General features: G+C 55.1%; 4 protein-coding genes across 11 annotated transcripts in view; all 4 read left to right on the top strand.

The window, feature by feature from the left end:
• MMP25 (matrix metallopeptidase 25) overlaps positions 1-278 on the top strand; it is a 12,190-nt gene extending 11,912 nt beyond the window's left edge. For all 3 annotated transcript variants that reach the window (XM_043914100.1, XM_043914101.1, XM_043914099.1), the window contains exon 11: positions 1-278. This exon is cut by the window's left edge and continues 1,850 nt beyond it. The gene's annotated coding sequence lies outside the window, so the exon portion shown is untranslated.
• An 8,943-nt stretch (positions 279-9,221) lies between these two features.
• On the top strand, positions 9,222-13,679 carry LOC122701305. Its single transcript, XM_043914111.1, has 7 exons — positions 9,222-9,335; positions 9,455-9,496; positions 11,081-11,119; positions 11,262-11,318; positions 11,674-11,700; positions 11,876-11,935; positions 12,415-13,679. The coding sequence occupies exons 2-7, from the start codon at positions 9,482-9,484 to the stop codon at positions 12,568-12,570; spliced, it is 354 nt and encodes a 117-aa protein (XP_043770046.1). The 5' UTR covers positions 9,222-9,335; positions 9,455-9,481; the 3' UTR covers positions 12,571-13,679.
• An 8,069-nt stretch (positions 13,680-21,748) lies between these two features.
• On the top strand, positions 21,749-25,938 carry LOC122701301. Of its 2 annotated transcripts, XM_043914102.1 has the most exons (8): positions 21,776-21,836; positions 21,967-22,001; positions 22,560-22,727; positions 23,346-23,384; positions 23,527-23,583; positions 23,939-23,965; positions 24,141-24,200; positions 24,680-25,938. In XM_043914102.1, exons 3-8 carry the CDS (start codon positions 22,686-22,688, stop codon positions 24,992-24,994), a joined length of 540 nt encoding a protein of 179 aa, XP_043770037.1. In that variant the 5' UTR covers positions 21,776-21,836; positions 21,967-22,001; positions 22,560-22,685; the 3' UTR covers positions 24,995-25,938. The 2 variants fall into 2 exon arrangements, with proteins under 2 accessions (XP_043770038.1, XP_043770037.1); XM_043914103.1 differs by lacking the exon at positions 22,560-22,727 and having other exon boundaries at positions 21,749-21,836.
• A 12,185-nt stretch (positions 25,939-38,123) lies between these two features.
• LOC122701302 lies at positions 38,124-54,143 on the top strand. 5 transcript variants are annotated; one of them, XM_043914108.1, is made up of 7 exons: positions 38,124-38,256; positions 38,376-38,417; positions 40,002-40,040; positions 40,183-40,239; positions 40,595-40,621; positions 40,797-40,856; positions 41,336-42,484. In XM_043914108.1, the coding sequence occupies exons 2-7, from the start codon at positions 38,403-38,405 to the stop codon at positions 41,504-41,506; spliced, it is 369 nt and encodes a 122-aa protein (XP_043770043.1). In that variant the 5' UTR covers positions 38,124-38,256; positions 38,376-38,402; the 3' UTR covers positions 41,507-42,484. The 5 variants fall into 5 exon arrangements, with proteins under 5 accessions (XP_043770043.1, XP_043770042.1, XP_043770040.1 ...); XM_043914107.1 differs by lacking the exon at positions 41,336-42,484 and adding an exon at positions 53,583-54,143 and having other exon boundaries at positions 38,125-38,256; XM_043914105.1 differs by lacking the exons at positions 40,183-40,239; positions 40,595-40,621; positions 40,797-40,856; positions 41,336-42,484 and adding exons at positions 52,430-52,486; positions 52,842-52,868; positions 53,044-53,103; positions 53,583-54,143 and having other exon boundaries at positions 38,131-38,256.
• Positions 54,144-58,753: the final 4,610 nt, after the last annotated feature.

Here is a 58,753-nt window from a genome sequence, read left to right on the forward strand (position 1 = left end):
GAATGTGACAGACCCGGATCACTGTTTTACAGAAGAGGCTGGAATCCAGCATTGATGGGGGACAGAGTGGTTGAGAATGAATTGGAGGAGCAACCAAAAGTTGGTTGGAGGGGCCCAGAGAGGGTTGTCCCATGTGACATTTCAGGTTCCTTTCACTGCAACAATGGACACTTCTCCAGCCTCTCAGACTTCATGAAGCCTGCTTCATAAAAATGTCACATTGCATTGAATTGTGTTATTTAAAGAATGGAAAATAAATGATACAAATTATTAAAATATAGAGACTTAAAACTTCTGTATTTCAAAGGGCAGCACCAGAAAAGTAAAAAGACAACCCACAGAGTGGGGACAAAAAATTGCAAATGTTACATGTGGTAAGGGCATGGAGCCAGAAAACATTTACTACCCTTGTGTGTGTGCGTGCACGCTCAATGCTGTCTCCGTGGCCCCATAGACTAGAGCCCTCCAGGCTCCCCTGTCCATGGGGTTTCCCAGGCAAGAATATTGGAGTGGGTTGCCATGTCCTCCTCCCGGGGATCTTCCCTGACTCATGGATTGAACCTGGATCTCTGCATTGCAGGCGGACTCTACCACTCAGCTACCAGGAAAGCCTCGGGAAATCGTCTAGTGGTAGCTCAGAAAGTTAAAAACAGACTTAGGGATTGCCTGGTGGTGGGCCCTGGAGGATGCTGGCTTAGGGGTGCAGGATGGTTTCTTGAGATGATAAAAGTGTTCTGAAATTTTCGGTGGTGATGGTTGAGTAGTACTGTGCATTGAATTAGGCACTTTCCTGAGTGAATTGTATGATATGTGAATTATATCTCACCAAAACTCTATAAAGAAAATGATTCAGCCCATAGTGAGACACAAAAGGCCTTTCAGGAGGTGGCCTTCCTGAGACAGATGTGGAGGTGCCCGGTGTCACCTCTCAGGGAGCCAGATCACCGGAGGTAAGACCTGGAAATGAGGTGCGCAGCTGAAGCAAGTGAAAACCGCTCCGCCGTGTCTGACTCTGTGACCCTCTCCATGGACGATGCAGTCCGTGGGATTCTCCGGGCCAAGATCCTGGAGTGGGTTTCTTTCTCCAGGGGGATGTTCCCGACCCAGGGATCGAACGCAGGTCTCCCTCATTGCAGGTGGAATCTCTACCCTCTGAGCCACCAGGGAAGCCTGCAGCTGAAGCAAGAACGGCTCTGTTGTCTCCCTTCCGCCCTGGAGTTCTGAGCTGGCTCAGGGAAGGATCTGGACCTCCTGGGTGTGGGAAGGGAGGTTCAGACAACTGAACGGGCTCCTAAGGGGCAGGGGATGCCGGCTGGGGTCTGGTGGACCCAAGAGAGACTTTCCCTGAGAGGTGGGATTCGTAGGTTTGTCCCCATGGGGTGCACACAGGTGGCCCATCAGGAGGCCGGTTCCTCTTCAAGAATATGAGACACTGAATCGTGTTGTCCTAAATTCACACAGTGAATCCTAACCACCAGCATCTGGAGGTGGGTCTTTACAGGGAATCAAGTTAGCATGAGGTGGTTAGGGTGGGCCCTAATCCATTATGACTGGTGACCTGATGAAAATGAGGAATTAGGAGACAGATACTTGTCTAGGGAGGGTGCCATGTAGACCTGGAGACAGCCATCTACATGCCTAGGAGTGAAGCCTGGAGCACATGCTTCCCTCAGGGCTCTCAGAGCAACCACTACCTGCTGACGCCTTGATTTCAATTTCTAGGCTCCACTGTGAGAATAAACGTGTGTGGCTGAGACCCGGGTCTGTGGCTCCTTGTTGCTGCGGCCCTGGGTCTCTAAGACAGAGGCAAGGCCATGGCTGTGTTGGGCTGTGAGGGGCTGTGGTCTCAGGGGAGGTGGGCCAGGCTGTGAGAGTCAGGCCCTGTGGGGATGGCCAGGGCCAGGGAGACCCCTGCCATGGTGCCTGAGGACTGGGGGCCCGAGCAGGGCTCAGGAGACCCTGGTGAGCGGGGCCCAGATGGTCAGCAAGGCTCGCTTCAGCCCCTTCAGAGGGGACACATCCTGTGTGTCAGGCACACAGGCCCGGCCCCTGTCCTCGTTGCCGGGGCCCCGCGGAGAGTCTCCAGCTCAGGCTCCCTGCAGGTCCTGTGACTTCCTGAGGGCAGGGCGGCTACAGAAGCTTCTCTGGATGTGGAGTGGGGTGCAGTCTGATCCAGGGCTCTGCTAGGCTCCCCCCGAAGCTTCCTCTAACTATGGTCCCAAGTCTGGACTTTCCCCCATCCCTCCCTGCGCTCGAGCTGATGGTGGGGGACGCGGCCCAGACTGGGCTCAGGGATCCAGCTTAGGGAGGAGGGCCCTGACCCGGGACCAGAGTGTAAGGGACACGCCCTCCCTGCCGGGGCCCCTCAGACCTCTGGCTCCATGTCTTCCCCTCCTTCTGTCTCCCCCGCCCCCGTATCTGCTTCTATTTCTGTCTCAGTTTCTGTTTCAAACACACACAACCTGTTTCCCAGCAGGGATTCACCCTCTCCGCCCCTCCCTGGCCAGTTCTTAAATTGCTGGTCTCAGGGGCAGCCGGGCAGTGCTCAGCCAGAGCTCTGGGTGCAGGATCTCAGGTGAGGGGCTCTGGGGAGTGGGGCGTGGGGGTGCTGGAGACCTGCAGGCGGAGGACCGTCCAGGGTGGTGGGCGAGCCTGCTTCTCTGAAGCACTGTTCCTCCCACTCTTCCTCCACCAGGTCCCAGAGGGAGGACCCTAAGCCACCATGTGCTTCGCTAAGGTGAGTGACTACGAGGGATGAGGGGAGAGTGGGCCTGGGGTCTCTTTTGCAGTCTGTCCCTGTTCCCAGCAGCTCAGCCCCAGCCCTGCTGACTGCTCTGCGAACAGCAGATGTGTCCTAGGCTCCCTGGGTGCTGGGGTGGTCCCTGGGGAAAGTGAAAGTGTGAGTCACTCAGACTCTTTGCGAACCCGGGGACTATAGCCCACAGGCTCCCCTGTCCATGGGACTCTTCAGGCAGAGATGCTGGAGCGGGTTGCCACTTCCTTCCCACTGGGGAAGAAGAGGGTCAGAACATGCGACCTGTGCCAGCAAAGCACCCAGTCTCACAATGTCCCTGGTCGAACGCTCTGCTGTCACCATCCTGAATATCTGGATAATTGGTGGCAAACACGCTAGTTTCCTGTTGTTCTGAGCCACTTCCTTCTGTAGCCCGTCCTGGCTGTGGGGCTGGGGCTCCTGCTGGGAGGTCGGTTTGGGGGGCAGCTCAGTGTGGGGGCCTCTGTTGGGACCGAGGAAGGAGCAATGGACCAGGGTGAGTGTAGGAATTAGAGTCGTCATGCCCATGGGGCAGTTAGACATGGAGCGTATGCGGTGTCAGAGTTTTCAGCCATCCTCAGCCTCTTTCTAATGCTTATTCGTATTTATTGAATTTCTTTTGTCTCAGGGATCTTAGTTGCAGGGTGTGGGGTCTAGTTCCCTGGCCAGGGTTGGAACGAACCCCCCTACACTGAGTGCTGGGAGCCTTGGCCACTGGACCACAAGGGAAAACACCCCAACCCCACCCCGATCCTTAGGATAGCCTGGAAACCCCCGTGTGGCGGGGCCTGACCACGTGTTCCTGGACACTGAAAGCATTTCTCTCAGGGCCCGGATCAGCAGCTGAAGCCATGCTGAGCTCAGAGTCTATTCGTTCCCTTTGGGGTGCCCTCCGCCCTCTGTACCAATCCCCCGTCTCAATTCTGAGGGTGACCAGATGCTCAGGGGCTCTGGGCCATGGAACACCGGGATCTGGGATTGGTCATCAGGGGTGACCCAGGCCGAGTGCTCAGGCGCAGTGAGAGGACGATGCTGGCAGCTGAGTGTCCCCCGGACCCGCGAGGTGTTTCCCTGCCCAGTCACATGTGATGCGGGGCTGACAGGTTGGGCCCCTGGACACAGGGTGTGCAGATGGGAGCCCTGCACGCACTGTGAGCTGGACTGACCCCCAAGGTCCAAGTGGGCAGCGGGGACATGCCAGATTCCCGCCGTTATGTGGAGTCTCCCGAGGGGTCAGTGGGGCATCTCCATGATTCATCAAGTGTTTGGAGGGGAAGGGGCTGGGGCCGGGGGTCTGCAGGCTCAGAGGTCGGGAAGACTGGCCGCTGTCACCGTTAGCGGCTCAGACAGGACAGGACAGTGCCAGTTCCTCCCTGGTCAGGTCTCAGCGGGGCCACGGAGGGCTGGGCATCTGGGCACCATGCTGACCTGCCTACTCCAGGGCAAGGGGCATCCTTGGGTGAGTGTGTGTGCGTGTAAAACAGGTCTCAGTGGTTACAAGGTCAGAAGCCTGAGTTTCACTGTTTCCTCCACAGGGAGTCCCAAATGACGTGGCTTCTCTCAGGAACCAAATGGTAAGAAGCTCATCTCCACATATAGCTGGGGGCTCGGGAGGCCTGGGTTCTTCTGGGCGAAGCCGAGAACGTTCTTGCCCACTTGGGATCCAGCAGGGAGAAGAATCGAGCTTCTTTTACTCAAATCCCTCTGTGTTCACAGCACACCAGTTTGGATCAGTTCTGTGATTTGCTGGAAAATCAACCAGAAGAAGCACAGGTGGGTCAGTGTGGCCCACCCCCGAACCCTCCCCAGGTTGAGGGAGGTGGGGTGGGGTCACAGTCACGGTGATGATGAGGGTCACAGCTCAGCACCCAGTCCTTTCACTGGACAAACACACACCTGTGTGGCAGGTGAGTGCACAGGGAGTGGATACGGAGGCCCAGGGATGCTGAGGGAGGTGTCCGGACCACAGGGCAATGAGGGCAGGGCAGGCATGCCAGACGCATGGTCCCCGGGTTGAGGGTTAGGTATTGGGGTGACTGGGCAGAGATGAAAACCAGCTGGGGCTTGGGGATCAGGTGAAAGTGAGAGAGGGTGGGGGTGTTTTAAACAGAGTGCTTTTATCTCAACAGGTGGAGGCAGCCCAAGGAGAGATGGAGGTGAGTTTGGCCCTTGCCCCCTGCTAAGGGTAGTCCTCAGAGCTGGATCAGCCAGGGTATGGGGTCTGGGGCCCTGGCTCCCTTCAGACTCACCTGGATGCACGGGGGGCGGCAGTGGGGACCCCTGACCTCAGCAGCGGGGCGGGAGTACAGACTGCACACCTCCTCTCCCCAGGAGGCACTCATCAAGGACGTCGATGAGTATGTGGAAGATCACATTCAAGAGAACCTTCCAGTGAGTTGGAGCCACTGTCTCAGCGCCTTCCTTCCCGTCCCCTCTGGCCTCTCTTGTCCTTGGTGCTGGCATGTGTGCACAGAGCTCCCTGGAGTGGGGGGTGAAGGGGGTCCCTGAAATCTCAGGTGGTGCAGCCTTGCTGGCATTGGCCTCCCCACTCAGCGCACGGAGGCCAGAGCCCTGGACTCAGCTTCCTGCCTGATGAGCCCTGTGGGCCTGGTGCTGGGTTCAGAGGCCAACCACCTACAGGCAGGTACAACCAAGCATCAGGGTTTGTTCTTCGAATAGAACCGAGGGGCCAGGCCCAGTCTCTGGGAGGAGTCCTTGTATCTGCGGAGCTGTTGGCTGGAAATCAGGCAGTTTCCTTTCGTGGGTTTCTGAATCCCAGTGTCTCCCAAGGACTGGGAGGCCTCAGTCAGGGCAGGATCAGAGTCTGCCTTGCCCGAGGTGGGTTCCTGAACAGCCCCCCCATCCCTGCAGGAATCCCAGCAGGAGTCCAGTCCCTTGCATCTCGAAGTACGGCAAGAAGTACGCCGCAGATTCCAGAGACCCTCGGTCTCTGCCTCCCTGGAGGTCCAGAATCCGGAAGAGAGCATCTGGGCCAGAGCCTGGCGGCGGTTCCTGGGCTTTCTGCAGAGTCTGCGGCAATGGTGTTGGGATGTGCTGACCTGGCTGCGGGAGACAGCGGCGGCCATCCTAGAGGCCATCTGCTGTGCGGTGGAGGCCGTCTGGGGATTGCTGAGTGGTTTCAGCTCCTCTGTGGGGCAGCTCTTCGGAAACCTCATCCAGGTCTAGGAGCCCCAGGTCGTTCTGGAGGAGCCCCACCTCATCCAGAAGGCCTTGCTCGTTCCCCTTCCTGCAAACCATCTTCTGAAGAGACCTTTACCCTCCTGGTCACCCTTGACCCTGACCCGTCCTTTAACTGCCCTCATTGCCTGTCCTGCAGGGAGGACACCACAGCATCAGGCCAGGTTTTCCTTCTCCAGGGCTGACCTGCTGTCAGGGAGGCGGTTGCTCTGCTGACCCGGGGCTGTGGGAGAGGCTTGGAAGCCAGGAGGCCCCAAGGACCACGGTGGCTTCCGTGGGTCAGCCTCCCTCAGTGTCTCTGCCTGTCGCTCCAGACCTGTCAGGTGGGGCGGTGAGCTGATTCTCGGTGAGGGGGACCTCTGAGGGCTGGCTATGGGTCCAGCAGGAGGAGGCATGGTGGACCCTGACCCTGATGTTAGTATCTTGGTGCCCTCAGCATCCTAAGGGACCCAGCTTGCTGTCAGCTCAGGCCCCAGCAGGCAGGAGACCAGGAGGAAGGCTGTCCCTGTCTCCTGGGCCTGCCCCTTCCTGTCTGAGGAGGACAGCAGCCTGTCTGGCCTTCCTTGTGGCAGAGCCCCATTCCGGCCACACCCTTTCCCCTTCACATCCAGGGGGTCCCTCTGACAGGCCTGAGGCTGGATCGCCTCCCTCTGGCCTGAGATCCCCACTGCAAGGAGCCGCCCCCTGCCAGGCCCTGAGCAGCCTTGACTTCCTGGCCCTATCCTTGCCTCACCTCCCCATCAGTATGCGAGTCTCTCAGACTTTCCCCTGCGTCCTCCAGTGAGCCTGTGCTCAACCTCCACTTGCCTATTTTCATGTTTTCTTTTCCATAATGACCTTACATCTGATATACTACTTCTCACGATGGAGATGTTGCTCCATGTAATAAGGTTTTTTTGGTTTGACATTAAATTTATTCCCCATTTAATGTCCATATGAGCTTGTTTGTTGTAGTTTTTTTCACCTTAAATCTTTTCTCCATTTCAATGCAAGTTACATGAAATACATTTTCTAAACATATCCCCTCCCAAAGAAATGTTTCAGTTTTAGACCGATGATACTGGATATGTGCATGTACAATATAAACTCGGGAGATAACAGAACAAAATCCAATAATAATATGGAGGAAACAGTCCTCCACGGTATAGGAGGGAGTGATTTTAATGCAATGGGTTTAATTTCCCAGGATTCTGGGCACAAGTTTCTTTCTTCCTATGGAAAATTCTGAAACAATGAAATATTACTTATATAAATGTCAGTCATCTCACTTCTTTGACCTTTTAACTAGCACATGCAAATTAGAGACAGCAGTTTTCAGTGGTTATTTGCTGTAAAGAAGAGGTTTTGTACTCCATTTAGCATAGGATATCCATTTGAAAGCGCTAGGTGGTGTTTCATGGGACCCGAGGAACTCTGGTCCTTTATGTCTCAGCTCAGAAAGAATTCAGGGAGAGGCAAAAGGAGGCTGGCAGGCTACAGTCCATGGGGTGGCCCAGAGTCGGACACAGCTGAGTAACTGACACTCACTGACCTGTGAGACCCCATCTAATCAGCAGGACGCTGCTCTGCATCACCACGCCTGCACAATAGTCCTTGGCTGCCGGCCAAGCTCCTCTCCCCCTAGGGTCTCTGCACAGGCTGCTCCTATTGCCTGGGATGCCGTTGTTTTTCTTCCAGGGCAGCCCTGCCCCTCTATTTCAAGCCAGGCCCCCTCAATGCCCCACCACACTGCCTGGCACATGGATAGGGCTCAGGAAGCGATAACACCTTGATATGCTGTGTGCTGTGGCTCAATCGTGTTCCCCTCTGCAGCCCCGTGGACTGTGGCCCACCAGGTCCCTCTGTCCCAGGGATTTCCCAGGCAAGGATACTGGAGTGGCGTGTCATTTCCTTCTCCAAGGGATCTTCCGAGCCCAGGGATTGAACCCAGGACTCTTGCATCTCCTTCATTAGCAGTCTGACCCTTGACCACCTGTGCCACCCATGCTGGGGTTTCTCCCAGTTCCTCAGGCTCATAGCTGACCTATCCTTTCTCCCGGAAACGTTCTTCCTAGGAGTCTTGCAGGAGTCCTAAACCCAAACCTGTGACATGTGGTGACTCCTGTAGCCCTGTCTTCCTCCCAACACCTAAACGACTGAACCTCCCAGCCGCAGGCTGAGAGCTTTCCCTGCCAGATGTGCCCTAGAAACACCTCTATTTTCCAAATCCAGTTGCCCCCCAAATTCCTATGCTGAGGTCCTCTGAATGCCACGTCATCTGGAGGTGGTCTTTACAAGGAATCAAGGTAAATGAGGTCCTTAGGGTGGGCCCTAATCTATTATGACTGGTGACCAAATAAAAATGGGGAATTAGGAGACAGATACTTGTCTAGGGAGGGTGCCATGTAGACCTGGAGACAGCCATCTACATGCCTAGGAGTGAAGCCTGGAGCACATGCTTCCCTCAGGGCTCTCAGAGCAACCACTACCTGCTGATGCCTTGATTTCAATTTCTAGGCTCCACTGTGAGAATAAACGTGTGTGGCTGAGACCGGGTCTGTGGCTCTTTGTTGCTGCGGCCCTGGGTCTCTAAGACGGAGGCAAGGCCATGGCTGTGTTGGGCTGTGAGGGGCTGTGGTCTCAGGGGAGGTGGGCCAGGCTGTGAGAGTCAGGCCCTGTGGGGATGGCCAGGGCCAGGGAGACCCCTGCCATGGTGCCTGAGGACTGGGGGCCCGAGCAGGGCTCAGGAGACCCTGGTGAGCGGGGCCCAGACGGTCAGCAAGGCTCGCTTCAGCCCCTTCAGAGGGGACACATCCTGTGTGTCAGGCACACAGGCCCGGCCCCTGCCCTGGGTGCCGGGGCCCCGCGGAGAGTCTCCAGCTCAGGCTCCCTGCAGGTCCTGTGACTTCCTGAGGGCAGGGCGGCTACAGAAGCTTCTCTGGATGTGGAGTGGGGTGCAGTCTGATCCAGGGCCCTGATCGGCTCCCCCTGAAGCTTCCTCAAACTATGGTCCCAAGTCTGGACTTTCCCCCATCCCTCCCTTCGCTCGAGCTGATGGTGGGGGACGCGGCCCAAACTGGGCTCAGGGATCCTGATCCAGCTCAGGGAGGGGGGCCCTGACCCCGGACCCCGAGCGTAAGGGACGCGCCCTCCCCGCCCCGACCCCTCAGACCACTGCCTCCATGTCTTCCCCTCTTTCTGTCTCCCCCACCCCCGTTTCTGCTTCAGTTTCTGTCTCAGTTTCTGTTTCAAACACACACAACCTCTTTCCCAGCAGGGCTGGATGTGCTGGGAGGGGCTCCGCCCCTCCCTGGCCGCTCTTAAGTTGCTGGCTCTCAGGGCAGCGGTGCAGTGCTCAGCCAGAGCTCTGGGTGCAGGATCTCAGGTGAGGGGCTCTGGGGAGCCCGGCGTGGGGGTGGGGGAGACCTGCAGGTGGAGAACCGTCCAAGGGGTGGGCGAGCCTGCTTCTCTGAAGCACTCTTCCTCCCACTCTTCCTCCACCAGGTCCCAGAGGGAGGACCCTAAGCCACCATGCGCTACACTAGGGTGAGTGACTATGAGGGATGAGGGGAGAGTGGGCCTGGGGTCTCTTTTGCAGTCTATCCCTGCTCCCAGCCGCTCAGCCCCAGCCCTGCTGACTGCTCCGCGCACAGCAGATCTGTACCACCCTCCCTGGGTCCTAGGGTGGCTGCTGGGGTGGCCGCTGGGGAAAGTGAAAGTGTGAGTCACTCAGTGGTGTCCAACTCTTTGTGAACCCGGGGACTGTAGCCCCTGTCCATGGGACTCTCCAGGCAGAGATGCTGGAGCGGGTTGCCATTTCCTTCCCACTGGGGAAGCACAGGGTCCACACATGGGACCTGTGCCATCAAAGCGCCCAGTCTCACAATGACCCTGGTCGAACACTCTGCTGTCACCATCCTGAAATTCTGGATAATCGTTGGCAAACATGCTTTGGTTTCCTGTTGCTCTGAGCCCTTTCCTTCTGAAGCAGGTCCTGGCTGTGGGGCTGGGGCTCCTGCTGGGAGGTCGGTTTGGGGGGCAGCTCAGTGTGGGGGCCTCTGTTGGGACCGAGGAAGGAACGATGGACCAGGTTGCATGTAGGAATTAGAGTCGTCATGCTCCTGGGGGAGTCAGACATGGAGCATCTGCGGTGTCAGAGGAATGAGCCATCCTTGGGGCTCCTTCTAAAGCGTGTTCATGTTTATTGAATTTCTTTTGTCTCAGGGATCTTAGTTGTAACATGTGGGGTCTAGTTCCCTGGCCAGGGTTCCAACCGAACCCCCTATACAGAGTCCTGAGAGCCTTGGCCCCTGGACCACAAGGGAAGATACCCCACCCCGATCCTTTCCACATCCTGGAAACCCCTGAGTGGCGGGGCCTGACCACATGTTCCTGGAAACTGAAAGCATTTCTCTCAGGGCCCAGATCAGCAGCTGAAGCCACACTGAGCTCAGAGTCTATTTGTTCCCTTTGGGGTGCCCTCTGCCCTCTGTACCAATCCCTCATCTCAATTCTGAAGGTGACCAGATGCTCAGGGGCTCTGGGCCATGGAACCCCAGGATCTGGGAGTGGTCCTCAGGGGTGACCCAGGCTGAGTGCTCAGGCCCAGTGAGAGGACGATGCGAGCAGCTGCGTGTCCCCAGGACCCGCGAGGTGTTTCCCTGCCCAGTCACGTGTGATGCGGGGCTGACAGGATGGGCCCCCGGACACAGGGTGTGCAGACGGGAGCCCTGCACGTGCTCTGAGCCGCACTGACCCCCAGGTCCAAGTGGGCAGCGGGGACACGCCAGATTCCCGCCGTTATGTGGAGTCTCCTGAGGGGTCAGTGGGGCACCTCCATGACGCATCAAGTGTCTGGAGTCTGGAGGGGAAGGGGCTGGGGCCGGGGGTCTGCAGGCTCAGAGGTCGGGAAGACTGGCCGCTGTCACCGTCAGCGGCTCAGACAGGACAGGACAGCGCCAGTTCCTCCCTGGTCAGCTCTCAGCGGGGCCACGGAGGGCTGGGCATCTGGGCACCATGCTGACCCGCCTACTCCAGGGCAAGGGGCATCCTTGGGTGAGTGTGTGTGCGTGTGAAACAGGTTCGGTGGTTACAAGGGCAGAAGCCTGAGTTTCACTGTTTTCTCCACAGGGAGTCCCACGTAACCTGGCTTCTCTCAGGGTCCGAATGGTAAGAAGCTCATCTCCACGTATATCTGTGGGCTCGGGAGGCCTGGGTTCTGCTGGATGAATCCGAGAGCGTTCTGGCCCACTTGGGACCCAGCAGGGAGAAGAACTGAACTTCTTTTACTCAAATCCCTCTCTGTTCACAGCACAGCCGTGTGGATTATTTCTGTCTTGAGATGAGAAATCAACCAGAAGAAGCACAGGTGGGTCAGTGTGGCCTACCCCCGAACCCTCCCCAGGTTGAGGGAGGTGGGGTGGGGTCACAGTCACGGTGATGATGAGGGTCACAGCTCAGTGCCCAGTCCTTTCACTGGACAAACGCACACCTGTGTGGCAGGTGAGTGCACAGGAAGGGATACGGAGGCCCAGGGATGCTGAGGGAGGTGTCCGGACCACAGGGCAACGAGGGCAGGGCAGGCATGCCAGACGCATGGTCCCCAGGTTGAGGGTTAGTTATTGGGGTGACTGGGCAGAGATGAGAACTAGCTGGGGCTTGGGGTTCAGGTAAAAGTGAGAGAGGGTGGGGGTGTTTTAAACAGAGTGCTTTTTTCTCAACAGATGGAGGCAGCCCTATTCGAGATGGAGGTAAGTTTGGACCTTGTCCCCTGCTAAGGGGTGTCCTCAGAGCTGGATCAGCCAGGGTATGGGGTCTGGGGCCCTGGCCCCCTTCAGACTCACCTGGATGCAAGGGGGGCGGCAGTGGGGACCCCTGACCTCAGCAGCGGGGCGGGAGTGCAGACGGCACACTTCCTCTCCCCAGGAGGCACTCAGCGAGGACATCGTGGAATACCTGGAAGATCACATTCAAGAGAACCTTCCAGTGAGTTGGAGCCACTGTCTCAGCGCCTTCCTTCCCGTCCCCTCTGGCCTCTCTTGTCCTTGGTGCTGGCATGTGTGCACAGAGCTCCCTGGAGTGGGGGGTGAAGGGGGTCCCTGAAATCTCAGGTGGTGCAGCCTTGCTGGTATCAGCCTCCCCACTCAGCGCACGGGGGCCAGAGCCCTGGACTCAGCTTCCTGCCTGATGAGCCCTGTGGGCATGGTGCTGGGTTCAGAGGCCAACCACCTACAGGCAGGTACAACCAAGCATCAGGGTTTGTTCTTCGAAGGGAACCGAGGGGCCAGGCCCAGTCTCTGGGAGAAGTCCTTGTGTCTGTGGAGCTGTTGGCAGGAAGGCACGCAGTTTCCTTTCGTGGGTTTCTGAATCCCAGTGTCTCCCAAGGACTGGGAGGCCTCAGTCAGGGCAGGATCAGAGTCTGCCTTGCCAGGGGCGGGTTCCTGAACAGCCCCCCATCCCTGCAGGAATCCCAGCAGGAGTCCAGTGCCTTGCTTCTGGAAGTACGGCAAGAAGTACGCCGCAGAATCCAGAGACGCACGGTCTCTGCCTCCCTGGAGGTCCAGAATCCGGAAGAGAGCATCTGGGCCAGAGCCTGGCGGCGGTTCCTGGGCTTTCTGTAGAGTCTGCGGCAATGGTGTTGGGATGTGCTGACCTGGCTGTGGGAGAAGGCGGCGGCCATCCTAGAGGCCATCTGCTGTGCGGTGGAGGCCGTCTGGGGATTGCTGAGTGGTTTCAGCTTCTCTGCAGGGCAACTCTTCGGAAACCTCATCCAGGTCTAGGAGCCCCAGGTCGTTCTGGAGGAGCCCCACCTCATCCAGAAGGCCTTGCATGTTCCCCTTCCTGGAAACCATCTTCTCAAGCGGCCTTTACCCTCCTGCTCACCCTTGACCCTGACCCGTCCTTTAACTGCCCTCACCGCCTGTCCTGCAGGGAGGACACCACAGCATCAGGCCAGGTTTTCCTTCTCCAGGGCTGACCTGCTGTCAGGGAGGGGGTTGCTCTGCTGACCCGGGGCTGTGGGAGAGGCTTGGAAGCCAGGAGGCCCCAAGGACCACGGTGGCTTCCGTGGGTCAGCCTCCCTCAGTGTCTCTGCCTGTCGCTCCAGACCTGTCAGGTGGGGCGTTGAGCTGATTCTCGGTGAGGGGGACCTCTGAGGGCTGGCTATGGGTCCAGCAGGAGGAGGCATGGTGGACCCTGACCCTGATGTTAGTATCTTGGTGCCCTCAGCATCCTAAGGGACCCAGCTTGCTGTCAGCTCAGGCCCCAGCAGGCAAGAGACCAGGAGGAAGGCTGTCCCTGTCTCCTGGGCCTGCCCCTTCCTGTCTGAGGAGGACAGCAGCCTGTCTGGCCTTCCTTGTGGCAGAGCCCCATTCCGGCCACACCCTTCCCCCTTCACATCCAGGGGGTCCCTCTGACAGGCCTGAGGCTGGACGGCCTCCCTCTGGCCTGAGTTCCCCGCTGCAAGGAGCCACCCCTGCCAGGCCCTGAGCAGCCTTGACTTCCTGGCCCTGTCCTTGCCTCACCTCCCCATCAGTATGCAAGTCTCTGACTTTCCCCTGCGTCCTCCAGTGAGCCTGTGCTCAACCTCCACTTGCCTATTTCCATGTTTTCTTTTCCATAATGACCTTACATCTGATATACTACTTCTCACGCTGGAGATGTTACTCAGTTGATATAAGTAGTAAGGTTTTTTGGTTTGGCATTAAATTTATTCCCCGTTTCAACATCACTATGAGTTTGTTTTTTGTTGTTGTTTTTAGATTAAATCAGTTCTCATTTCAATGCAAGTTACATGAAATACACTTTCTAAACATTTCCCCTCTCAAAGAAATGTTTCAGTTTTTGACCAATGATATTTGATATGTGCATGTACAATATAAACTGGGGAGGTAACAGAACAAAATCCAAGAAAAATATGGAGGAAACAGTCCTCCATGGTGCAGGAGGGAGTGATTTTGATGCAATGGGTTTAATTTCCCAGGATTCTGGGCACAAGTTTCTTTCTTCCTATGGAAAATTCTGAAACAAAGAAATATTACTTATGTAAATGTCAGTCATCTCACTTCTTTGACCTTTTAACTAGCACATGCAAATTAGAGACAGCAGTTTTCAGTGGTTATTTGCTGTAAAGAAGAGGTTTTGTACTCCATTTAGCATAGGATATCCATTTGAAAGCGCTAGGTGGTGTTTCATGGGACCCGAGGAACTCTGGTCCTTTATGTCTCAGCTCAGAAAGAATTCAGGGAGAGGCAAAAGGAGGCTGGCAGGCTACAGTCCTTGGGGTGGCCCAGAGTCGGACACAGCTGAGTAACTGACACTCACTGACCTGTGAGACCCCGTCTAATCAGCAGGACACTGCTCTGCATCACCACGCCTGCACAATAGTCCTTGGCTGCCGGCCAAGCTCCTCCCCCCTCCCCCCCTACCCTAGGGTCTCTGCACAGGCTGCTCCTATTGCCTGGGATGCCCTTGTTTTTCTTCCAGGGCAGCCCTGCCCCTCTATTTCAAGCCAGGCCCCCTCAATGCCCCACCACACTGCCTGGCACATAGGTGGGGCTCAGGAAGCGATAACGCCTTGATATGCTGTGTGCTGTGGCTCAATTGTGTTCGCCCCTGCAGCCCCATGTGGCCCACCAGGTCCCTCTGTCCCTGGGATTTCCCAGGCAAGGATACTGGAGTGGCGTGTCATTTCCTTCTCCAAGGGATCTTCCGAGCCCAGGGATTGAACCCAGGTCTCCTGCATCTCCTTCTTTAGCAGTCAGACCCTTGACCACCAGTGACATCCATGCTGGGGGTTCTCCCAGTTCCGCAGTCTCGTAGCTGACCTATCCTTTCTCCCAGAAACGTTCTTCCCAGGAGTTTTGCAGGAGTCGTAAACCTAAACCTGTGACATGTGGCGACTCCCGTAGCCCTGTGTTCCAACACGTAAACGACTAAAGCTCCCAGCCCCAGGCTCAGAGCTTTCCCTTCCAGCTGTGCCCGAGAAACACCTCTACTTTCCAAATCCAGCTGCCCCCCAAATTCCTATCCTGAAGTCCTCTGAATGGAGGATGTCATCTAGAGGTGGTCTTTACAAGGAATCAAGGTAAACGAGGTCCTCAGGGTGGGCCCTAATCCATTGTGACTGCTGACCTTATGAAAATGGGGGATTAGGAGACACATGTCTGGAGAGGACGCTGTGTCGACGTGGAGATGCCTATCTACCAGCCTAGGAGAGGCCTGGAAGACAGCCTTCCCTCAGGGCTCTCAGGGGAACCATACCTGCTGACACCTTGACTTCCACTTCTAGGCTGCACTGTGAGAGAAGAAATGTCTGTTGTTGATACACGGGTCTGGGGTTCTTTGTTATGGTGGCCCTGGGCCTGGAAGACATACGAGAAGGCCATGGAGGTGCTGGGCTGTGCGAGGCTGTTGCCCCAGCAAGGAGGCTGGCCAGGCTGTGAGCGACAAGCCCTGTGGGGCCGGCCAGGGCAGGAGACACCAGCCAGTTCGCTTAGGATCGAGGGGCCAGAGGGCTCAGCGCCCAGACGGCCTTCATTCCCTCCTGAAGGCCCCGGCTGTGCGCCAGGCAGCCCAGGCCCCTCCTGTCAACAGCCGTGCCAAGCTGTTTGGGTCTTTAGGGACGGGCCCCACCGCCCACCCCGGGATGCTGAACCCCAGCCTGACTCTCCAGGCCCTCTGTGATGTTTGTCTCCCTGTTCTGCGTCTGTGAAATCCCAAGCACCCCACATTGCTGGGGACCCCACATCAGCCCTGAGACCACCCCTGGTCGCCCGGCCCCACGTCCTGGGCGGCATCACTGGTCACACGTAGATGATGCTCCACAGTCGGCCTCGTGCACCTTCTCTCCGGTCAGCACACTGGATCCAGAACCGCCCAGTCTCAGGGGGACGCCCTCCTGCACCTGAAACACCTTTCCCCCCTCCACACCTGAGCCCCTGCCGCCCTCTTGGGAACTGCTTGGCTCCCATCAGCTCATGCTGGTGGGATGACAGTGGACTGGTCTCCTCTCTGTCTGGGGTCACTGCTTCCTCAATGTTCCTGGGTGATGAGTGCGTGGAGCCACCTCATTGACCATCCCCCACCCCAGACTCATCACAGAATTCAGGATCTAAAAATCAGTGCCTCTGCAAATCTGCTTCTGGAACATCCACACAGGATGACCCATGAAGGGCGTTGTCTGGTGGTCCACTGGTTAGAATCAGGCACTTTCACTGTCATGGCCTGAGTGAAATTTCTAGTCCCAGAACTAAGATCCCTCAAGTTGCTTGATGTTGCCAAAAAGAGAGAGCGAAAAACCTGGGGAATTTAAAAATGCAGATTTCATGTCCTCACTCTGAATCTACATACAGTGGGGGTTGGGGACAGAAATCTGCATTTGAAGAAGCTGGAGTGGTGGGGGAGGGGAGTGGTCCTCCTGTGCAAGGGAGCTGGGCCAGCAGTTGCATTTCTTTGTCTTGTGGCTTTTCTGTGTCTCTGCCAAGTTCTCCACCCAGGGGCCCACCTTTTCCTGTTTTCTACAGAGCACAGCTCATGGCCTGGGTGAGAGAGTTTCACCCCGCATGGGTGGAGTCATACTCTCCATTTCTGAATCTGTCACACAGCCTCAGCAGGCCCACAAGTGCTACACAGAGGTGACCCAGGGGGCTTGGAACCCAGCGTGGTCACGACCAGACCAGAAAGAGGATGACACCCAAGTGTCTTCAACCAGCCATGGACCTGGGAATTCAAAGGCCCCAGAAGCCATGTGGGCCTCTGTCAGGACCCTTTCTAAGTAAGAGGAGGAGGAAACTTGTATTCGCAAAGCTTGTCAGCTCTGAAACAGGACAATAAAAATAACAGGAGAGAAAAGCCTTCATTTCCTCGGAGCAGTGATGGAGCCAGGCTGAAGTTTGGTGGCAGGAACATGACAGACGCGGATCACTGTTTTACAGAAGAGGCTGGAATCCAGTATTGATGGTGGACAGGGTGGCTGAGAATGAATTGGGAGAGCAACCAAAGTTGGTTGGAGGGGCCCAGAGAGGGATGTCCCATGTGACATCTGAGGCTCCTTTCACTGCAACAGTGGACACTTCTCCAGCCTCTCAGAGTTCATGAAGCCTGCTTCACAAAAATGCCACATCGCAAAAAAAAAAAAAAATGCCACATCGCATTGAATTATGTTACTTAAAGAATAGTACAGCTCTAGGAGTTGGTGATGGACAGGGAAGCCTGGCATGCTGCAGTCCATGGGGCTGCAAATAATCAGACATGACTGAGCGACTGAACTGAATCAAACAGTAATGTTTGATTAAAAATGTAAAAGCTTTTGTGTTTCAAAAGACACCATCAGAAAAATGAAAAGACAACCCACCAAACGGGGACAAAAATTTTGCAAATGGTATATACTGTCGGGAGCCGCCAGGACATGCCCAGGCCATGACAAGGTCACGAGAAGAGAAAGGAACCTGCAAGGCAGCTCTTCCCCTCGAGGTTGTCCTGGGGGCCCGGTATGTCCCTTTGCTCCTTCTGTCTCACTGTTGTTGGGCTTTATATTAATTTTTGGAAATATAATATATAGTAATAGGCCTCCCTGGAAAAGTCCAAGCCTTTTTGGAAATGCTCATGATTGCTCTGGCTCAGGACACGACCATAAACATCAAGTTAAAGAAGAAAAGGCCACAGGCATAGTTTGGCTGCTTGCTTAAAAGATTATAATGTTCTAGAATAGAAAAGAGTAGAGGCATTTAGATTGAGAAGTAGATATACTGCTTCAGTTTACTTGCTCGTTGGTTGAGAGGGTTTTCGTTATTGCTATTTCCTTGCTGCTATTTGTCCATTGTTTCCCTTTCTTTAAACAACATGGAAGATCATGGGTATTTTTGTAGAGTTAGGAAAGGGGGTACATAGGATTTCAATAGAAGATTTATATTTACCAGCTTCACTGCCATTATCTCACTATTAATAGAGGTGTTCTGCTGTTTTAGAGGTGTTTTTGCTGTTTAATAGTTAATCATTGTAAATTGAGATTTTGTGGTTTCAGGTAAAGAAAAATATCAGGTTTTTCTCATGGTACTATTCTCAGAAATGTCAAACATGTTACTGTGACCCTTCCCATGTATTGTTTTATTGTCCAAAGAATTTACACTATACCTGAGATTTGTAGGACATTGTTTTTGTTAGAGTGAAAATGTTAGGCCATTGAGGCAAGAAGACTATGTCCGAGACATTTAAGAATAAACCCTGTAATCGGAAACGTTCTAGATGAATGTATAGGGGAAAAACATGGGAAGGAAAAATATTGACAGGAGCACGAAACAATATCTGATGTAATATGTGGTGACTTAAGGGGGAGGTAATGTTCATTGTATAAAAACTGAGCTGTCCTAAAAATAAACAAAAAGTTACCTCTTGTACACAACCGTCTGTGTGTGTGTGTCTGTCTTCTTCCTTGCCGACGCCACTCATCCCTTGGGTATTCCTGGTCCTGCCGGGGCTGGACCTCGGCAATATTTGATAAGGGATTGGTATCCAGAACATAAAACTCTCCTGACAACTTATAATAAAAAGACAAATAACCCAGTTTAAAAACGTGCTAAGGATCAAAGTATACATTTCTCCAAGAAATACATGAAGGGATGCTCAACATCATTCGTCTCTGGGGAATTGCAAATAAAAATCAGAGTGAGATACCACTTCATGCCCACTAGGATGCCCAGAATTAAAAAGTTGTGATAGTAAATGTTGATGAGGATGTAAAGAAATTAGAACTTTGATATACTGTTGCTGGCAATGTGAAGTGGTTTTATGACCTTGGGCAATAGTCCAGTGGTACCTCAAAAAGTTCAAAGCAGACTTAGGGGTTGCCTGGTAGTGGGCCCTGAAGGATGATGGCTTAGGGGTGCAGAATGGCTGCTTGAGGTTGTTAGGTAGTTAGAATAGGAAACAGGAGTCCAGAATGGTGGTAGCTAAAAGACAAGGAAGGGAAAAGCCCGCAAAAATGGTCCGAGGACTGGAGTGAGGACCTCAGGTAGAACAAACAGCACTCCTGGCTAGCTCAATTTACATAGGGCAGGCCTGGGGGGAGGACAACACATATAAAAGAGGACAAGACGTAAAAAAAAAGAAGACATATAAAAGACATATAAAAAAGGTCTCTCTCTCTCTCTCCCGCGCGCTGGTGCGCTGCTCCATTCTCTTCTCTTCACTTCTTCGTGTCGGCATGCTACCACGCCTCGGGGATGGATTTTCCTGCTATTTTCTAAATAAAATAGAGCTGTAACACTGATCTAAGACTATAACACGGTCTGTCCAAGACCCAAGAGCTGTGCCGCACCGAGGGCTTTAATGTCCGTCACTCCAAATCTTTGTTGTGATGAGACAGAACCGAGAAACACACGCTCGCCTGACAAGGTGATGAAAAGTGTTCTGAGATTGATTGTGGTGATGGCTGAATAGGTTTCTGCATTGAACTGGGCACCTTGCTGGGTGAATTGTATGGTATGTGAATTATATGTCAACTAAAACTCTGAAGAAAACGGCTCAGTCTGCAATGAATGCCTTCAGATGATTGTACTCTGGAGAAAGGCATGGAGAGGCTGAGCACCCCATCTTAGGGGCCAGGTGTCTGGAAATGAGACCTGGAAATGTGACTTGCAGCTGAAACAGGATCAGCTCCCTGTCTGCCTCCTGCCCTGGAATTCATAGGAGGCTCAGGGAAGGGTCTGGTCTTCCTGGGTGTGGAAAGGGGGTCTCAGACAATTGAATGGGCTCCAAAGGGGCAGAGGATGCTGGGTGGGGTCTGGTGAACCCAAGAGAGACTTTCCCTGAGGAGTGGGTTTTGTAGGTCTGTCCCTCTGGGGCCCACCCTGAGAGCCCCTTACAGAGCCTGGTTCCTCTGCAAGGATATTAGAGGTTGACTTGTCTTCCCCCAAATTCCTATGCTGAAGTCCAAACCACCAGTACCTTGGAATGTCACCTTTCCTGGAGGTGGGTCTTTTCGGGGAATCAAGTTAAAATGAGGTCTTCAGGGTGGGCCCTAATCCATTATGACTGGTGACCTTATGAACATGGGGAATTAGATACTTGTCTAGGGTTGGCACCAGGTGGACATGGAGACAGCTATCTACACGCCTAGGAGAGAAGCCTGGAACACATGCTTCCCTCAGGGCTCTTGGAGGAACCAAAAGTTTAGTTGCTAAAAGTTTAGCAAGTGCTGACACCTTGATTTCACTTCTAGGCTCCACTGCGCTGTGCGTACTTAGTCGCTCAGTCATGTCTGACTCTTGGCAACCCCATGATTGTAGCCCACCAGGCTCCTCTATTCATGGGGATTCTCCAGGCAAGAATACTGGAGTGGGTTGCCATTCCCTTCTCCAGAGGATCTGCCCAACCCAGGAACTGAATCCAAGTCTCCTGTATAGGCGGGAGCCACCGACTGCACCACCAGGGAAGCCCAAGAATACTGGAGCGGGTAGCCTATCCCTTCTCCAGGGGGTCTTCACAACCAAGGAATCCAAGCCGGGTCTCATGCATTGCAGGCAGATTCTTTACCAACTGAGCTACCAGGGAAGCTCCTATGGGTGGTTAGGGGTCCTCAACGGTCAACCCAACTTACCTGTAGGCAGGTTTAGTTTTTCAGTTTCAATTATCAGCTGCTAGCATTTTCAGGGTGAATTAGTTACCAACATTCCACAGGAACAGCTTTCCTGTATTAATCTAACATCTGGGATTTTAAGTTTTATTCAATTTTAATTAAACAGGCGAATACACTGGAGGATATTGTACTGAACACGCGGGTAGACTCGAGAGGAGAAATCACTCCAGGGTGAGACTCGTTGACCTTGCCCACAGTTGGCTCTAATAGCTGCCTTTCCCCCACAACATACACACACACACCCCCCGACAGACAGACAGACAGACACACACAGACACACACACCCTGACAGACACACACACCCTGACACACAGTGAGCCTTGGATCCGCCGGGAGAGAACAAACGTGTGTTGCTGAGACCCGGGTCTTGGCTCTTTGTTATGGAGGCCCTGGGATCTCTAAGACAGATGCAAGGCCATGGCTGTGTTGGGCTGTGAGGGGCTGTAGTCTCAGAGGGAGGTGGGCCAGGCTGTGAGAGTCAGGCCCTTTGGGGATGGCCAGGGCCAGAGAGACCCCACAACTGGAGCTTGGGATTGAAGGGCCCCCCATGGGGCTCAGGAGACCCTGGTCATTGGGGTCAGTTGGTCCGTAAGGCTCCCTTCAGACCCTCCTGGGCTCCATCCTGCGTGTCAGGCCCACAGGCCCGGCCCCTGCCCTGGGTGCCGGGGCCCCAGGGAGAGTCTCCACCTCAGGGCCCTTGCAGGTCCTGTGACTTCCTGAGGGCAGGGCGGCTACAGAAGCTTCTCTGGATGTGGAGTGGGGTGCAGACTGTTCGAGAGCCCTGGTCGCCTTCCCCTTTATCTTAACTCCCAGCTGGTTGACATCCTTTTCTGGAGCTCCGCAACCTTCCTCAACGTGCTGTCCCAAGTCTGGACTTTCCCCGGCCCTCCCTGCCCTCAGGTTGACGGGTGGGGCTGAGGCCCTAGCTGGGCTCAGAGATCCCGTCCCAGCTCAGGGAGGAGGGGCCTGACCAGGGATCCTGAGTGTAAGGGACACACCCTCCCCACCCTGGCCCCTCAGAACTCTCGTCACCCCATCTTGCCTTCCTTCTGTCTTGGCCCTGCTCTAGTTCTATTTCTGTCAAACACACACAAACACAAACCCCCGCCCAGCCCGCTTTCTCTGCTCTGCGATGGTTCCACCCTCCCCACCCCTCCCTCCTCTGCCCTGAAGTCTCTGACTCTCGGGGGACACTGAGTCCGGGCGGCTCAGCAGTGGACTGCTAGCTGGGGCTCTGCCGCAGGGTCTCAGGTGAGGGGCTGCGGGGCGCCTGGGCTGAGGGAAGAGGGGAGACCTGCAGGCAGAACATGCTCCAGGGTGGTGGGCGACCCTGCTTCTCCAGAACACTTTTCCTCACACCCTTCCTCCCACTGCGTTACAGTAGCCGAACCCTGGAGCAGCATGGCTAACGCCAGGGTGAGTGAGGGCAGGAGACGGGGGAAGGTTGGGCCCTGGCGTCTCCTATTTCCCCTGTCCCCTCTTCCATCAGGCCATCCTCCACCCCTGCTGACTGGGCCACTTGCACTTCCCTCTGTCCCACCCTCCCTGGGCTGAAGTGAGGGACCTTCCCGGGAGACTTGGGCTTGAAGGCCTGTGACCCATGCAGCCGACAGGGTCCTCTCTCACAGCGATCCGGGGCGGAGGGGTGTGCTCTGCTGTCTCTAACCCGACATTCCAAACAGTTACTGACACAGACCATATAGACGCCTGTTGCTCTGAGCCCTCTCCTTTATTTCTTTTGGAAAGTTCTCAGCTGGACTTCAACTATTTATTGTCTCTCCATTTCTAAAAGGGTTTGTGCACAAAGATTTCTCTCTCTCTGTCTCGTTCTCTCTCGCTCTCTCTATTTTAACTTTTAATTTTGTGTGGGAATAGAGATGATTAACACAGCTGTGATAGTCTCAGGTGGTCAGCGAAGGGACTCAGCCATACATACACATGTACCCATTCTCCCCCACACTCCCCCCGTCCTAGATCCCGTTCCTCACGCAGCGGGTCCTGGCTCTGGGGCGGCGTTCCTGCTAGAGGACAGGTATGGCAGCAGCTCTGTGGAGGTCCTAGTGGGCCATTCTGGGCTGAGAGGACTGAGGAACCAGAGTCATGGACAGAGGAGTCACTTTAGGAATTAGAGTCGACATTCTGGTGAGGGAGCTGCACATGGAGGGTGTCCGGGTCAGAGGAATCAGTCGTCCCTGGGGACCCTTTCTACAGCCTGGAAACCCGGGGGTAGAGGCGTGTGGTGTTTTTCTGGAAACTGAAGGCATTGCTCTCAGGGCCTGGATCAGGAGCTGAAGCCACGCTGAGCTGAGTCTATTCTTTCCCTTTGGGGAGCCCTCCGCCCTCTGCCCCACTCCCCCACCTGAGTTCTGAGGGTGACCAGATGCTCAGGGGCTCTGGGCCATGGAACACCGGGATCCAAGAGTGGTCATCAGGGGTGACCCAGGCTGAGTGCTCAGGCGCAGTGAGAGGACGATGCGGGCAGCTGAGTGTCCCCCAGACCCGCAAGGTGTTTCCCTGCCCAGTCGTGTGTGATGCGGGGATGACAGGATGGGCCCCCGGACACAGGGTGTGCAGATGGGAGCCCTGCATGCACTGTGAGCCGCACTGACCCCCCAGGGCCACGGAGGGCTGGGCATCTGGGCACCATGCTGACCCGCCTACTCCAGGGCAAGGGGCATCCTTGGGTGAGTGTGTGTGCGTGTAAAACAGGTCTCGGTGGTTACAAGGTCCGAAGCCTGAGATTCATGGTTTCCTCCACAGGGAGTCCCAAATGACGTGGCTTCTCTCAGGGCCCAAATGGTAAGAAGCTCATCTCCACGTATATCTGTGGGCTCGGGAGGCCTGGGTTCTGCTGGGTGAAGAAGAGAACATTCTGGCCAACTTGGGACCCAGCAGGGAGAAGAACCGAGCTTCTTTTACTCAAATCCCTCTCTGTTCACAGCACAGCCATGTGGATTATTTCTGTCCTGAGATGAGAAATCAACCAGAAGAAGCACAGGTAGGTCAGTGTGGCCCACCCCCGAACCCTCCCCAGGTTGAGGGAGGTGGGGTGGGGTCACAGTCACGGTGATGATGAGGGTCACAGCTCAGCGCCCAGTCCTTTCACTGGACAAACGCACACCTGTGTGGCAGGTGAGTGCACAGGAAGGGATACGGAGGCCCAGGGATGCTGAGGGAGGTGTCCGGACCCCAGGGCAACGAGGGCAGGGCAGGCATGCCAGACGCATGGTCCCCGGGTTGAGGGTTAGTTATTGGGGTGACTGGGCAGAGATGAGAACTAGCTGGGGCTTGGGGTTCAGGTGAAAGTGAGACAGGGTGGGGGTGTTTTAAACAGAGTGCTTTTTTCTCAACAGGTGGAGGCAGCCCAAGGAGAGATGGAGGTGAGTTTGGACCTTGCCCCCTGCTAAGAGTACTCCTCAGAGTTTGATCAGCCAGGGTATGGGGTCTGGGGCCCTGGCTCCCTTCAGACTCACCTGGATGCACGGGGGGCGGCAGTGGGGACCCCTGACCTCAGCAGCGAGGCGGGAGTACAGACTGCACACCTCCTCTCCCCAGGAGGCACTCAGCGAGGACATCGTGGAATACCTGGGAGATCACATTCAAGAGAACCTTCCAGTGAGTTGGAGCCACTGTCTCAGCGCCTTCCTTCCCCTCCCCTCTGGCCTCTCTTGTCCTTGGTGCTGGCACGTGTGCACAGAGCTCCCTGGAGTTGGGGGTGAAGGGGGTCCCTGAAATCTCAGGTGGTGCAGCCTTGCTGGTATCAGCCTCCCCACTCAGCGCACGGGGGCCAGAGCCCTGGACTCAGCTTCCTGCCTGATGAGCCCTGTGGGCATGGTGCTGGGTTCAGAGGCCAACCACCTACAGGCAGGTACAACCAAGCATCAGGGTTTGTTCTTCGAAGGGAACCGAGGGGCCAGGCCCAGTCTCTGGGAGAAGTCCTTGTGTCTGTGGAGCTGTTGGCAGGAAGGCACGCAGTTTCCTTTCGAGGGTTTCTGAATCCCAGCGTCTCCCAAGGACTGGGAGGCCTCAGTCAGGGCAGGATCAGAGTCTGCCTTGCCAGGGGCGGGTTCCTGAACAGCCCCCCATCCCTGCAGGAATCCCAGCAGGAGTCCAGTGCCTTGCTTCTGGAAGCAAGGCAAGAAGTACGCCGCAGAATCCAGAGACGCTCGGTCTCTGCCTCCCTGGAGGTCCAGAATCCGGAAGAGAGCATCTGGGCCAGAGCCCTGCGGCGGTTCCTGGGCTTTCTGCAGAGTCTGAAGCAGCGGTGTTGGGATGTGCTGACCTGGCTGCGGGAGACGGCAGCGGCCATCCTAGAGGCCATCTGCAGTGCGGTGGAGGCCGTCTGGGGATTGCTGAGTGGTTTCAGCTTCTCTGTGGGGCAGCTCTTCGGAAACCTCATCCAGGTCTAGGAGCCCCAGGTCGTTCTGGAGGAGCCCCACCTCATCCAGAAGGCCTTGCACGTTCCCCTTCCTGGAAAACATCTTCTCAAGCGACCTTTACCCTCCTGCTCACCCTTGACCCTGACCCGTCCTTTAACTGCCCTCACCGCCTGTCCTGCAGGGAGGACACCACAGCATCAGGCCAGGTTTTCCTTCTCCAGGGCTGACCTGCTGTCAGGGAAGGGGTTGCTCTGCTGACCCGGGGCTGTGGGAGAGGCTTGGAAGCCAGGAGGCCCCAAGGACCACGTGGTCAGCCCCGCTCAGTGTCTCTGCCTGTCGCTCCAGACCTGTCAGATGGGGCGGTGAGCTGATTCTCGGTGAGGGGGACCCCTGAGGGCCGGCTGTGGGTCCAGCAGGAGGAGGCAGTGGTGGACCTTGACCCTGACGTTAGTATTTTGGTGCCCTCAGCATTTTAAGGGACGCAGCTTGCTGTCAGCTCCCGCCCCAGCAGGCAGGAGACCAGGAGGAAGGCTGTCCCTGTCTCCTGGGCCTGCCCCTTCCTGTCTGAGGAGGACAGCAGCCTGTCTGGGTGTTCCTTGTGACAGAGCCCCATTCCGGCCACACCCTTCCCCCTTCACATCCAGGGGGTCCCTCTGACAGGCCTGAGGCTGGACCGCCTCCCTCTGGCCTGAGATCCCCACTGCAAGGAGCCGCCCCTGCCAGGCCCTGAGCAGCCTTGACTTCCTGGCCCTGTCCTTGCCTCACCTCCCCATCAGTATGCGAGTCTCTCAGACTTTCCCCTGCATCCTCCAGTGAGCCTGTGCTCAACCTCCACTTGCCTATTTCCATGTTTTCTTTTCCATAATGACCTTACATCTGATATACTACTTCTCTCGCTGGAGATGTTACTCAGTTGATATAAGTAGTAAGGTTTTTTGGTTTGACATTAAATTTCTTCCCCATTTCAACATCAACATGAGTTTGTTTTTGTTGTTGTTTTTAGATTAAATCATTTCTCATTTCAATGCAAGTTACATGAAATACACTTTCTAAACATTTCCCCTCTCAAAGAAATGTTTCAGGGTTTGACCAATGATATTTGATATGTGCATGTACAATATAAACTCGGGAGATAACAGAACATAATCCAAGAAAAATATGGAGGAAACAGTCCTCCATGGTGCAGGAGGAAGTGATTTTAATTCAATGGGTGTAATTTCCCAAGATTCTGGGCACAAGTTTCTTTCTTCCTATGGAAAATTCTGAAACAAAGAAATATTACTTATGTAAATGTCAGTCATCTCACTTCTTTGACCTTTTAACTAGCACATGCAAATTAGAGACAGCAGTTTTCAGTGGTTATTTGCTGTAAAGAAGAGGTTTTGTACTCCATTTAGCATAGGATATCCATTTGAAACTGCTAGGTGGTGTTTCATGGGACCCGAGGAACTCTGGTCCTTTATGTCTCAGCTCAGAAAGAATTCACGGAGAGGCAAAAGGAGGCTGGCAGGCTACAGTCCAGGGCAGCCCTGCCCCTCTATTTCAAGCCAGGGCCCCTCAATGCCCCACCACACTGCCTGGCACATGGGTGGGGCTCAGGAAGCGATAACGCCTTGATATGCTGTGTGCTGTGGCTCAAATGTGTTCGCCCCTGCAGCCCCATGGACTGTGCCCACCAGGTCCCTCTGTCCCTGGGATTTCCTAGGCAAGGATACTGGAGTGGCGTGTCATTTCCTTCTCCAAGGGATCTTCCGAGCCCAGGGATTGAACCCAGGTCTCCTGCATCTCCTTCATTAGCAGTCAGACCCTTGGCCACCAGTGCCATCCATGCTGGGGATTCTCCCAGTTACGCAGTCTTGTAACTGACCTATCCTTTCTCCCAGAAACGCTCTTCCCAGGAGTTTTGCAGGAGTCGTAAACTTAAACCTGTGACATGTGGGGACTCCCGTAGCTCTGTGTTCCAACACGTAGATGACTAAAGCTCCCAGCCCCAGGCTCAGAGCTTTCCCTTCCAGCTGTGCCCGAGAAACACCTCTACTTTCCAAATCCAGCTGCCCCCCAAATTCCTATCCTGAAGTCCTCTGAATGGAGGATGTCATCTAGAGGTGGTCTTTACAAGGAATCAAGGTAAACGAGGTCCTCAGGGTGGGCCCTAATCCATTGTGACTGCTGACCTTATGAAAATGGGGGATTAGGAGACACATACATGTCTGGAGAGGATGCCGTGTTGACGTGGAGATGGCGATCTACCAGCCTAGCAGAGACCTGGAAGACAGGCTTCCCTCAGGGCTCTCAGGGGAACCATACCTGCTGACACCTTGACTTCCACTTCTAGGCTGCACTGTGAGAGAAGAAATGTCTGTTGTTGATACACGGGTCTGGGGTTCTTTGTTATGGTGGCCCTGGGCCTGGAAGACGTACGAGAAGGCCATGGAGGTGCTGGGCTGTGCGAGGCTGTTGCCTCAGCAAGGAGGCTGGCCAGGCTGTGAGCGACAAGCCCTGTGGGGCCGGCCAGGGCAGGAGACACCAGCCAGTTCGCTTAGGATCGAGGGGCCAGAGGGCTCAGCGCCCAGACGGCCTTCATTCCCTCCTGAAGGCCCCGGCTGTGCGCCAGGCAGCCCAGGCCCCTCCTGTCAACAGCCGTGCCAAGCTGTTTGGGTCTTTAGAGACGGGCCCCACTGCCCATGCCGGGACGCTGAACCCCAGCCTGACTCTCCAGGCCCTCTGTGATGTTTGTCTCCCTGTTCTGCGTCTGTGAAATCCCAAGCACCCCACCTTGCTGGGGACCCCACATCAGCCCTGAGACCACCCCTGATCGCCCGGCCCCACGTCCTGGGTGGTATCACTGGTCACACGTAGATGATGCTCCACAGTCGGCCTCGTGCACCTTCTCTCCGTTCAGCACACTGGAACCAGAACTGCCCAGTCTCAGGGGGACGCCCTCCTGCACCTGAAACACCTCTCCCCCCCATCCACACCTGAGCCCCTGCCGCCCACTCGGGAACTGCTTGGCTCCCATCAGCTCATGCGGGTGGGACGACAGGGGACTGGTCCCTTCTCTGTCCGGGGTCACTGCTTCCTCAATGTTCCTGGGTGATGTGTGCGTGGAACGTGAGCCACCTCATTGACCATTCCCGACCCCAGGCTCATCACAGAATTCAGCATCTAAAAACCAGTGCCTCTGCAAATCTGCTAATGGAATACCCACATAGGATGACCCATGAAGGGTGTTGCCTGGTGGTCCACTAGTTAGAATCAGGTGCTTTCACTTTCATGGCCTGAGTGAAATTTCTAGTCTCAGAGATAAGATCCCTCAAGTCGCCTGATCTTGCCAAAAAAAAGCAAAAAGAGAGAGAGAGAATGACCGTGGAAACTTTAAAGTGCAGATTCCATGTCCTCACTCTGAATCTACACTAGGGTCTGGGGACAGGAATCTGCATTTGAACAACCTGGGGTGGTGGGAGTGGGGAGTGGTCCTCCTGTGCAAGGGAGCCGGGCCAGCAGATGCATCTGTCTTGTGGCTTTTCTGTGTCTCTGCCAAGTTCTGTAACCTCTTCCTGTGTTTACAGAGCCCAGCTCATGGCCTGGGTGAGAGAGGTTCAACCCCCATGGGTGGAGTCACATACCCACCATTTCTTAATGTGTCACCCAGGCTCAGCGGGCCCACAGTGCTGCCCAGAGCTGACCCAGGGGGCATGGAGCCCAGCGTGGTCACAACCAGTCCAGAAGGAGGATGACAGCCAGGTGTCTTCAACCAGCCAGGGACCTGGGAATTCAAAGGCACCAGAAGCCCTCTGGGCCTCTGTCAGGACCCTTTCTAAGTATGAGGAGGAGGAAACCTGTATTCACAAAGCTTGTCAGCCCTGAAGCAGGACAATAAAAATAACAGGAGAGAAAAGCCTTTCTTGGAGCAGTGATGGAGCCAGAGACTGAAGTTTGGTGGCAGGAATGGGACAGACCCGAATCACTACTTTACAGAAGAGGCTGGAATCCATCATTGATGGGGGACAGGGTGGTTGAGAATGAGCTGGGGGAGCAACCAAAAGTTGGTTGGAGGGGCCCAGAGAGGGATGTCCCATGTGACATTTGAGGTTCCTCTCACTGCAACAGTGGACACTTCTCCAGCCTCTCAGACTTCATGAAGCCTGCTTCACAAAAATGCCACATCGCATTGATATGTTATTAAAAGAATCGGAAATAAATGATACAAATTATTAAAATATATAGACATAAAACTTTGTATTTCAAAGGGCAGCACCAGAAAAAAAAAGACAACCCACAGAATGGGGGCAAAAAAATTGCAAATGATTCATGTGGTAAGGGCATGGAGCCAGAAAACATTTACTACCCTTGTGTGTGTGCGTGCACGCTCAATGCTGTCTCCATGGCCCCATAGACTAGAGCCCTCCAGGCTCCCCTGTCCATGGGGTTTTCCAGGCAAGAATATTGGAGTGGGTTGCCATGTCCTCCTCCCGGGGATCTTTCCTGACTCATGGATTGAACCTGGATCTCTCGCATTGCAGGCGGACTCTACCACTCAGCTACCAGGAAAGCCTCGGGAAATCGTCTAGTGGTAGCTCAGAAAGTTAAAAACAGACTTAGGGATTGCCTGGTGGTGGGCCCTGGAGGATGCTGGCTTAGGGGTGCAGGATGGTTTCTTGAGATGATAAAAGTGTTCTGAAATTTTCGGTGGTGATGGTTGAGTAGTACTGTGCATTGAATTAGGCACTTTCCTGGGTGAATTGTATGACATGTGAATTATATCTCACCAAAACTCCATAAAGAAAAGGGTTCAGCCCACAGTGAGACACGAAAGGCCTTTCAGGAGGTGGCCTTCCTGAGACAGATGTGGAGGTGCCCGGTGTCACCTCTCAGGGAGCCGGATCACCGGAGGTAAGACCTGGAAATGAGGTGTGCAGCTGAAGCAAGTGAAAACCACTCCGCCGTGTCTGACTCTGTGACCCCATCCATGGACGATGCAGTCCGTGGGATTCTCCGGGCCAAGATCCTGGAGTGGGTTTCTTTCTCCAGGGGGATATTCCCGACCCAGGGATCGAACCCAGATCTCCCTCATTGTAGGTGGATCCTCTACCCTCTGAGCCACCAGGGAAGCCTGCAGCTGAAGCAAGAGCGGCTCTGTGGTCTCCCTCCTACCCTGGAGTTCTGAGCTGGCTCAGGGAAGGATCTGGACCTCCTGGGTGTGGGAAGGGAGGTTCAGACAACTGAACGGGCTCCTAAGGGGCAGGGGATGCCGGCTGGGGTCTGGTGGACCCAAGAGAGACTTTCCCTGAGGAGTGGGATTCGTAGGTTTGTCCCCATGGGGTGCACACAGGTGGCCCATCAGGAGGGCGGTTCCTCTTCAAGAATATGAGACACTGAATCGTGTTGTCCTAAATTCACACAATGAAGTCCTAACCACCAGCATCTGGAGGTGGTCTTTACAGGGAATCAGGTTAGCATGAGGTGGTTAGGGTGGGCCCTAATCCATTATGACTGGTGACCTGATGAAAATGGGGAATTAGGAGACAGATACTTGTCTAGGGAGGGTGCCATGTAGACCTGGAGACAGCCGTCTGCACGCCTAGGAGAGAAGCCTGGGACACATGCTTCCCTCAGGGCTCTCAGAGCAACCACTAGTTGCTGACGCCTTGATTTCAATTTCTAGGCTCCACTGTGAGAATAAATGTGTGTGGCTGAGACCGGGTCTGTGGCTCTTTGTTATGGCGGCCCTGGGTCTCTAAGACAGAGGCAAGGCCATGGCTGTGTTGGGCTGTGAGGGGCTGTGGTCTCAGGGGAGGTGGGCCAGGCTGTGAGAGTCAGGCCCTGTGGGGATGGCCAGGGCCAGGGAGACCCCTGCCATGGTGCCTGAGGACTGGGGGCCCGAGCAGGGCTCAGGAGACCCTGGTGAGCGGGGCCCAGACGGTCAGCAAGGCTCGCTTCAGCGCCTTCAGAGGGGACACATCCTGTGTGTCAGGCACACAGGCCCGGCCCCTGCCCTGGGTGCCGGGGCCCCGCGGAGAGTCTCCAGCTCAGGCTCCCTGCAGGTCCTGTGACTTCCTGAGGGCAGGGCGGCTACAGAAGCTTCTCTGGATGTGGAGTGGGGTGCAGTCTGATCCAGGGCCCTGGTCGGCTCCCCCTGAAGCTTCCTCAAACTATGGTCCCAATTCTGGACACTGCCCCGTCCCTCCCTGCACTCAAGCTGATGGTGGGGGGATGCAGCCCAAATTGGGCTCAGGGCTCCCAAAACAGCTCAGGGAGGAGGGCCCTGACCTGGGACTCCGAGTGTAAGGGACACGCCCTCCCCGCCGTGGCCCCTCAGACCTCTGGCTCCATGTCTTCCCCTCCTTCTGTCTCCCCCGCCCCCGTTTCTGCTTCAGTTTCTGTCTCACTTTCTGTCTCAAACAGACACAGCTGACCCTGGCTCCTCCCTAGCAGGGATTCACCCTCTCCGCCCCTCCCTGGCCAGTTTTTAAGTCGCTGGCTCTCAGGAACAGCGGGCAGTGCTCAGCCAGAGCTCTGGGTGCAGGATCTCAGGTGAGGGGCTCTGGGGAGTGGGGCGTGGGGGTGCGGGAGACCTGCAGGTGGAGGACAGTCCAGGGCGGTGGGCGAGCCTGCTTCTCTGAAGCACTGTTCCTCCCACTCTTCCTCCACCAGGTCCCAGAGGGAGGACCCTAAGCCACCATGTGCTTCGCTAAGGTGAGTGACTACGAGGGATGAGGGGAGAGTGGGCCTGGGGTCTCATTTGCAGTCTGTCCCTGCTCCCAGCAGCTCAGCCCCAGCCCTGCTGACTGCTCTGCGAACAGCAGATGTGTCCTAGGCTCCCTGGGTGCTGGGGTGGTCCCTGGGGAAAGTGAAAGTGTGAGTCACTCAGACTCTTTGCGAACCCGGGGACTATAGCCCACCAGGCTCCCCGGTCCGTGGGATTCAGGCAGAGATGCTGGAGCGGGTTGCCACTTCCTTCCCACTGGGGAAGAAGAGGGTCAGAACATGCGACCTGTGCCAGCAAAGCACCCAGTCTCACAATGTTCCTGGTCGAACGCTCTGCTGTCACCATCCTGAATATCTGGATAATTGGTGGCAAACACGCTAGTTTCCTGTTGTTCTGAGCCACTTCCTTCTGTAGCCCGTCCTGGCTGTGGGGCTGGGGCTCCTGCTGGGAGGTCGGTTTTGGGGGCAGCTCAGTGTGGGGGCCTCTGTTGGGACCGAGGAAGGAGCAATGGACCAGGGTGAGTGTAGGAATTAGAGTCGTCATGCCCATGGGGCAGTTAGACATGGAGCGTATGCGGTGTCAGAGTTTTCAGCCATCCTCAGCCTCTTTCTAATGCTTATTCGTATTTATTGAATTTCTTTTGTCTCAGGGATCTTAGTTGCAGGGTGTGGGGTCTAGTTCCCTGGCCAGGGTTGGAACGAACCCCCCTACACTGAGTGCTGGGAGCCTTGGCCACTGGACCACAAGGGAAAACACCCCAACCCCACCCCGATCCTTAGGATAGCCTGGAAACCCCCGTGTGGCGGGGCCTGACCACATGTTCCTGGACACTGAAAGCATTTCTCTCAGGGCCCGGATCAGCAGCTGAAGCCATGCTGAGCTCAGAGTCTATTCGTTCCCTTTGGGGTGCCCTCCGCCCTCTGTACCAATCCCCCGTCTCAATTCTGAGGGTGACCAGATGCTCAGGGGCTCTGGGCCATGGAACACCGGGATCTGGGATTGGTCATCACGGGTGACCCAGGCCGAGTGCTCGGGCGCAGTGAGAGGACGATGCTGGCAGCTGAGTGTCCCCCGGACCCGCGAGGTGTTTCCCTGCCCAGTCACATGTGATGCGGGGCTGACAGGTTGGGCCCCCGGACACAGGGTGTGCAGATGGGAGCCCTGCACGCACTGTGAGCCGGACTGACCCCCAAGGTCCAAGTGGGCAGCGGGGACATGCCAGATTCCCGCCGTTATGTGGAGTCTCCCGAGGGGTCAGTGGGGCATCTCCATGATTCATCAAGTGTATGGAGGGGAAGGGGCTGGGGCCGGGGGTCTGCAGGGTCAGAGGTCGGGAAGACTGGCCGCTGTCACCGTCAGCGGCTCAGACAGGACAGGACAGTGCCAGCTCCTCCCTGGTGAGGTCTCAGCGGGGCCACGGAGGGCTGGGCATCTGGGCACCATGTTGACCCGCCTACTCCAGGGCAAGGGGCATCCTTGGGTGAGTGTGTGTGCGTGTAAAACAGGTCTCAGTGGTTACAAGGTCAGAAGCCTGAGTTTCACTGTTTCCTCCACAGGGAGTCCCAAATGACGTGGCTTCTCTCAGGAAACAAATGGTAAGAAGCTCATCTCCACATATAGCTGGGGGCTCGGGAGGCCTGGGTTCTTCTGGGCGAAGCCGAGAACGTCCTTGCCCACTTGGGATCCAGCAGGGAGAAGAATCGAGCTTCTTTTACTCAAATCCCTCTGTGTTCACAGCACACCAATTTGGATCAGTTCTGTGATTTGCTGGAAAATCAACCAGAAGAAGCACAGGTGGGTCAGTGTGGCCCACCCCCGAACCCTCCCCAGGTTGAGGGAGGTGGGGTGGGGTCACAGTCACGGTGATGATGAGGGTCACAGCTCAGCACCCAGTCCTTTCACTGGACAAACGCACACCTGTGTGGCAGGTGAGTGCACAGGGAGTGGATACGGAGGCCCAGGGATGCTGAGGGAGGTGTCCGGACCACAGGGCAACGAGGGCAGGGCAGGAATGCCAGACGCATGGTCCCCGGGTTGAGGGTTAGGTATTGGGGTGACTGGGCAGAGATGAGAACCAGCTGGGGCTTGGGGTTCAGGTGAAAGTGAGACAGGGTGGGGGTGTTTTAAACAGAGTGCTTTTATCTCAACAGGTGGAGGCAGCCCAAGGAGAGATGGAGGTGAGTTTGGCCCTTGCCCCCTGCTAAGGGTAGTCCTCAGAGTTGGATCAGCCAGGGTATGGGGTCTGGGGCCCTGGCCCCCTTCAGACTCACCCGGATGCACAGGGGTCGGCAGTGGGGACCCCTGACCTCAGCAGCGGGGCGGGAGTACAGACTGCATACCTCCTCTCCCCAGGAGGCACTCATCAAGGACATCGTGGAATACCTGGAAGGTCACATTCAAGAGAACCTTCCAGTGAGTTGGAGCCACTGTCTCAGCGCCTTCCTTCCCGTCCCCTCTGGCTTCTCTTGTCCTTGGTGCTGGCACGTGTGCACAGAGCTCCCTGGAGTGGGGGGTGAAGGGGGTCCCTGAAATCTCAGGTGGTGCAGCCTTGCTGGCATTGGCCTCCCCACTCAGCGCACGGGGGCCAGAGCCCTGGACTCAGCTTCCTGCCTGATGAGCCCCGTGGGCCTGGTGCTGGGTTCAGAGGCCAACCACCTACAGGCAGGTACAACCAAGCATCAGGGTTTGTTCTTCGAAGGGAACCGAGGGGCCAGGCCCAGTCTCTGGGAGGAGTCCTTGTATCTGCGGAGCTGTTGGCTGGAAATCAGGCAGTTTCCTTTCCTGGGTTTCTGAATCTCTGTGTCTCCCAAGGACTGGGAGGCCTCGGTCAGGGCAGGATCAGAGTCTGCCTTGCCCGAGGTGGGTTCCTGAACAGCCCCCCATCCCTGCAGGAATCCCAGCAGGAGTCCAGTGCCTTGCTTCTGGAAGTACGGCAAGAAGTACGCCACAGAATCCAGAGACCCTCGGTCTCTGCCTCCCTGGAGGTCCAGAATCCGGAAGAGAGCATCTGGGCCAGAGCCTGGCGGCGGTTCCTGGGCTTTCTGCAGAGTCTGCGGCAATGGTGTTGGGATGTGCTGACCTGGCTGTGGGAGAAGGCGGCGGCCATCCTAGAGGCCATCTGCTGTGCGGTGGAGGCCGTCTGGGGATTGCTGAGTGGTTTCAGCTCCTCTGTGGGGCAGCTCTTCGGAAACCTCATCCAGGTCTAGGAGCCCCAGGTCGTTCTGGAGGAGCCCCACCTCATCCAGAAGGCCTTGCTCGTTCCCCTTCCTGCAAACCATCTTCTGAAGAGACCTTTACCCTCCTGCTCACCCTTGACCCTGACCCGTCCTTTAACTGCCCTCATTGCCTGTCCTGCAGGGAGGACACCACAGCATCAGGCCAGGTTTTCCTTCTCCAGGGCTGACCTGCTGTCAGGGAGGCGGTTGCTCTGCTGACCCGGGGCTGTGGGAGAGGCTTGGAAGCCAGGAGGCCCCAAGGACCACGGTGGCTTCCGTGGGTCAGCCTCCCTCAGTGTCTCTGCCTGTCGCTCCAGACCTGTCAGGTGGGGCGGTGAGCTGATTCTCGGTGAGGGGGACCTCTGAGGGCTGGCTATGGGTCCAGCAGGAGGAGGCATGGTGGACCCTGACCCTGATGTTAGTATCTTGGTGCCCTCAGCATCCTAAGGGACCCAGCTTGCTGTCAGCTCAGGCCCCAGCAGGCAGGAGACCAGGAGGAAGGCTGTCCCTGTCTCCTGGGCCTGCCCCTTCCTGTCTGAGGAGGACAGCAGCCTGTCTGGCCTTCCTTGTGGCAGAGCCCCATTCCGGCCACACCCTTTCCCCTTCACATCCAGGGGGTCCCTCTGACAGGCCTGAGGCTGGATCGCCTCCCTCTGGCCTGAGATCCCCACTGCAAGGAGCCGCCCCCTGCCAGGCCCTGAGCAGCCTTGACTTCCTGGCCCTATCCTTGCCTCACCTCCCCATCAGTATGCGAGTCTCTCAGACTTTCCCCTGCGTCCTCCAGTGAGCCTGTGCTCAACCTCCACTTGCCTATTTTCATGTTTTCTTTTCCATAATGACCTTACATCTGATATACTACTTCTCACGATGGAGATGTTGCTCCATGTAATAAGGTTTTTTTGGTTTGACATTAAATTTATTCCCCATTTAATGTCCATATGAGCTTGTTTGTTGTAGTTTTTTTCACCTTAAATCTTTTCTCCATTTCAATGCAAGTTACATGAAATACATTTTCTAAACATATCCCCTCCCAAAGAAATGTTTCAGTTTTAGACCGATGATACTGGATATGTGCATGTACAATATAAACTCGGGAGATAACAGAACAAAATCCAATAATAATATGGAGGAAACAGTCCTCCACGGTATAGGAGGGAGTGATTTTAATGCAATGGGTTTAATTTCCCAGGATTCTGGGCACAAGTTTCTTTCTTCCTATGGAAAATTCTGAAACAATGAAATATTACTTATATAAATGTCAGTCATCTCACTTCTTTGACCTTTTAACTAGCACATGCAAATTAGAGACAGCAGTTTTCAGTGGTTATTTGCTGTAAAGAAGAGGTTTTGTACTCCATTTAGCATAGGATATCCATTTGAAAGCGCTAGGTGGTGTTTCATGGGACCCGAGGAACTCTGGTCCTTTATGTCTCAGCTCAGAAAGAATTCAGGGAGAGGCAAAAGGAGGCTGGCAGGCTACAGTCCATGGGGTGGCCCAGAGTCGGACACAGCTGAGTAACTGACACTCACTGACCTGTGAGACCCCATCTAATCAGCAGGACGCTGCTCTGCATCACCACGCCTGCACAATAGTCCTTGGCTGCTGGCCAAGCTCCTCTCCCCCTAGGGTCTCTGCACAGGCTGCTCCTATTGCCTGGGATGCCGTTGTTTTTCTTCCAGGGCAGCCCTGCCCCTCTATTTCAAGCCAGGCCCCCTCAATGCCCCACCACACTGCCTGGCACATGGATAGGGCTCAGGAAGCGATAACACCTTGATATGCTGTGTGCTGTGGCTCAATCGTGTTCCCCTCTGCAGCCCCGTGGACTGTGGCCCACCAGGTCCCTCTGTCCCAGGGATTTCCCAGGCAAGGATACTGGAGTGGCGTGTCATTTCCTTCTCCAAGGGATCTTCCGAGCCCAGGGATTGAACCCAGGACTCTTGCATCTCCTTCATTAGCAGTCTGACCCTTGACCACCTGTGCCACCCATGCTGGGGTTTCTCCCAGTTCCTCAGGCTCATAGCTGACCTATCCTTTCTCCCGGAAACGTTCTTCCTAGGAGTCTTGCAGGAGTCCTAAACCCAAACCTGTGACATGTGGTGACTCCTGTAGCCCTGTCTTCCTCCCAACACCTAAACGACTGAACCTCCCAGCCGCAGGCTGAGAGCTTTCCCTGCCAGATGTGCCCTAGAAACACCTCTATTTTCCAAATCCAGTTGCCCCCCAAATTCCTATGCTGAGGTCCTCTGAATGCCACGTCATCTGGAGGTGGTCTTTACAAGGAATCAAGGTAAATGAGGTCCTTAGGGTGGGCCCTAATCTATTATGACTGGTGACCAAATAAAAATGGGGAATTAGGAGACAGATACTTGTCTAGGGAGGGTGCCATGTAGACCTGGAGACAGCCATCTACATGCCTAGGAGTGAAGCCTGGAGCACATGCTTCCCTCAGGGCTCTCAGAGCAACCACTACCTGCTGATGCCTTGATTTCAATTTCTAGGCTCCACTGTGAGAATAAACGTGTGTGGCTGAGACCCGGGTCTGTGGCTCTTTGTTGCTGCGGCCCTGGGTCTCTAAGACGGAGGCAAGGCCATGGCTGTGTTGGGCTGTGAGGGGCTGTGGTCTCAGGGGAGGTGGGCCAGGCTGTGAGAGTCAGGCCCTGTGGGGATGGCCAGGGCCAGGGAGACCCCTGCCATGGTGCCTGAGGACTGGGGGCCCGAGCAGGGCTCAGGAGACCCTGGTGAGCGGGGCCCAGACGGTCAGCAAGGCTCGCTTCAGCCCCTTCTGAGGGGACACATCCTGTGTGTCAGGCACACAGGCCCGGCCCCTGCCCTGGGTGCCGGGGCCCCGCGGAGAGTCTCCAGCTCAGGCTCCCTGCAGGTCCTGTGACTTCCTGAGGGCAGGGCGGCTACAGAAGCTTCTCTGGATGTGGAGTGGGGTGCAGTCTGATCCAGGGCCCTGATCGGCTCCCCCTGAAGCTTCCTCAAACTATGGTCCCAAGTCTGGACTTTCCCCCATCCCTCCCTTCGCTCGAGCTGATGGTGGGGGACGCGGCCCAAACTGGGCTCAGGGATCCCGATCCAGCTCAGGGAGGGGGGCCCTGACCCCGGACCCCGAGCGTAAGGGACGCGCCCTCCCCGCCCCGACCCCTCAGACCACTGCCTCCATGTCTTCCCCTCTTTCTGTCTCCCCCACCCCCGTTTCTGCTTCAGTTTCTGTCTCAGTTTCTGTTTCAAACACACACAACCTCTTTCCCAGCAGGGCTGGATGTGCTGGGAGGGGCTCCGCCCCTCCCTGGCCGCTCTTAAGTTGCTGGCTCTCAGGGCAGCGGTGCAGTGCTCAGCCAGAGCTCTGGGTGCAGGATCTCAGGTGAGGGGCTCTGGGGAGCCCGGCGTGGGGGTGGGGGAGACCTGCAGGTGGAGAACCGTCCAAGGGGTGGGCGAGCCTGCTTCTCTGAAGCACTCTTCCTCCCACTCTTCCTCCACCAGGTCCCAGAGGGAGGACCCTAAGCCACCATGCGCTACACTAGGGTGAGTGACTATGAGGGATGAGGGGAGAGTGGGCCTGGGGTCTCTTTTGCAGTCTGTCCCTGCTCCCAGCCGCTCAGCCCCAGCCCTGCTGACTGCTCCGCGCACAGCAGATCTGTACCACCCTCCCTGGGTCCTAGGGTGGCTGCTGGGGTGGCCGCTGGGGAAAGTGAAAGTGTGAGTCACTCAGTGGTGTCCAACTCTTTGTGAACCCGGGGACTGTAGCCCCTGTCCATGGGACTCTCCAGGCAGAGATGCTGGAGCGGGTTGCCATTTCCTTCCCACTGGGGAAGCACAGGGTCCACACATGGGACCTGTGCCATCAAAGCGCCCAGTCTCACAATGACCCTGGTCGAACACTCTGCTGTCACCATCCTGAAATTCTGGGTAATCGTTGGCAAACATGCTTTGGTTTCCTGTTGCTCTGAGCCCTTTCCTTCTGAAGCAGGTCCTGGCTGTGGGGCTGGGGCTCCTGCTGGGAGGTCGGTTTGGGGGGCAGCTCAGTGTGGGGGCCTCTGTTGGGACCGAGGAAGGAACGATGGACCAGGTTGCATGTAGGAATTAGAGTCGTCATGCTCCTGGGGGAGTCAGACATGGAGCATCTGCGGTGTCAGAGGAATGAGCCATCCTTGGGGCTCCTTCTAAAGCGTGTTCATGTTTATTGAATTTCTTTTGTCTCAGGGATCTTAGTTGTAACATGTGGGGTCTAGTTCCCTGGCCAGGGTTCCAACCGAACCCCCTATACAGAGTCCTGAGAGCCTTGGCCCCTGGACCACAAGGGAAGATACCCCACCCCGATCCTTTCCACATCCTGGAAACCCCTGAGTGGCGGGGCCTGACCACATGTTCCTGGAAACTGAAAGCATTTCTCTCAGGGCCCAGATCAGCAGCTGAAGCCACACTGAGCTCAGAGTCTATTTGTTCCCTTTGGGGTGCCCTCTGCCCTCTGTACCAATCCCTCATCTCAATTCTGAAGGTGACCAGATGCTCAGGGGCTCTGGGCCATGGAACCCCAGGATCTGGGAGTGGTCCTCAGGGGTGACCCAGGCTGAGTGCTCAGGCCCAGTGAGAGGACGATGCGAGCAGCTGCGTGTCCCCAGGACCCGCGAGGTGTTTCCCTGCCCAGTCACGTGTGATGCGGGGCTGACAGGATGGGCCCCCGGACACAGGGTGTGCAGACGGGAGCCCTGCACGTGCTCTGAGCCGCACTGACCCCCAGGTCCAAGTGGGCAGCGGGGACACGCCAGATTCCCGCCGTTATGTGGAGTCTCCTGAGGGGTCAGTGGGGCACCTCCATGACGCATCAAGTGTCTGGAGTCTGGAGGGGAAGGGGCTGGGGCCGGGGGTCTGCAGGCTCAGAGGTCGGGAAGACTGGCCGCTGTCACCGTCAGCGGCTCAGACAGGACAGGACAGCGCCAGTTCCTCCCTGGTCAGCTCTCAGCGGGGCCACGGAGGGCTGGGCATCTGGGCACCATGCTGACCCGCCTACTCCAGGGCAAGGGGCATCCTTGGGTGAGTGTGTGTGCGTGTGAAACAGGTTCGGTGGTTACAAGGGCAGAAGCCTGAGTTTCACTGTTTTCTCCACAGGGAGTCCCACGTAACCTGGCTTCTCTCAGGGTCCGAATGGTAAGAAGCTCATCTCCACGTATATCTGTGGGCTCGGGAGGCCTGGGTTCTGCTGGATGAATCCGAGAGCGTTCTGGCCCACTTGGGACCCAGCAGGGAGAAGAACCGAACTTCTTTTACTCAAATCCCTCTCTGTTCACAGCACAGCCGTGTGGATTATTTCTGTGATATGATGGGAAATCAACCAGAAGAAGCACAGGTGGGTCAGTGTGGCCTACCCCCGAACCCTCCCCAGGTTGAGGGAGGTGGGGTGGGGTCACAGTCACGGTGATGATGAGGGTCACAGCTCAGTGCCCAGTCCTTTCACTGGACAAACGCACACCTGTGTGGCAGGTGAGTTCACAGGAAGGGATACGGAGGCCCAGGGATGCTGAGGGAGGTGTCCGGACCACAGGGCAACGAGGGCAGGGCAGGCATGCCAGACGCATGGTCCCCAGGTTGAGGGTTAGTTATTGGGGTGACTGGGCAGAGATGAGAACTAGCTGGGGCTTGGGGTTCAGGTAAAAGTGAGAGAGGGTGGGGGTGTTTTAAACAGAGTGCTTTTTTCTCAACAGATGGAGGCAGCCCTATTCGAGATGGAGGTAAGTTTGGACCTTGTCCCCTGCTAAGGGGTGTCCTCAGAGCTGGATCAGCCAGGGTATGGGGTCTGGGGCCCTGGCCCCCTTCAGACTCACCTGGATGCAAGGGGGGCGGCAGTGGGGACCCCTGACCTCAGCAGCGGGGCGGGAGTGCAGACGGCACACTTCCTCTCCCCAGGAGGCACTCAGCGAGGACATCGTGGAGTACCTGGAAGATCACATTCAAGAGAACCTTCCAGTGAGTTGGAGCCACTGTCTCAGCGCCTTCCTTCCCCTCCCCTCTGGCCTCTCTTGTCCTTGGTGCTGGCACGTGTGCACAGAGCTCCCTGGAGTTGGGGGTGAAGGGGGTCCCTGAAATCTCAGGTGGTGCAGCCTTGCTGGTATCAGCCTCCCCACTCAGCGCACGGGGGCCAGAGCCCTGGACTCAGCTTCCTGCCTGATGAGCCCTGTGGGCATGGTGCTGGGTTCAGAGGCCAACCACCTACAGGCAGGTACAACCAAGCATCAGGGTTTGTTCTTCGAAGGGAACCGAGGGGCCAGGCCCAGTCTCTGGGAGAAGTCCTTGTGTCTGTGGAGCTGTTGGCAGGAAGGCACGCAGTTTCCTTTCGAGGGTTTCTGAATCCCAGCGTCTCCCAAGGACTGGGAGGCCTCAGTCAGGGCAGGATCAGAGTCTGCCTTGCCAGGGGCGGGTTCCTGAACAGCCCCCCATCCCTGCAGGAATCCCAGCAGGAGTCCAGTGCCTTGCTTCTGGAAGTACTGCAAGAAGTACGCCGCAGAATCCAGAGACCCTCGGTCTCTGCCTCCCTGGAGGTCCAGAATCCGGAAGAGAGCATCTGGGCCAGAGCCCGGCGGCGGTTCCTGGGCTTTCTGCAGAGTCTGCGGCAATGATGTTGGGATGTGCTGACCTGGCTGTGGGAGAAGGCGGCGGCCATCCTAGAGGCCATCTGCTGTGCGGTGGAGGCCGTCTGGGGATTGCTGAGTGGTTTCAGCTTCTCTGCAGGGCAACTCTTCGGAAACCTCATCCAGGTCTAGGAGCCCCAGGTCGTTCTGGAGGAGCCCCACCTCATCCAGAAGGCCTTGCATGTTCCCCTTCCTGGAAACCATCTTCTCAAGCGGCCTTTACCCTCCTGCTCACCCTTGACCCTGACCCGTCCTTTAACTGCCCTCACCGCCTGTCCTGCAGGGAGGACACCACAGCATCAGGCCAGGTTTTCCTTCTCCAGGGCTGACCTGCTGTCAGGGAGGCGGTTGCTCTGCTGACCCGGGGCTGTGGGAGAGGCTTGGAAGCCAGGAGGCCCCAAGGACCACGGTGGCTTCCGTGGGTCAGCCTCCCTCAGTGTCTCTGCCTGTCGCTCCAGACCTGTCAGATGGGGCGGTGAGCTGATTCTCGGTGAGGGGGACCTCTGAGGGCTGGCTATGGGTCCAGCAGGAGGAGGCATGGTGGACCCTGACCCTGATGTTAGTATCTTGGTGCCCTCAGCATCCTAAGGGACCCAGCTTGCTGTCAGCTCAGGCCCCAGCAGGCAAGAGACCAGGAGGAAGGCTGTCCCTGTCTCCTGGGCCTGCCCCTTCCTGTCTGAGGAGGACAGCAGCCTGTCTGGCCTTCCTTGTGGCAGAGCCCCATTCCGGCCACACCCTTCCCCCTTCACATCCAGGGGGTCCCTCTGACAGGCCTGAGGCTGGACCGCCTCCCTCTGGCCTGAGTTCCCCGCTGCAAGGAGCCACCCCTGCCAGGCCCTGAGCAGCCTTGACTTCCTGGCCCTGTCCTTGCCTCACCTCCCCATCAGTATGCAAGTCTCTGACTTTCCCCTGCGTCCTCCAGTGAGCCTGTGCTCAACCTCCACTTGCCTATTCCCATGTTTTCTTTTCCATAATGACCTTACATCTGATATACTACTTCTCACGCTGGAGATGTTACTCAGTTGATATAAGTAGTAAGGTTTTTTGGTTTGGCATTAAATTTATTCCCCGTTTCAACATCACTATGAGTTTGTTTTTTGTTGTTGTTTTTAGATTAAATCAGTTCTCATTTCAATGCAAGTTACATGAAATACACTTTCTAAACATTTCCCCTCTCAAAGAAATGTTTCAGTTTTTGACCAATGATATTTGATATGTGCATGTACAATATAAACTGGGGAGGTAACAGAACAAAATCCAAGAAAAATATGGAGGAAACAGTCCTCCATGGTGCAGGAGGGAGTGATTTTGATGCAATGGGTTTAATTTCCCAGGATTCTGGGCACAAGTTTCTTTCTTCCTATGGAAAATTCTGAAACAAAGAAATATTACTTATGTAAATGTCAGTCATCTCACTTCTTTGACCTTTTAACTAGCACATGCAAATTAGAGACAGCAGTTTTCAGTGGTTATTTGCTGTAAAGAAGAGGTTTTGTACTCCATTTAGCATAGGATATCCATTTGAAAGCGCTAGGTGGTGTTTCATGGGACCCGAGGAACTCTGGTCCTTTATGTCTCAGCTCAGAAAGAATTCAGGGAGAGGCAAAAGGAGGCTGGCAGGCTACAGTCCTTGGGGTGGCCCAGAGTCGGACACAGCTGAGTAACTGACACTCACTGACCTGTGAGACCCCATCTAATCAGCAGGACACTGCTCTGCATCACCACGCCTGCACCATAGTCCTTGGCTGCCGGCCAAGCTCCTCCCCCCTCCCCCCCTACCCTGGGGTCTCTGCACAGGCTGCTCCTATTGCCTGGGATGCCCTTGTTTTTCTTCCAGGGCAGCCCTGCCCCTCTATTTCAAGCCAGGCCCCCTCAATGCCCCACCACACTGCCTGGCACATAGGTGGGGCTCAGGAAGCGATAACGCCTTGATATGCTGTGTGCTGTGGCTCAATTGTGTTCGCCCCTGCAGCCCCATGTGGCCCACCAGGTCCCTCTGTCCCTGGGATTTCCCAGGCAAGGATACTGGAGTGGCGTGTCATTTCCTTCTCCAAGGGATCTTCCGAGCCCAGGGATTGAACCCAGGTCTCCTGCATCTCCTTCATTAGCAGTCAGACCCTTGGCCACCAGTGACATCCATGCTGGAGGTTCTCCCAGTTCCGCAGTCTCGTAGCTGACCTATCCTTTCTCCCAGAAACGTTCTTCCCAGGAGTTTTGCAGGAGTCGTAAACCTAAACCTGTGACATGTGGCGACTCCCGTAGCCCTGTGTTCCAACACGTAAACGACTAAAGCTCCCAGCCCCAGGCTCAGAGCTTTCCCTTCCAGCTGTGCCCGAGAAACACCTCTACTTTCCAAATCCAGCTGCCCCCCAAATTCCTATCCTGAAGTCCTCTGAATGGAGGATGTCATCTAGAGGTGGTCTTTACAAGGAATCAAGGTAAACGAGGTCCTCAGGGTGGGCCCTAATCCATTGTGACTGCTGACCTTATGAAAATGGGGGATTAGGAGACACATGTCTGGAGAGGACGCTGTGTCGACGTGGAGATGCCTATCTACCAGCCTAGGAGAGGCCTGGAAGACAGCCTTCCCTCAGGGCTCTCAGGGGAACCATACCTGCTGACACCTTGACTTCCACTTCTAGGCTGCACTGTGAGAGAAGAAATGTCTGTTGTTGATACACGGGTCTGGGGTTCTTTGTTATGGTGGCCCTGGGCCTGGAAGACATACGAGAAGGCCATGGAGGTGCTGGGCTGTGCGAGGCTGTTGCCCCAGCAAGGAGGCTGGCCAGGCTGTGAGCGACAAGCCCTGTGGGGCCGGCCAGGGCAGGAGACACCAGCCAGTTCGCTTAGGATCGAGGGGCCAGAGGGCTCAGCGCCCAGACGGCCTTCATTCCCTCCTGAAGGCCCCGGCTGTGCGCCAGGCAGCCCAGGCCCCTCCTGTCAACAGCCGTGCCAAGCTGTTTGGGTCTTTAGGGACGGGCCCCACCGCCCACCCCGGGATGCTGAACCCCAGCCTGACTCTCCAGGCCCTCTGTGATGTTTGTCTCCCTGTTCTGCGTCTGTGAAATCCCAAGCACCCCACATTGCTGGGGACCCCACATCAGCCCTGAGACCACCCCTGGTCGCCCGGCCCCACGTCCTGGGCGGCATCACTGGTCACACGTAGATGATGCTCCACAGTCGGCCTCGTGCACCTTCTCTCCGGTCAGCACACTGGATCCAGAACCGCCCAGTCTCAGGGGGACGCCCTCCTGCACCTGAAACACCTTTCCCCCCTCCACACCTGAGCCCCTGCCGCCCTCTTGGGAACTGCTTGGCTCCCATCAGCTCATGCTGGTGGGATGACAGTGGACTGGTCTCCTCTCTGTCTGGGGTCACTGCTTCCTCAATGTTCCTGGGTGATGAGTGCGTGGAGCCACCTCATTGACCATCCCGCACCCCAGACTCATCACAGAATTCAGGAACTAAAAATCAGTGCCTCTGCAAATCTGCTTCTGGAACATCCACACAGGATGACCCATGAAGGGCGTTGTCTGGTGGTCCACTGGTTAGAATCAGGCACTTTCACTGTCATGGCCTGAGTGAAATTTCTAGTCCCAGAACTAAGATCCCTCAAGTTGCTTGATGTTGCCAAAAAGAGAGAGCGAAAAACCTGGGGAATTTAAAAATGCAGATTTCATGTCCTCACTCTGAATCTACATACAGTGGGGGTTGGGGACAGAAATCTGCATTTGAAGAAGCTGGAGTGGTGGGGGAGGGGAGTGGTCCTCCTGTGCAAGGGAGCTGGGCCAGCAGTTGCATTTCTTTGTCTTGTGGCTTTTCTGTGTCTCTGCCAAGTTCTCCACCCAGGGGCCCACCTTTTCCTGTTTTCTACAGAGCACAGCTCATGGCCTGGGTGAGAGAGTTTCACCCCGCATGGGTGGAGTCATACTCTCCATTTCTGAATCTGTCACACAGCCTCAGCAGGCCCACAAGTGCTACACAGAGGTGACCCAGGGGGCTTGGAACCCAGCGTGGTCACGACCAGACCAGAAAGAGGATGACACCCAAGTGTCTTCAACCAGCCATGGACCTGGGAATTCAAAGGCCCCAGAAGCCATGTGGGCCTCTGTCAGGACCCTTTCTAAGTAAGAGGAGGAGGAAACTTGTATTCGCAAAGCTTGTCAGCTCTGAAACAGGACAATAAAAATAACAGGAGAGAAAAGCCTTCATTTCCTCGGAGCAGTGATGGAGCCAGGCTGAAGTTTGGTGGCAGGAACATGACAGACGCGGATCACTGTTTTACAGAAGAGGCTGGAATCCAGTATTGATGGTGGACAGGGTGGCTGAGAATGAATTGGGAGAGCAACCAAAGTTGGTTGGAGGGGCCCAGAGAGGGATGTCCCATGTGACATCTGAGGCTCCTTTCACTGCAACAGTGGACACTTCTCCAGCCTCTCAGAGTTCATGAAGCCTGCTTCACAAAAATGCCACATCGCAAAAAAAAAAAAAAATGCCACATCGCATTGAATTATGTTACTTAAAGAATAGTACAGCTCTAGGAGTTGGTGATGGACAGGGAAGCCTGGCATGCTGCAGTCCATGGGGCTGCAAATAATCAGACATGACTGAGCGACTGAACTGAATCAAACAGTAATGTTTGATTAAAAATGTAAAAGCTTTTGTGTTTCAAAAGACACCATCAGAAAAATGAAAAGACAACCCACCAAACGGGGACAAAAATTTTGCAAATGGTATATACTGTCGGGAGCCGCCAGGACATGCCCAGGCCATGACAAGGTCACGAGAAGAGAAAGGAACCTGCAAGGCAGCTCTTCCCCTCGAGGTTGTCCTGGGGGCCCGGTATGTCCCTTTGCTCCTTCTGTCTCACTGTTGTTGGGCTTTATATTAATTTTTGGAAATATAATATATAGTAATAGGCCTCCCTGGAAAAGTCCAAGCCTTTTTGGAAATGCTCATGATTGCTCTGGCTCAGGACACGACCATAAACATCAAGTTAAAGAAGAAAAGGCCACAGGCATAGTTTGGCTGCTTGCTTAAAAGATTATAATGTTCTAGAATAGAAAAGAGTAGAGGCATTTAGATTGAGAAGTAGATATACTGCTTCAGTTTACTTGCTCGTTGGTTGAGAGGGTTTTCGTTATTGCTATTTCCTTGCTGCTATTTGTCCATTGTTTCCCTTTCTTTAAACAACATGGAAGATCATGGGTATTTTTGTAGAGTTAGGAAAGGGGGTACATAGGATTTCAATAGAAGATTTATATTTACCAGCTTCACTGCCATTATCTCACTATTAATAGAGGTGTTCTGCTGTTTTAGAGGTGTTTTTGCTGTTTAATAGTTAATCATTGTAAATTGAGATTTTGTGGTTTCAGGTAAAGAAAAATATCAGGTTTTTCTCATGGTACTATTCTCAGAAATGTCAAACATGTTACTGTGACCCTTCCCATGTATTGTTTTATTGTCCAAAGAATTTACACTATACCTGAGATTTGTAGGACATTGTTTTTGTTAGAGTGAAAATGTTAGGCCATTGAGGCAAGAAGACTATGTCCGAGACATTTAAGAATAAACCCTGTAATCGGAAACGTTCTAGATGAATGTATAGGGGAAAAACATGGGAAGGAAAAATATTGACAGGAGCACAAAACAATATCTGATGTAATATGTGGTGACTTAAGGGGGAGGTAATGTTCATTGTATAAAAACTGAGCTGTCCTAAAAATAAACAAAAAGTTACCTCTTGTACACAACCGTCTGTGTGTGTGTGTCTGTCTTCTTCCTTGCCGACGCCACTCATCCCTTGGGTATTCCTGGTCCTGCCGGGGCTGGACCTCGGCAATATTTGATAAGGGATTGGTATCCAGAACATAAAACTCTCCTGACAACTTATAATAAAAAGACAAATAACCCAGTTTAAAAACGTGCTAAGGATCAAAGTATACATTTCTCCAAGAAATACATGAAGGGATGCTCAACATCATTCGTCTCTGGGGAATTGCAAATAAAAATCAGAGTGAGATACCACTTCATGCCCACTAGGATGCCCAGAATTAAAAAGTTGTGATAGTAAATGTTGATGAGGATGTAAAGAAATTAGAACTTTGATATACTGTTGCTGGCAATGTGAAGTGGTTTTATGACCTTGGGCAATAGTCCAGTGGTACCTCAAAAAGTTCAAAGCAGACTTAGGGGTTGCCTGGTAGTGGGCCCTGAAGGATGATGGCTTAGGGGTGCAGAATGGCTGCTTGAGGTTGTTAGGTAGTTAGAATAGGAAACAGGAGTCCAGAATGGTGGTAGCTAAAAGACAAGGAAGGGAAAAGCCCGCAAAAATGGTCCGAGGACTGGAGTGAGGACCTCAGGTAGAACAAACAGCACTCCTGGCTAGCTCAATTTACATAGGGCAGGCCTGGGGGGAGGACAACACATATAAAAGAGGACAAGACGTAAAAAAAAAGAAGACATATAAAAGACATATAAAAAAGGTCTCTCTCTCTCTCTCCCGCGCGCTGGTGCGCTGCTCCATTCTCTTCTCTTCACTTCTTCGTGTCGGCATGCTACCACGCCTCGGGGATGGATTTTCCTGCTATTTTCTAAATAAAATAGAGCTGTAACACTGATCTAAGACTATAACACGGTCTGTCCAAGACCCAAGAGCTGTGCCGCACCGAGGGCTTTAATGTCCGTCACTCCAAATCTTTGTTGTGATGAGACAGAACCGAGAAACACACGCTCGCCTGACAAGGTGATGAAAAGTGTTCTGAGATTGATTGTGGTGATGGCTGAATAGGTTTCTGCATTGAACTGGGCACCTTGCTGGGTGAATTGTATGGTATGTGAATTATATGTCAACTAAAACTCTGAAGAAAACGGCTCAGTCTGCAATGAATGCCTTCAGATGATTGTACTCTGGAGAAAGGCATGGAGAGGCTGAGCACCCCATCTTAGGGGCCAGGTGTCTGGAAATGAGACCTGGAAATGTGACTTGCAGCTGAAACAGGATCAGCTCCCTGTCTGCCTCCTGCCCTGGAATTCATAGGAGGCTCAGGGAAGGGTCTGGTCTTCCTGGGTGTGGAAAGGGGGTCTCAGACAATTGAATGGGCTCCAAAGGGGCAGAGGATGCTGGGTGGGGTCTGGTGAACCCAAGAGAGACTTTCCCTGAGGAGTGGGTTTTGTAGGTCTGTCCCTCTGGGGCCCACCCTGAGAGCCCCTTACAGAGCCTGGTTCCTCTGCAAGGATATTAGAGGTTGACTTGTCTTCCCCCAAATTCCTATGCTGAAGTCCAAACCACCAGTACCTTGGAATGTCACCTTTCCTGGAGGTGGGTCTTTTCGGGGAATCAAGTTAAAATGAGGTCTTCAGGGTGGGCCCTAATCCATTATGACTGGTGACCTTATGAACATGGGGAATTAGATACTTGTCTAGGGTTGGCACCAGGTGGACATGGAGACAGCTATCTACACGCCTAGGAGAGAAGCCTGGAACACATGCTTCCCTCAGGGCTCTTGGAGGAACCAAAAGTTTAGTTGCTAAAAGTTTAGCAAGTGCTGACACCTTGATTTCACTTCTAGGCTCCACTGCGCTGTGCGTACTTAGTCGCTCAGTCATGTCTGACTCTTGGCAACCCCATGATTGTAGCCCACCAGGCTCCTCTATTCATGGGGATTCTCCAGGCAAGAATACTGGAGTGGGTTGCCATTCCCTTCTCCAGAGGATCTGCCCAACCCAGGAACTGAATCCAAGTCTCCTGTATAGGCGGGAGCCACCGACTGCACCACCAGGGAAGCCCAAGAATACTGGAGCGGGTAGCCTATCCCTTCTCCAGGGGGTCTTCACAACCAAGGAATCCAAGCCGGGTCTCATGCATTGCAGGCAGATTCTTTACCAACTGAGCTACCAGGGAAGCTCCTATGGGTGGTTAGGGGTCCTCAACGGTCAACCCAACTTACCTGTAGGCAGGTTTAGTTTTTCAGTTTCAATTATCAGCTGCTAGCATTTTCAGGGTGAATTAGTTACCAACATTCCACAGGAACAGCTTTCCTGTATTAATCTAACATCTGGGATTTTAAGTTTTATTCAATTTTAATTAAACAGGCGAATACACTGGAGGATATTGTACTGAACACGCGGGTAGACTCGAGAGGAGAAATCACTCCAGGGTGAGACTCGTTGACCTTGCCCACAGTTGGCTCTAATAGCTGCCTTTCCCCCACAACATACACACACACACCCCCCGACAGACAGACAGACAGACACACACAGACACACACACCCTGACACACAGTGAGCCTTGGATCCGCCGGGAGAGAACAAACGTGTGTTGCTGAGACCCGGGTCTTGGCTCTTTGTTATGGAGGCCCTGGGATCTCTAAGACAGATGCAAGGCCATGGCTGTGTTGGGCTGTGAGGGGCTGTAGTCTCAGAGGGAGGTGGGCCAGGCTGTGAGAGTCAGGCCCTTTGGGGATGGCCAGGGCCAGAGAGACCCCACAACTGGAGCTTGGGATTGAAGGGCCCCCCATGGGGCTCAGGAGACCCTGGTCATTGGGGTCAGTTGGTCCGTAAGGCTCCCTTCAGACCCTCCTGGGCTCCATCCTGCGTGTCAGGCCCACAGGCCCGGCCCCTGCCCTGGGTGCCGGGGCCCCAGGGAGAGTCTCCACCTCAGGGCCCTTGCAGGTCCTGTGACTTCCTGAGGGCAGGGCGGCTACAGAAGCTTCTCTGGATGTGGAGTGGGGTGCAGACTGTTCGAGAGCCCTGGTCGCCTTCCCCTTTATCTTAACTCCCAGCTGGTTGACATCCTTTTCTGGAGCTCCGCAACCTTCCTCAACGTGCTGTCCCAAGTCTGGACTTTCCCCGGCCCTCCCTGCCCTCAGGTTGACGGGTGGGGCTGAGGCCCTAGCTGGGCTCAGAGATCCCGTCCCAGCTCAGGGAGGAGGGGCCTGACCAGGGATCCTGAGTGTAAGGGACACACCCTCCCCACCCTGGCCCCTCAGAACTCTCGTCACCCCATCTTGCCTTCCTTCTGTCTTGGCCCTGCTCTAGTTCTATTTCTGTCAAACACACACAAACACAAACCCCCGCCCAGCCCGCTTTCTCTGCTCTGCGATGGTTCCACCCTCCCCACCCCTCCCTCCTCTGCCCTGAAGTCTCTGACTCTCGGGGGACACTGAGTCCGGGCGGCTCAGCAGTGGACTGCTAGCTGGGGCTCTGCCGCAGGGTCTCAGGTGAGGGGCTGCGGGGCGCCTGGGCTGAGGGAAGAGGGGAGACCTGCAGGCAGAACATGCTCCAGGGTGGTGGGCGACCCTGCTTCTCCAGAACACTTTTCCTCACACCCTTCCTCCCACTGCGTTACAGTAGCCGAACCCTGGAGCAGCATGGCTAACGCCAGGGTGAGTGAGGGCAGGAGACGGGGGAAGGTTGGGCCCTGGCGTCTCCTATTTCCCCTGTCCCCTCTTCCATCAGGCCATCCTCCACCCCTGCTGACTGGGCCACTTGCACTTCCCTCTGTCCCACCCTCCCTGGGCTGAAGTGAGGGACCTTCCCGGGAGACTTGGGCTTGAAGGCCTGTGACCCATGCAGCCGACAGGGTCCTCTCTCACAGCGATCCGGGGCGGAGGGGTGTGCTCTGCTGTCTCTAACCCGACATTCCAAACAGTTACTGACACAGACCATATAGACGCCTGTTGCTCTGAGCCCTCTCCTTTATTTCTTTTGGAAAGTTCTCAGCTGGACTTCAACTATTTATTGTCTCTCCATTTCTAAAAGGGTTTGTGCACAAAGATTTCTCTCTCTCTGTCTCGTTCTCTCTCGCTCTCTCTATTTTAACTTTTAATTTTGTGTGGGAATAGAGATGATTAACACAGCTGTGATAGTCTCAGGTGGTCAGCGAAGGGACTCAGCCATACATACACATGTACCCATTCTCCCCCACACTCCCCCCGTCCTAGATCCCGTTCCTCACGCAGCGGGTCCTGGCTCTGGGGCGGCGTTCCTGCTAGAGGACAGGTATGGCAGCAGCTCTGTGGAGGTCCTAGTGGGCCATTCTGGGCTGAGAGGACTGAGGAACCAGAGTCATGGACAGAGGAGTCACTTTAGGAATTAGAGTCGACATTCTGGTGAGGGAGCTGCACATGGAGGGTGTCCGGGTCAGAGGAATCAGTCGTCCCTGGGGACCCTTTCTACAGCCTGGAAACCCGGGGGTAGAGGCGTGTGGTGTTTTTCTGGAAACTGAAGGCATTGCTCTCAGGGCCTGGATCAGGAGCTGAAGCCACGCTGAGCTGAGTCTATTCTTTCCCTTTGGGGAGCCCTCTGCCCTCTGCCCCACTCCCCCACCTGAGTTCTGAGGGTGACCAGATGCTCAGGGGCTCTGGGCCATGGAACACCGGGATCCAAGAGTGGTCATCAGGGGTGACCCAGGCTGAGTGCTCAGGCGCAGTGAGAGGACGATGCGGGCAGCTGAGTGTCCCCCAGACCCGCAAGGTGTTTCCCTGCCCAGTCGTGTGTGATGCGGGGATGACAGGATGGGCCCCCGGACACAGGGTGTGCAGATGGGAGCCCTGCATGCACTGTGAGCCGCACTGACCCCCCAGGGCCACGGAGGGCTGGGCATCTGGGCACCATGCTGACCCGCCTACTCCAGGGCAAGGGGCATCCTTGGGTGAGTGTGTGTGCGTGTAAAACAGGTCTCGGTGGTTACAAGGTCCGAAGCCTGAGATTCATGGTTTCCTCCACAGGGAGTCCCAAATGACGTGGCTTCTCTCAGGGCCCAAATGGTAAGAAGCTCATCTCCACGTATATCTGTGGGCTCGGGAGGCCTGGGTTCTGCTGGGTGAAGAAGAGAACATTCTGGCCAACTTGGGACCCAGCAGGGAGAAGAACCGAGCTTCTTTTACTCAAATCCCTCTCTGTTCACAGCACAGCCATGTGGATTATTTCTGTCCTGAGATGAGAAATCAACCAGAAGAAGCACAGGTAGGTCAGTGTGGCCCACCCCCGAACCCTCCCCAGGTTGAGGGAGGTGGGGTGGGGTCACAGTCACGGTGATGATGAGGGTCACAGCTCAGCGCCCAGTCCTTTCACTGGACAAACGCACACCTGTGTGGCAGGTGAGTGCACAGGAAGGGATACGGAGGCCCAGGGATGCTGAGGGAGGTGTCCGGACCCCAGGGCAACGAGGGCAGGGCAGGCATGCCAGACGCATGGTCCCCGGGTTGAGGGTTAGTTATTGGGGTGACTGGGCAGAGATGAGAACTAGCTGGGGCTTGGGGTTCAGGTGAAAGTGAGACAGGGTGGGGGTGTTTTAAACAGAGTGCTTTTTTCTCAACAGGTGGAGGCAGCCCAAGGAGAGATGGAGGTGAGTTTGGACCTTGCCCCCTGCTAAGAGTACTCCTCAGAGTTTGATCAGCCAGGGTATGGGGTCTGGGGCCCTGGCTCCCTTCAGACTCACCTGGATGCACGGGGGGTGGCAGTGGGGACCCCTGACCTCAGCAGCGAGGCGGGAGTACAGACTGCACACCTCCTCTCCCCAGGAGGCACTCAGCGAGGACATCGTGGAATACCTGGGAGATCACATTCAAGAGAACCTTCCAGTGAGTTGGAGCCACTGTCTCAGCGCCTTCCTTCCCCTCCCCTCTGGCCTCTCTTGTCCTTGGTGCTGGCACGTGTGCACAGAGCTCCCTGGAGTTGGGGGTGAAGGGGGTCCCTGAAATCTCAGGTGGTGCAGCCTTGCTGGTATCAGCCTCCCCACTCAGCGCACGGGGGCCAGAGCCCTGGACTCAGCTTCCTGCCTGATGAGCCCTGTGGGCATGGTGCTGGGTTCAGAGGCCAACCACCTACAGGCAGGTACAACCAAGCATCAGGGTTTGTTCTTCGAAGGGAACCGAGGGGCCAGGCCCAGTCTCTGGGAGAAGTCCTTGTGTCTGTGGAGCTGTTGGCAGGAAGGCACGCAGTTTCCTTTCGAGGGTTTCTGAATCCCAGCGTCTCCCAAGGACTGGGAGGCCTCAGTCAGGGCAGGATCAGAGTCTGCCTTGCCAGGGGCGGGTTCCTGAACAGCCCCCCATCCCTGCAGGAATCCCAGCAGGAGTCCAGTGCCTTGCTTCTGGAAGCAAGGCAAGAAGTACGCCGCAGAATCCAGAGACGCTCGGTCTCTGCCTCCCTGGAGGTCCAGAATCCGGAAGAGAGCATCTGGGCCAGAGCCCTGCGGCGGTTCCTGGGCTTTCTGCAGAGTCTGAAGCAGCGGTGTTGGGATGTGCTGACCTGGCTGCGGGAGACGGCAGCGGCCATCCTAGAGGCCATCTGCAGTGCGGTGGAGGCCGTCTGGGGATTGCTGAGTGGTTTCAGCTTCTCTGTGGGGCAGCTCTTCGGAAACCTCATCCAGGTCTAGGAGCCCCAGGTCGTTCTGGAGGAGCCCCACCTCATCCAGAAGGCCTTGCACGTTCCCCTTCCTGGAAAACATCTTCTCAAGCGACCTTTACCCTCCTGCTCACCCTTGACCCTGACCCGTCCTTTAACTGCCCTCACCGCCTGTCCTGCAGGGAGGACACCACAGCATCAGGCCAGGTTTTCCTTCTCCAGGGCTGACCTGCTGTCAGGGAGGCGGTTGCTCTGCTGACCCGGGGCTGTGGGAGAGGCTTGGAAGCCAGGAGGCCCCAAGGACCACGTGGTCAGCCCCGCTCAGTGTCTCTGCCTGTCGCTCCAGACCTGTCAGATGGGGCGGTGAGCTGATTCTCGGTGAGGGGGACCCCTGAGGGCCGGCTGTGGGTCCAGCAGGAGGAGGCAGTGGTGGACCTTGACCCTGACGTTAGTATTTTGGTGCCCTCAGCATTTTAAGGGACGCAGCTTGCTGTCAGCTCCCGCCCCAGCAGGCAGGAGACCAGGAGGAAGGCTGTCCCTGTCTCCTGGGCCTGCCCCTTCCTGTCTGAGGAGGACAGCAGCCTGTCTGGGTGTTCCTTGTGACAGAGCCCCATTCCGGCCACACCCTTCCCCCTTCACATCCAGGGGGTCCCTCTGACAGGCCTGAGGCTGGACCGCCTCCCTCTGGCCTGAGATCCCCACTGCAAGGAGCCGCCCCTGCCAGGCCCTGAGCAGCCTTGACTTCCTGGCCCTGTCCTTGCCTCACCTCCCCATCAGTATGCGAGTCTCTCAGACTTTCCCCTGCATCCTCCAGTGAGCCTGTGCTCAACCTCCACTTGCCTATTTCCATGTTTTCTTTTCCATAATGACCTTACATCTGATATACTACTTCTCTCGCTGGAGATGTTACTCAGTTGATATAAGTAGTAAGGTTTTTTGGTTTGACATTAAATTTCTTCCCCATTTCAACATCAACATGAGTTTGTTTTTGTTGTTGTTTTTAGATTAAATCATTTCTCATTTCAATGCAAGTTACATGAAATACACTTTCTAAACATTTCCCCTCTCAAAGAAATGTTTCAGGGTTTGACCAATGATATTTGATATGTGCATGTACAATATAAACTCGGGAGATAACAGAACATAATCCAAGAAAAATATGGAGGAAACAGTCCTCCATGGTGCAGGAGGAAGTGATTTTAATTCAATGGGTGTAATTTCCCAAGATTCTGGGCACAAGTTTCTTTCTTCCTATGGAAAATTCTGAAACAAAGAAATATTACTTATGTAAATGTCAGTCATCTCACTTCTTTGACCTTTTAACTAGCACATGCAAATTAGAGACAGCAGTTTTCAGTGGTTATTTGCTGTAAAGAAGAGGTTTTGTACTCCATTTAGCATAGGATATCCATTTGAAACTGCTAGGTGGTGTTTCATGGGACCCGAGGAACTCTGGTCCTTTATGTCTCAGCTCAGAAAGAATTCAGGGAGAGGCAAAAGGAGGCTGGCAGGCTACAGTCCAGGGCAGCCCTGCCCCTCTATTTCAAGCCAGGGCCCCTCAATGCCCCACCACACTGCCTGGCACATGGGTGGGGCTCAGGAAGCGATAACGCCTTGATATGCTGTGTGCTGTGGCTCAAATGTGTTCGCCCCTGCAGCCCCATGGACTGTGCCCACCAGGTCCCTCTGTCCCTGGGATTTCCTAGGCAAGGATACTGGAGTGGCGTGTCATTTCCTTCTCCAAGGGATCTTCCGAGCCCAGGGATTGAACCCAGGTCTCCTGCATCTCCTTCATTAGCAGTCAGACCCTTGGCCACCAGTGCCATCCATGCTGGGGATTCTCCCAGTTACGCAGTCTTGTAACTGACCTATCCTTTCTCCCAGAAACGCTCTTCCCAGGAGTTTTGCAGGAGTCGTAAACCTAAACCTGTGACATGTGGGGACTCCCGTAGCTCTGTGTTCCAACACGTAGATGACTAAAGCTCCCAGCCCCAGGCTCAGAGCTTTCCCTTCCAGCTGTGCCCGAGAAACACCTCTACTTTCCAAATCCAGCTGCCCCCCAAATTCCTATCCTGAAGTCCTCTGAATGGAGGATGTCATCTAGAGGTGGTCTTTACAAGGAATCAAGGTAAACGAGGTCCTCAGGGTGGGCCCTAATCCATTGTGACTGCTGACCTTATGAAAATGGGGGATTAGGAGACACATACATGTCTGGAGAGGATGCCGTGTTGACGTGGAGATGGCGATCTACCAGCCTAGCAGAGACCTGGAAGACAGGCTTCCCTCAGGGCTCTCAGGGGAACCATACCTGCTGACACCTTGACTTCCACTTCTAGGCTGCACTGTGAGAGAAGAAATGTCTGTTGTTGATACACGGGTCTGGGGTTCTTTGTTATGGTGGCCCTGGGCCTGGAAGACGTACGAGAAGGCCATGGAGGTGCTGGGCTGTGCGAGGCTGTTGCCTCAGCAAGGAGGCTGGCCAGGCTGTGAGCGACAAGCCCTGTGGGGCCGGCCAGGGCAGGAGACACCAGCCAGTTCGCTTAGGATCGAGGGGCCAGAGGGCTCAGCGCCCAGACGGCCTTCATTCCCTCCTGAAGGCCCCGGCTGTGCGCCAGGCAGCCCAGGCCCCTCCTGTCAACAGCCGTGCCAAGCTGTTTGGGTCTTTAGAGACGGGCCCCACTGCCCATGCCGGGACGCTGAACCCCAGCCTGACTCTCCAGGCCCTCTGTGATGTTTGTCTCCCTGTTCTGCGTCTGTGAAATCCCAAGCACCCCACATTGCTGGGGACCCCACATCAGCCCTGAGACCACCCCTGATCGCCCGGCCCCACGTCCTGGGTGGTATCACTGGTCACACGTAGATGATGCTCCACAGTCGGCCTCGTGCACCTTCTCTCCGTTCAGCACACTGGAACCAGAACTGCCCAGTCTCAGGGGGACGCCCTCCTGCACCTGAAACACCTCTCCCCCCCATCCACACCTGAGCCCCTGCCGCCCACTCGGGAACTGCTTGGCTCCCATCAGCTCATGCGGGTGGGACGACAGGGGACTGGTCCCTTCTCTGTCCGGGGTCACTGCTTCCTCAATGTTCCTGGGTGATGTGTGCGTGGAACGTGAGCCACCTCATTGACCATTCCCGACCCCAGGCTCATCACAGAATTCAGCATCTAAAAACCAGTGCCTCTGCAAATCTGCTAATGGAATACCCACATAGGATGACCCATGAAGGGTGTTGCCTGGTGGTCCACTAGTTAGAATCAGGTGCTTTCACTTTCATGGCCTGAGTGAAATTTCTAGTCTCAGAGATAAGATCCCTCAAGTCGCCTGATCTTGCCAAAAAAAAGCAAAAAGAGAGAGAGAGAATGACCGTGGAAACTTTAAAGTGCAGATTCCATGTCCTCACTCTGAATCTACACTAGGGTCTGGGGACAGGAATCTGCATTTGAACAACCTGGGGTGGTGGGAGTGGGGAGTGGTCCTCCTGTGCAAGGGAGCCGGGCCAGCAGATGCATCTGTCTTGTGGCTTTTCTGTGTCTCTGCCAAGTTCTGTAACCTCTTCCTGTGTTTACAGAGCCCAGCTCATGGCCTGGGTGAGAGAGGTTCAACCCCCATGGGTGGAGTCACATACCCACCATTTCTTAATGTGTCACCCAGGCTCAGCGGGCCCACAGTGCTGCCCAGAGCTGACCCAGGGGGCATGGAGCCCAGCGTGGTCACAACCAGTCCAGAAGGAGGATGACAGCCAGGTGTCTTCAACCAGCCAGGGACCTGGGAATTCAAAGGCACCAGAAGCCCTCTGGGCCTCTGTCAGGACCCTTTCTAAGTATGAGGAGGAGGAAACCTGTATTCACAAAGCTTGTCAGCCCTGAAGCAGGACAATAAAAATAACAGGAGAGAAAAGCCTTTCTTGGAGCAGTGATGGAGCCAGAGACTGAAGTTTGGTGGCAGGAATGGGACAGACCCGAATCACTACTTTACAGAAGAGGCTGGAATCCATCATTGATGGGGGACAGGGTGGTTGAGAATGAGCTGGGGGAGCAACCAAAAGTTGGTTGGAGGGGCCCAGAGAGGGATGTCCCATGTGACATTTGAGGTTCCTCTCACTGCAACAGTGGACACTTCTCCAGCCTCTCAGACTTCATGAAGCCTGCTTCACAAAAATGCCACATCGCATTGATATGTTATTAAAAGAATCGGAAATAAATGATACAAATTATTAAAATATATAGACATAAAACTTTGTATTTCAAAGGGCAGCACCAGAAAAAAAAAGACAACCCACAGAATGGGGGCAAAAAAATTGCAAATGATTCATGTGGTAAGGGCATGGAGCCAGAAAACATTTACTACCCTTGTGTGTGTGCGTGCACGCTCAATGCTGTCTCCATGGCCCCATAGACTAGAGCCCTCCAGGCTCCCCTGTCCATGGGGTTTTCCAGGCAAGAATATTGGAGTGGGTTGCCATGTCCTCCTCCCGGGGATCTTTCCTGACTCATGGATTGAACCTGGATCTCTTGCATTGCAGGCGGACTCTACCGCTGAGCTACCGGGAAAGCCTCGGGAAATCGTCTAGTGGTAACTCAGAAAGTTAAAAACAGACTTAGGGATTGCCTGGTGGTGGGCCCTGGAGGATGCTGGCTTAGGGGTGCAGGATGGTTTCTTGAGATGATAAAAGTGTTCTGAAATTTTCGGTGGTGATGGTTGAGTAGTACTGTGCATTGAATTAGGCACTTTCCTGGGTGAATTGTATGACATGTGAATTATATCTCACCAAAACTCCATAAAGAAAAGGGTTCAGCCCACAGTGAGACACGAAAGGCCTTTCAGGAGGTGGCCTTCCTGAGACAGATGTGGAGGTGCCCGGTGTCACCTCTCAGGGAGCCGGATC

Source organism: Cervus elaphus, chromosome 10 (genome assembly GCF_910594005.1).
Source record: "Cervus elaphus chromosome 10, mCerEla1.1, whole genome shotgun sequence".
Lineage (NCBI taxonomy): Eukaryota > Metazoa > Chordata > Mammalia > Artiodactyla > Cervidae > Cervus > Cervus elaphus.

Coding starts and splice junctions, on each gene's coding strand:
- LOC122701302 (XM_043914104.1), top strand. CDS start 51,589: ATGGACAGAGGAGTCACTTTAGGAATTAGAGTCGACATTCTG. Junction 52,869..53,043: donor CAGCCCAAGGAGAGATGGAG/GTGAGTTTGGAC, acceptor TCCTCTCCCCAG/GAGGCACTCAGCGAGGACAT. Junction 53,104..53,582: donor ACATTCAAGAGAACCTTCCA/GTGAGTTGGAGC, acceptor CCATCCCTGCAG/GAATCCCAGCAGGAGTCCAG.
- LOC122701301 (XM_043914102.1), top strand. CDS start 22,686: ATGGACAGAGGAGTCACTTTAGGAATTAGAGTCGACATTCTG. Junction 23,385..23,526: donor CTTCTCTCAGGGCCCAAATG/GTAAGAAGCTCA, acceptor CTCTGTTCACAG/CACAGCCATGTGGATTATTT. Junction 23,584..23,938: donor ATCAACCAGAAGAAGCACAG/GTAGGTCAGTGT, acceptor TTTTCTCAACAG/GTGGAGGCAGCCCAAGGAGA.
- LOC122701305 (XM_043914111.1), top strand. Junction 11,120..11,261: donor CTTCTCTCAGGGTCCGAATG/GTAAGAAGCTCA, acceptor CTCTGTTCACAG/CACAGCCGTGTGGATTATTT. Junction 11,936..12,414: donor ACATTCAAGAGAACCTTCCA/GTGAGTTGGAGC, acceptor CCATCCCTGCAG/GAATCCCAGCAGGAGTCCAG.